Source organism: Oncorhynchus keta, chromosome 1 (assembly GCF_023373465.1).
Source record: "Oncorhynchus keta strain PuntledgeMale-10-30-2019 chromosome 1, Oket_V2, whole genome shotgun sequence".
NCBI classification, from domain to species: Eukaryota; Metazoa; Chordata; class Actinopteri; order Salmoniformes; family Salmonidae; genus Oncorhynchus; species Oncorhynchus keta.
Window position 1 is genome coordinate 57,371,005 of NC_068421.1, and position 72,089 is coordinate 57,443,093.

At 41.3% G+C, this 72,089-nt stretch overlaps 3 protein-coding genes across 7 annotated transcripts in view; 2 read left to right on the forward strand and 1 right to left on the reverse strand.

Moving 5' to 3' along the window:
- The window catches only part of LOC118388938 (C-C motif chemokine 25-like), a 3,626-nt gene extending 1,695 nt beyond the window's left edge, over positions 1-1,931 (reverse strand). The window contains exons 1-4 of one of the 5 annotated variants that reach the window (XM_035778569.2): positions 1,879-1,931; positions 1,265-1,353; positions 430-547; positions 52-133 (exon numbers count right to left, since the gene is read on the reverse strand). In XM_035778569.2, coding sequence (XP_035634462.1) covers positions 52-133; positions 430-547; positions 1,265-1,328 — 264 coding nt within the window. In that variant the 5' untranslated portion in view covers positions 1,329-1,353; positions 1,879-1,931. The other 4 variants (XM_035778561.2, XM_035778597.2, XM_035778588.2 and 1 more) reach the window with 4 other exon arrangements.
- Positions 1,932-18,505: 16,574 nt separating this feature from the next.
- Positions 18,506-30,556, forward strand: LOC118388970 (cystinosin-like). Its single transcript, XM_052529060.1, has 10 exons — positions 18,506-18,899; positions 18,999-19,077; positions 19,174-19,261; positions 19,528-19,631; positions 19,746-19,883; positions 19,990-20,089; positions 20,284-20,403; positions 20,647-20,817; positions 20,956-21,073; positions 24,338-30,556. Exons 1-10 carry the CDS (start codon positions 18,839-18,841, stop codon positions 24,478-24,480), a joined length of 1,122 nt encoding a protein of 373 aa, XP_052385020.1. The 5' UTR covers positions 18,506-18,838; the 3' UTR covers positions 24,481-30,556.
- A 67-nt stretch (positions 30,557-30,623) lies between these two features.
- LOC118388961 (ran-binding protein 3-like) lies at positions 30,624-50,152 on the forward strand. The gene is made up of 16 exons (XM_035778607.1): positions 30,624-30,708; positions 38,100-38,155; positions 38,320-38,356; positions 38,473-38,559; positions 38,651-38,725; positions 38,910-38,975; positions 39,174-39,269; positions 39,467-39,576; positions 40,362-40,447; positions 40,575-40,650; positions 40,791-40,887; positions 41,053-41,177; positions 41,389-41,509; positions 41,638-41,780; positions 42,473-42,659; positions 47,306-50,152. Exons 1-16 carry the CDS (start codon positions 30,687-30,689, stop codon positions 47,344-47,346), a joined length of 1,425 nt encoding a protein of 474 aa, XP_035634500.1. The 5' UTR covers positions 30,624-30,686; the 3' UTR covers positions 47,347-50,152.
- The last annotated feature ends 21,937 nt before the right edge of the window (positions 50,153-72,089 follow it).

The window sequence follows — 72,089 nt, forward strand, 5'->3', positions numbered from 1 at the left end:
AAACATACATGAATTGACAAAATAATGTAGTTATAAGAGTGAGAGTAGTACCTTATCGACCACAGTCCTCAGATGCTGTACCCATTTGTGGCTGGGATTGGCACAAACAGTCTTCCCTTTCTTCAGTATGAACCTATGGATATTAGACACATTGTGGGAGATATACAGTATATATAAATATGATTTTTTTCATTAGACTCTCATTGCCAATATTGATTTTTAGATTCATATTCTATGAGGAGAAAAAATGGAAAACAAACAATTTCATATTTCTCTTTTCAACAAGTCCTCTTGACACATGACTTGAGGACATTTTCCTACCAGTGTCACAATGATTGACTGTTATGCGTGGCTTTGTTTTTATCTGGACACTTAATTGTGCTAAAAGGCAGGCTGACAGAAGGTGAGGACATGTTGCAACACACTCACACAACGGCCTTGATGTTGCAGCCTCCATCTGTTTCCTGTATCCTGTAGCTTACAACATTCCTCTTGGTACTCTTCTTCAGGCCAGTAACATGCCTCAGGCAGCAGTTCTCATACGACCCTAACAACAAGCATGAGGAGGTTAAAAGGTTACAATCTTCTCTATACTCTTATTGTGCTGACCCATGACATACTGTCATGTAGGGATATTTCAGGAGCAAAAGGTTTGAATTGTGCAATTGTAATAGCAACCTAGTGTAACGAGTAGTTTCTGTACTTTGAGAAAGAATTATGAGTTAAGGTATTGCAGATGTACGCAAGAGAGACATCAAAGGGACTTCATGTTTAAGCTGCTTGAAGTTGCATATGAGCTGTGTAAACCACCGTCAAAGTCAAAGAGTTGTGAAATCTGGTTCGAGGCCATTTGAGACAATGTTTTGAAAGGAGGGGGAGACAGACATATCCCAACACATCAGTCTAACATTTTCCCATAAATAATTATCTACATTATTTTGAGTGGCAAAATATTCCTCTTCTGGACAAAGTATGGACCATTGGAAGCTTGTAAAAAAACGACATAGAACAACTTTTCTCCATTCCAGAGGCACAAGGAGGTCTCCAGGCACAACAATGCATTAAGTGTACAAATGTGGAGTATAGGCTATGCACAGTAGATTTATTTTCAACAAGAAGTAAATTACAAGAAGTACTGAGAATGAACCAAAACATATGAAAGGCTTGCTTTACACTGTTACACCAATTTCAGTGAACATAAACTTCATAATAATGAATCTACAGAATATGAATACCGTTCCTTAGATTGTTTAATGGTGCCTACCTTGAGCCAGAGTGAGATACATGCATGTCAGGAGCAGGAGAAAGAACAGAGCCTGGAACCTCATGGTGTCACTGCTGCTGTGGGGTCTGCTACAAGAACAGGACAGAATGTAAAGCAAGGGAAGCTTCCTCTTTTTAATACCTCCTCCACATCATCAACGTGATGTTTTGTATTGAGACCACCCTGTCTATAATACCCGTATGTTCCCATTCTAGACCCCAATACTAGACCCCCACACTGACCCCTTGATTACAAACACGTCCTTCTTGGTAACAGACAACCAGATCCAGATGTCTTCAGCTGTTTTCTCCAGCTATCATTTGTTTGGCTGAAACTCTGACCGTGTTCTAATAAATCAACAACCAATCAGATAAAGCCAAACTCCGTCTCTCGAGCCAGCTGTATAAACTTGTGTCTTTTATTAGTTAGAAATGCAAAAGTACAGAATGTTTACAGCATTAATCCAAAAGCTAGTGAAGTATGAATTCAGCATTCGGCAAGGATATAAACACGCAAAAGGTCAACATATAAACAGTCCTGACAACCTCTCAACACAAAAGCCTAAACCCACCAACAATGCAGAACATGCCGCAAATAAGCTCCTCAAAACTTACAAAGTCTCTCAGAAGAAATGTCCTCGTTGAGTTCCCTTGGCTGTTTTATAGCTGCTATATGATACCTTCACCTCTCCACCAACCCTGTTACCTCAATCAGCCACACCTCCTCTGGCATGACAACCACAGTATGTTTTACAATTGCTGAGAAGAGGTACAATTTGAACAAGATTCACAATCACAGTTTTTCTTCGCTCAGTCCAGTGAAAGATGAGTGACAAACTGTGGAACTGTTCCCTTCTCAGGAGGGCTTTCAGGGAGCCAGGCCAGCACTCAGTATACATGTTCTGAACTTGTTTTAGTCATTTAACCAACTGTTAAAATCAACTACATCTTTTGAACCAAGAAAATACGGACCACACACAGACTCCTCCTTAAATATATTTTGTACAACAGCAATGAAAGCACTGTCTGGAAATCCACTGTCTGCAATTGATTGAATACCAGCCTGTGTGTTTATGTAAGATCCGATGCCTGATCTTTATCCAAGCAATTATGTCAAAAGTAGCTTCCGCTGTTGAAGCGTCATTGAATCACAAGTTCATTACAAGCTAATAGGAAGCATTGAATTGCAGTCAAATATGGTCTAATATTACATAACAATACATATGGGCTGAGGCAAGAAACTTGTATCTATGATGTCTCGGGTGGCAGTTTTTCTTTGTGTTGATGCACATGAATAAAACATTGCTTAGGGACTTGAATAAAGTTCTGAAATGCAATTGTCCCATCAGTATGGATTTAAATCATTGCACCTGTTTCCTTTTGAGACCATCGTACTTGTAAAAAAATATATATTGACAAGACAAACCACAATGTGATGTCTCACAGTCAAATGACCACTGGCAAAATACTTGTAACTCTTTTCGCAAAGTGTTATTGAGACACAATAACATGTAAATATCTTCTGTTCAATTTGAAAATATGACTTCCTGCCAGTTATATGCTCTAATTCTCCCAGTCCTGTTCATCTTTGATACTTTTCTTCGAAAATGGGGATCTACGATCCGTTTGCATTCATTGAAAAGTCAACACTTTACATATTTTGAAGAAGGACTAACAAAATAACCAATTAAAACTCACAGTGGGAAGGAAATATGTTGCCATCCAGTCATGTTGTTGGTATCCTTAGCCCCACAAAAAATGTGCCCTAATGACCTTTAGCATGGAGCAACGTGTATTTTTTTTTTTTTACCCCATCTTAACATTTGGCAGTAAATTCAGATGTAAGAGTTTCTGTTTACTGTGAAACTAAATGTTCTGTAAGAAACTGCCAAAGAAATTATAACAAAACTGTTGGGATAAAAAAAGTAACATGATCCTGTTACGCTGTTACAGGAAAATGATTAATCTTCTTGTCAAGAGTATAGGGGTCACGTTCAAGTGAATCGTAGGCCTACAGTCATGATTAATTGAATGCACTGCAGTTCAGGATGTACTTTATTATAAGGACAAGCATGCTTTGGTGTTAATCCCAAAGGAAAACGTACCTACGATGTCTGCTGTTTCTCCTTTCATTGCAGGATGAGATGTATTTGGAAAATTAAGACTGTACAGGCTACTTTTTAGTGAAGGTGTTTCCAGTTTCAAGTTTTATTGGCAAATGCACAGCATCTCTCCGGAACTTTCACTGCGCACACCTGGCACCTATTCCCACTGATTCTATTTGTATATATGTGCTCTTTGTTCACTATGGTCTTGTCGATTATTGTCACAATGTCTGTTGGTGAGTGTGAGTACCTGTGTTGTGTGTTTTGGGCTTTCGTGCCCTTGTGGATTGTGCAGATGATTACGGGTCTCATCCTGTGTGTTATTTATTCAAGGTACTCCTCACTCTTTTGTTTGGGTTTCAATCTTGTGTTTTGTTTAGTGTTTGTTTGGTCTCCCTCCCCATGCCTTTACACGGTACGCCGTAATTTGGAGTATAATAAAAAAAAGTATTATGCATTTCTGCACCTGTCTCCCGATCCTTCATGACAAACATGCATAAAACAGTACAGGGAAATGCTTAACTTGCGAGCTCTTTCAGAACAATGCACAATGCATGTGGTAATATAGATCAGAAAATAAATGTGTGAAATGCGAGAGAAGGAAAAAAAGAGAAGAAAATGTCATCTTGTACAGGTCAGTGCAGTGCCAGTATCGTTATTACAATGTGCAGGGGTACTGGTAACTGGACTGATTGAGGAAGGAAGGTACATGTCATCAAAAGGGGACCACCGCGCTCCCCCAGATGCTTGGCTGGTATGTAAAACCCGCGGTTTCAGACAAAGAGAAGGTGTATTAGGTCTGCATTCAAATATGTTGCATAATGCTTCATTTTCCATGTATTTTTAAACATTTTCATTATCGGGGATAGCGTACGATGTTTCGGCATTGTAGCCTTCTACAGTGTGTAGGTATGATTATCTTCTTCTCTGCGCATTATTGGCAGACTACACTCACAAAGTGTATTGCTGCTACATGCTGTACGGGGTAATACAAAACATTTTTTGGGGGGACATGAACAAATCATACTAATAACCAAAAACAATCAAAATAAACACAAACCAAATTCAGCCATTACCCTGAATTTCAAACAAAAAACAATACTATTCAAATCCCTACACAGGCTCAGTAACCAGGGAGGGGAGGATCAGTAAGCGGAGGGGAGGATCAGTAAGCTGAGGGGAGGATCAGTAAGCTGAGGGGAGGATCAGTAAGCTAGGAGGCGGGGATCTTCCTGTCTGGGTTGGCGCCCTCCACGGGTTCATGCCGTGGGGGAGATCTTCGTGGGCTATACCCGGCCTTGTCTCAGGGTAGTAGGTTGGTGGTTGAAGATATCCCTCTAGGGGTGTGAGGGCTGTGCTTTGGCAAAGTGGGTGGGGTCATATCCTGCCTGTTTGGCCCTGTCAGGGGGTATCGTCAGACGGCCACAGTGTCTCCCGACTGCTGCTGTCTCAGCCTCCAGTATTTATGCTGCAATAGTTTGTGTCGGGGGTGCTAGGGTTAGTCTGTTATATCTGGAGTATTTCTCCTGTCTCATCCTGTGTCCTGTGTGAATTTAAGTATGCTCCCTCTAATTCTCTCTCTCGCTCTCTTTTATCTCTCTCTTTCTCTCTCTTTCCCTCTTTTTCTTTCTTTCTCTCTCTCTCTCTCTTCTCATAGAGGACCTGAGCCCTAGGTCCATGCCTCAGGACTACCTGGCCTGATGACTCCTTGCTGTCCCCAGTCCACCTGGTCATCCTGCTGCTCCAGTTTCAACTGTTCTGCCTGCGGCTATGGAACCCTGACCTGTTCACTGGACGTGCTACCTTGTCCCGGACCTGCTGTTTTGAACTCTCTCTCTACCGCACAACTCTGAATAATCGGCTGACATTTACTCCTGACATTTACTCCTGAGGTGCTATCTTGTTGCACCCTCTACAACCACTGTGATTATTATTATTATTATTATTATCAACGTTTGAACATCTTGGTCATGTTCTGTTATAATCTCCACCCGGCACAGCCAGAAGAGGACTGGCCACCCCTCCAGAGCCTGGTTCCTCTCTAGGTTTCTTCCTAGATTTTGGCCTTTCTAGGGAGTTTTTCCTAGCCACCGTGCTTTTACATCGGCATTGCTCGCTGTTTGGGGTTTTAGGCTGGTTTTCTGTACAGCACTTTGTGACATCAGCTGATGTAAAAAGGGTGTTTATAAATACATTTGATTGATTGATTGATACAGTACTCCCTGTAACATTTTGTCTGTAAAGTCCTGGAGATCCAGAAATCTATTTGCCGCCTTCACAATGATGCCTAGCTTCTAAGTTTTGTTATTAGTTTGACTCGTGCAGTTTATCACTTATTCTATAAATGCAACAAAGTCCACCTTCTTCATTATTAGTATGTCGGGATCTTTCTCCTGCATGGCATTCACTGCAGACTGTGGGACATCAAATACCATCTCCTCTCTGCTCACTCCTTCAGCTATTTAACCTGCCTCCATATGGGAGACCTGCTGGATGGCCCTTAACCTAGCTACTACCACCTCCCTCACCCATACAGGGCACTCCAGGACCTCGGGAACATGATTCCCATCACAATTACAACAACACGCTTCATCTGACTATCCACCTATTGTACTGCATATTTATTCCTTTCATAAACACTTGCCACGTGTCCAAACGTTTTACAATTGTAACATTGCAACGGCTTCTGTTCATACGGTCTCACCTCATATCTCACATACCCAAGTTTTACATACAGTTGAAGTCGGAAGTTTACATACACTTAGGTTGGAGTCATTAAAACTCGTTTTTCAACCACTCCACAAATTTCTTGTTAACAAACTATACTTTTGGTAAGTCGGTTAGGACATCTATTTTGTGCATGACACAAGTACATTTTCCAACAATTTTTACAGACAGATTATTTCACTTATAATTCACTGTATCACAAATCCAGTGGCTCAGAAGTTCACATACACAAAGTTGACTGTGCCTTTAAACAGCTTGGAAAATTCCAGAAAATGATGTCATGGCTTTAGAAGGCTAATTGACATCATTTGAGCCAATTGGAGGTGTACCTGTGGATGTATTTCAAGGCATACCTTCAAACTCAGTGCCTCTTCGCCCGACATCATGGGAAAATCAAAAGATATCAGCCAAGATCTCAGAAAAACAAGTGTAGACCTCCACAAGTCTGGTTCATCCTTGGGAGCAACTTCCAAATGCCTGAAGGTACCATGTTCATCTGTACAAACAATAGTAGGCAAGTATAAACACCATGGGACCACGCAGCCGTCATATCGCTCAGGAAGGAGACACGTTCTGTCTCCTAGAGATGAACGTACTTTGATGCGAAAAGCACAAATCAATCCCAGAACAACAGCAAAGGACCTTGTGAAGATGCTGAAGGATACAGGTACAAAAGTATCTATATCCACAGTAACAACGAGTCCTATATCAACATAACCTGAAAGGCCACTCAGCAAGGAAGAAGCCACTGCTCCAAAACCGCCATAAAAAAGCCAGACTACAGCTTGCAACTGCACATGGGGACAAAGATCGTACTTTTTGGAGAAATGTCCTCTGGTCTGATGAAACAAAAATATAACTTTTGGGCCATAATGATCATCGTTAATTTTGGAGGAAAAGGGGGAGGCTTGCAAGCCGACGAGCACCATCCCAACCGTGAAGCAAGGGGGTGGCAGCATCATGTTGTGGGGGTTCTTTGCTGCAGGAGGGACTGGTGCACTTCACAAAATAGATGGCATCATGAGGAGGGACAATTTATGTGGATATATTGAAGCAACATCTCAAGACATCAGTCAGGAAGTTAAAGCTTGGTCGCAAATGGGTCTTCCAAAGTTATGGCTTAAGGACAACAAAGTCAAGGTATTGGAGTGGCCATCACAAAACCCTGACCTCAATCCTACAGAAGATTTGTGGCCAGAACTGAAAAAGCGTGTGCGAGCAAGGAGGCCTACAAACCTGACTCAGTTATACCAGCTCTGTCAGGAGGAATGGGCCAAAATTCACCCAACTTATTGTGGGAAGCTTGTGGATGGCTACCTGAAACGTTTGACCCAAGTTAAACAATTTAAAGGCAATGCTACCAAATACGAATTGAGTGTATGTGAACTTCTGACCCACTGGGAATGTGATGAAAGAAATCAAATCTGAAATAAATTATTCTCTATACTATTATTTTGACATTTCACATTCTTAAAATAAAGTGGTGATCCTAACTGACCTAAGACAGGGAATTTCTACTAGGATTAAATGTCAGGAATTGTGAAAAACTGAGTTTAAATGTATTTGGCTAAGGTGTATGTAAACTTCAGACTTCAACTGTAAGTTGGGAAACCACTTCATCAAAAAACAGCAAAACTGATAGGCTTTGTTTAAATTCTTCAAAGTAGCCACCCTTTGCCTTGATGACAGCTTTGCACACTCTTGGCATTCTCTCAAACAGCTTCATGAGTTAGTCACCTAGAATGCAATTCAATTAACAGGTGTGCCTTGTTAAAAGTTAATTTATGGATTTTTTTCCCCCTTTTTAATGCATTTGAGGCAATCAGTTTGTGACAAGGTAGGGGTCCTGTACAGAAGATAGCCTTATTTGGTAAAAGACCAAGTCCATATTATGGCAAGAACAGCTCAAATAAGGAAAGAGAAACGACAGTCCATCATTACTTAAGACATGAAGGTCAGTCAATATGGAACATTTCAAGAACTTGCAGTCGCAAAAAACATCAAGCGCTATGATGAAACTGGCTCTCATGAGGACCGCCACAGGAAAGGAAGACCCAAGAGTTACCTCTGCTGCCGAGTATAAGTTACATTTACATTTACATTTAAGTCATTTAGCAGACGCTCTTATCCAGAGCGACTTACAAATTGGTGCGTTCACCTTATGACTTCCAGTAGAACAGTCACTTTACAATAGTGCATGTAAATCTTAAAGGGGGGTGAGAAGGATTACTTACCCTATCCTAGGTATTCCTTAAAGAGGTGGGGTTTCAGGTGTCTCCGGAAGGTGGTGATTGACTCCGCTGTCCTGGCGTCGTGAGGGAGTTTGTTCCACCATTGGGGGGCCAGAGCAGCGAACAGTTTTGACTGGGCTGAGCGGGAACTGTACTTCCTCAGTGGTAGGGCGGCGAGCAGGCCAGAGGTGGATGAACGCAGTGCCCTTGTTTGGGTGTAGGGCCTGATCAGAGCCTGGAGGTACTGAGGTGCCGTTCCCCTCACAGCTCCGTAGGCAAGCACCATGGTCTTGTAGCGGATGCGAGCTTCAACTGGAAGCCAGTGGAGAGAGCGGAGGAGCGGGGTGACGTGAGAGAACTTGGGAAGGTTGAACACCAGACGGGCTGCGGCGTTCTGGATGAGTTGTAGGGGTTTAATGGCACAGGCAGGGAGCCCAGCCAACAGCGAGTTGCAGTAATCCAGACGGGAGATGACAAGTGCCTGGATTAGGACCTGCGCCGCTTCCTGTGTGAGGCAGGGTCGTACTCTGCGGATGTTGTAGAGCATGAACCTACAGGAACGGGCCACCGCCTTGATGTTAGTTGAGAACGACAGGGTGTTGTCCAGGATCACGCCAAGGTTCTTAGCGCTCTGGGAGGAGGACACAATGGAGTTGTCAACTGTGATGGCGAGATCATGGAACGGGCAGTCCTTCCCGGGAGGAAGAGCAGCTCCGTCTTGCCGAGGTTCAGCTTGAGGTGGTGATCCGTCATCCACACTGATATGTCTGCCAGACATGCAGAGATGCGATTCTCCACCTGGTCATCAGAAGGGGAAAGGAGAAGATTAATTGTGTGTCGTCTGCATAGCAATGATAGGAGAGACCATGTGAGGTTATGACAGAGCCAAGTGACTTGGTGTATAGCGAGAATAGGAGAGGGCCTAGAACAGAGCCCTGGGGGACACCAGTGGTGAGAGCGCGTGGTGAGGGAGACAGATTCACGCCACGCCACCTGGTAGGAGCGACCTGTCAGGTAGGATGCAATCCAAGCGTGGGCCGCGCCGGAGATGCCCAACTCGGAGAGGGTGGAGAGGAGGATCTGATGGTTCACAGTATCGAAGGCAGCCGATAGGTCTAGAAGGATGAGAGCAGAGGAGAGAGAGTTAGCTTTAGCGGTGCGGAGCGCCTCCGTGATACAGAGAAGAGCAGTCTCAGTTGAATGACTATTCTTGAAACCTGACTGATTAGGATCAAGAAGGTCATTCAGAGAGAGATAGCGGGAGAGCTGGCCAAGGACGGCACGTTCAAGAGTTTTGGAGAGAAAAGAAAGAAGGGATACTGGTCTGTAGTTGTTGACATCGGAGGGATCGAGTGTAGGTTTTTTCAGAAGGGGTGCAACTCTCGCTCTCTTGAAGACGGAAGGGACGTATCCAGCGGTCAGGGATGAGTTGATGAGCGAGGTGAGGTAAGGGAGAAGGTCTCCGGAAATGGTCTGGAGAAGAGAGGAGGGGATAGGGTCAAGCGGGCAGGTTGTTGGGCGGCCGGCCGTCACAAGACGCGAGATTTCATCTGGAGAGAGAGGGGAGAAAGAGGTCAGAGCACAGGGTAGGGCAGTGTGAGCAGAACCAGCGGTGCCGTTTGACTTAGCAACGAGGATCGGATGTCGTCGACCTTCTTTTCAAAATGGTTGACGAAGTCATCTGCAGAGAGGAGGAGGAGGGGAGGATTCAGGAGGGAGGAGAAGGTGGCAAAGAGCTTCCGAGGGTTAGAGGCAGATGCTTGGAATTTAGAGTGGTAGAAAATGGCTTTAGCAGCAGAGACAGAGGAGGAAAATGTAGAGAGGAGGGAGTGAAAGGATGCCAGGTCCGCAGGGAGGCGAGTTTTCCTCCATTTCCGCTCGGCTGCCCGGAGCCCTGTTCTGTGAGCTCGCAATGAGTCGTCGAGCCACGGGGCGGGAGGGGAGGACGAGCCGGCCTGGAGGATAGGGGACATAGAGAGTCAAAGGATGCAGAAAGGGAGGAGAGGAGGGTTGAGGAGGCAGAATCAGGAGATAGGTTGGAGAAGGTTTGAGCAGAGGGAAGAGATGATAGGATGGAAGAGGAGAGAGTAGCGGGGGAGAGAGAGCGAAGGTTGGGATGGCGCGATACCATCCGAGTAAGGGCAGTGTGGGAGGTGTTAGATGAGAGCGAGAGGGAAAAGGATACAAGGTAGTGGTCGGAGACTTGGAGGGGAGTTGCAGTGAGGTTAGTGGAAGAACAGCATCTAGTAAAGATGAGGTCGAGCGTATTGCCTGCCTTGTGAGTAGGGGGGGAAGGTGAGAGGGTGAGGTCAAAAGAGCAGAGGAGTGGAAAGAAGGAGGCAGAGAGGAATGAGTCAAAGGTAGACGTGGGGAGGTTAAAGTCGCCCAGCACTGTGAGAGGTGAGCCGTCCTCAGGAAAGGAGCTTATCAAGGTGTCAAGCTCATTGATGAACTCTCCGAGGGAACCTGGAGGGCGATAGATGATAAGGATGTTAAGCTTGAAAGGGCTGGTAACTGTGACAGCATGGAATTCAAAGGAGGCGATAGACAGATGGGTAAGGGGAGAAAGAGAGAATGACCACTTGGGAGAGATGAGGATCCCGGTGCCACCACCCCGCTGACCAGAAGCTCTCGGTGTGTGCGAGAACACGTGGGCGGACGAAGAGAGAGCAGTAGGAGTAGCAGTGTTGTCTGTGGTGATCCATGTTTCCGTCAGTGCCAAGAAGTCGAGGGACTGGAGGGAGGCATAGGCTGAGATGAACTCTGCCTTGTTGGCCGCAGATCGGCAGTTCCAGAGGCTACCAGAGACCTGGAACTCCACGTGGGTCGTGCGCGCTGGGACCACCAGATTAGGGTGGCCGCGGCCACGCGGTGTGGAGCGTTTGTATGGTCTGTGCAGAGAGGAGAGAACAGGGATAGACAGACACATAGTTGACAGGCTACAGAAGAGGCTACGCTAATGCAAAGGAGTTCGGAATGACAAGTGGACTACACGTCTCGAATGTTCAGAAAGTTAAGCTTACGTAGCAAGAATCTTATTGACTAAAATGATTAAAATGATACAGTACTGCTGAAGTAGGCTAGCTGGCAGTGGCTGCGTTGTTGACACTACACTAATCAAGTCGTTCCGTTGAGTGTAATAGTTTCTGCAGTGCTGCTATTCGGGGGCTAGCTGGCTAGCTAGCAGTGTTGTTTACGTTACGTTGCGTTAAAAGAACGACAATAGCTGGCTAGCTAACCTAGAAAATCGCTCTAGACTACACAATTATCTTTGATACAAAGACGGCTATGTAGCTAGCTATGTAGCTAGCTACGATCAAACAAATCAAACCGTTGTACTGTAATGAAATGAAATGAAAATGTGATACTACCTGTGAATGCGACCGGGTTGTTGAGTTCTATTCAGTAGACGTTGGCTAGCTGTTAGCTGTTAGCTGTTGGCTAGCTAGCAGAGTCTCCTACGTTAAGGACGACAAATAGCTGGCTAGCTAACCTCGGTAAATTAAGATAATCACTCTAAGACTACACACTCTAAACTACACAATTATCTTGGATACGAAGACAGCAAAGACAGCTATGTAGCTAGCTAACACTACACTAATCAAGTCGTTCAGTTGAGTGTAATAGTTACTACAGTGCTGCTAATCGGTGGGCGTTTGCTAGCTGGCTAGCTGCTGGGCAAATAGCAGTGAAGACTACGTTAGAACGACGAAATACGATAATTATGCAATTATCTTTGATACAAAGACGGCTATGTAGCTAGCTAAGAAGAAATTGCTAAGATTAGACAAATCAAACCGTTGTACTATAATGAAATGTAATGAAAAAGTTATACTACCTGCGGAGCGAAGTGCCGATGCGACCGCTCGCTCCAACCCGGAAGTAGTCCTAATTAGAGTTACCAACCTCATAAATTGCATCCCAAATAAATGCTTCACAGAGTTCAAGTAACAGACACATCTCAACATCAACTGTTCAGAGGAGACTGCGTGAATCAGGCTTTCATGGTCGAATTGCTGCAAAGAAACCACTACTAAAGGACACCAATAATAATAAGAGATTTAGTTGGGCCAAAAAACACAAGCAATGGACATCAGATTGATGGAAATCTGTCCTTTGGTCTGATGAGACCAAATTTGATATATTTTTTTTATACCTTTATTTAACCAGGCAAGTCAGTTAAGAACATATTCTTATTTTCAATGATGGCCTGGGAACAGTCTGTTCAGTGGCAGAACGACAGATTTGTACCTTGTCAGTTCAGGGGTTTGAACTCGCAACCTTCCAGTTACTAGTCCAACGCTCTAACCACTAGGCTATGCTGCCGCCCCCTCTCTGTGTCTTTGTGAGACGCAGAGAGGGTGAACGGATGATCTCTGCATATGTGGTTCCCACAGTGAAGTATGGAGGTGGAGCATTTCACTACACTCGCAAAAACATCTGCCAACCATGTGTATATGACCAATACAATTTGATTTGATATGATGGTGCTTTGCTGGTGACACTGTCAGTGATTTATTTAGAATGCAAGGCACATAACAAGCATGGCTACGACCACATTCTGCAGAGATACGCCATCCCATCTGGTTTGCGCTTAGTGGGGCTAACATTTGTTTTTCAACAGGACAATGACCCAAAACACACCTCCAGGCTGTGTAAGAGCTATTTGACAAAGGAGAGTAATGAGGTGCAGCATCAGATGACCTGGCCGCAACAATCAACAACCTGGGGTGGCAGGGTAGCCTAGTGGTTAGAGCGTTGAACTAAGTAAGGTTGCAAGTTCAAATCCCCGAGCTGACAAGGTACAAATCTGTCATTCTGCACCTGAACAGGCAGTTAACCCACTGTTCCTAGGCCATCATTGAAAATAAGAATTTGTTCTTAACTGACTTGCCTAGTAAAATAAAGGTTAAAAAAATAATAATTTTGAAATGGTTTGGAATGAGTTGGATCACAGAGTGAAGGACATGCAGCCAGTAAGTGCTCAGCATATGTAGGAGCTCCTTCAAGACTGTTGGAAAAACATTCCTCATGAAGCTGGTTGAGAGTTTGCAATGCTGTCATCATGGCAAAGGATGGCTACTGTGAAGAATCTAAAATCTAAAATATATTTGGATTTGTTTAACACTTTTTAAATTACTACATGATTCCATATGTGTTATTTCATAATTGTGATGTCTTCACTATTATTCTACAATGTAGAAAACAGTACAAATAAAGAAAAACCATTGAATGAGTAGGTGTGTCCATACTTTTGACTGGTATTTTACATTTACATAAGTCATCAGACCCTTTACTCAGTACTTTGTTGAAGCACCTTTGGTAGCGATTGCAGCCTCGAGTCTTCTTGGTTATGACGCTACAATCTTGGTACACCTGTATTTGGGGAGTTTCTCCCATTCTTCTTTGCAGATCCTCTCAAGCTCTGTCAGGTTGGATGGGGAGAATCGCTGCACAGCTATTTTCAGGTCTCTCCAGAGATGTTCGATTGGGTTCAAGTCTGGGCTCTGGCTGGGCCCTTCATGTACATTCAGAGACTTGTCCCGAAGCCACTCCTGCATTGTCTTGGCTGTATGCTTAAGGTCGTTGTCCTATTGGAAGGTGAACCTTTGCCCCAGTCTGAGGTCCTGAGTGCTCTGGAGCAGGTTTTCATCAAGGATCTCTCAGTACTTTTCTCTGTTCATCTTTCCCTCGATCTTGACTTGTCTCCCAGTCCCTGCCGCTGAAAAACATTCCAAAAGCATGATGCTGCAGCCACCATTCTTCACCGTAGGGATTGTGCCTGGTTTGCTCCAGAATTTTGGCATTCAGGCCAAATAGTTCCATCTGGGTTTCATCAGAGCAGAAAATCTTGTTTCTCATGGTATGAGAGTCTTTAGGTGCCTTTTGGCAAACTCCAAGTGGCTGTCGTGTACCTTTTACTGAGGATTGGCTTTTGTCTGGTCACTCTACCATAAAGGCCTAATTGGTGGAGTGCTGCAGAGATGGTTGTCCTTCTGGAAGGTTCTCCCATCTCCACAGAGGAACTCTGGAGCTCTTTCAGAGTGACCATCAGGCTTTTGGTCACCTCCCTGACCAAGGCCCTTCTCCCCGGAATGCTCAGTTTGGCTGGGTGGCCAGCACTAGGATGAATCTAGGTGGTTCCAAAATTTTTCCATTTGAGAATGTTGGTGGCCACTATGTTCTTGGGGAACTTCAATGCTACTTACATTTTGTCGTACCCTTCCCCAGATCCCTGCCTCAACACAATTCTGTCTCAGAGCTCTACGGACAATTCCTTCGACCTCATGGCTTCGTTTTTGCTCTGACATGCACTGCCAACTGTAGGACCTTATATAGACAGTTTTGTGATTTTCGAAATCATGTCCAATCAATTGAATTTAACACAGGGGGACTCCTATGAAGTTGTAGAAACATCTAAAGGATGATCAATGGAAACAGGATGCACCTGAACACAATTTTGTGTCTCATAACAAAGGGTCTGAATACTTATGTAAATCGGGTATTTCTGTTTTTAATTTTTAATGAATTTCTAAAAAACGTTTTTTGCTTTGTCATTATGGGGTATTGTATGTAGATCGATGAGGAAATGTTTTTATTTAATCCATTTTAGAATAGGGCTGTAACTAATGCGGAAAAAGTCAAGGGGTCTGAACACTTTCTCCGAATGCACTGTAGCTTACCATAAAGAACATCAGGCTCAGCCGTTCATAAATATGTGGGACTGACTCATAAACAATATGCAAAATCTGATATGGACTGTGTTCTTATATAAAGTGTCATAGTATGAGTCATAATACCCATAAAACCTAGCTGTCGAACAGGGAAATGGTTCCAATCGTTTTTTCACCGTTCATTTTTCCCATAGACGATTTTAGAAACACTTAAAATAAGGGCTGTGTTTCATGTAGGCTTACCCTGGCGTGAAGTTTTGATAACGATCTAGGTCTTTCTTGGACAAGGTGACAAGGTGACTTACATGACACCTCCACTGTGGGAGTTCTTCCTTTAAAACTTCTTCAGGATCGGTGTCCCGTCTGCGGCGTCTGTAGGCTAATGTGATTAGCATGAGGTTGTAAGAAACAAAACATATTGACATATCTGATATGGGCAGAAAGCATAAATTCTTGTTAATCTAACTGCACTGTCCAGTTTACAGTAGCTATTAGAGTGAAATAATACCATGCTAGTGTTTGAGGAGTAGATATGCAAGATTTCACTGGATCACTCTAAAACTTTGCACTTATAGTGGCCAAAGTCTAAATTGCACCTGGGCTAGAATAATTCATTATGCCCTTTCTCTTGCATTTCAAAGATGATGGCACAAAATGTAAAAAACAGACAGTTTGTTTTATCTTTGTATTATATTTTACCAGATCTAATGTACTATATTCTCCTACATTCCACTTTTCAACAAACTTCAAAGTGTTTCCTTTCAAATGGTATCAATAATATGCACATCATTGCCTCAGAGACTGAGCTAAGGGCAGTTAGATTTGGGTATGTCATTTTAGGCCAATTTTATTTTTTAAAGGAGCGGATCCTTAAGGTTTTTTTTAAACCATATGGAGATACAGAATTTAATGTATATATCCACATGGCTTCTCTTTGGAGTAATTTGGTGTCTTAATCACCTCTGCGTGGTGGATTAACTTTTTAGATCCCGACTTAATGCAATTTTGTTCGATAAAGTGTCTCACAACTGGCGAGGTGATATCATGATGTCTGATAGTGGATTTATGTTCTCCAATGCATAGTTTCAAGGCGCAAGATGTTTTTCCGTTATAAATCTTATTGCAAAAACACTGTAATATATAAATAACTCCTTTAGTTGTGCAAGTTATACATTACTTTATCTCATAGGTCCTAGAAGGCTGAGGGCATATAAAGTTCTTATGGTGCTACAAGAGATATTCTGAACAAAAATATAAACGCAACACGTTCAACGATTTTACTGAGTTACAGTTCATATAAGGAAATCAATCATTTGAAATTGTTACAGGTTTTGTTTTTTTCATTTATGTTTAGATGTTGGACTTTAGCATATATAGCTCGTTAGCACGTAGAGCATACCGAGTGGTGTCATCTCAGTTAGTCAGTATGTGTTACACCTGTGCTGGTTGCTGTCTCGTTAGGGGGAAGGTGTTTCACCTGTGCTGGCCCAGGTGCTATTTAAAAGTGGCTGGCCCAGTGCTTCAGTTGTCTTGAGAGATGTGGAGGGTCAACACCTTTAGTTGGTGTGCCCTCTTATTTATACAAAAATAAATTTAAAAAATGTAATGCATTTAAATTTTATTTATGCTCTTTCTCTAGACAAACATTCCTTTATCTGATTTTGTTTTGCTCCACATTTTGTTTTGTTTCTGTCTTTAAGTTTGGTGTTGGTTTTTATTTTGTTTGCCTGTCCTTGGGCAGATTCCGTAGGTGCTAATGGTGAGTTTCTTTTAGGTTCCAGTTTTTGCAGTCAACTTTCAGTGGACTCCCCGTGAGTGTATTTCAGAACCCCTCCTTAAACTCCACCTGTTTTGGTTGTCATTGACTTTGTTATTTTCCCCCTTCTGTTTGAGTGATATTTTCAGTGTTCTTGCTAGGGAACATAACAAAATAAATTCATTAGGTCCTACTATATGGGTTTCACATGACTAGGCAGGGGCTCAGCCATGGGTGGGCTTGGGAGGGAATGGGCCCACCCATGTGAGAGCCAGGCCCACCCACTCAGGAGGTTTTTCCCCCACTAAAGGGATTTATTAGACCAGAAATACTCCTCAGTTTCATCAGCTGTCTGGGTGGCTGGTCTCAGATGATCCCGCAGGTGAAGAAGCCAGATGTGAAGGTCGTGGGCTGGTGTGGTTACACGTGGTCTGCGGTTGTTAAGCCGGGTGGATGTACTGCCATAGTCTCTAAAACGACAGAGGCGGCTTATGGTAGATAAAATATCATTAAAATCTCTGGTAACAACTCTGGTGGACATTCCTGCAGTCAGAATGCTAATTGCACGCTCCCTCAACTTAAGACATCAAATCTGTGGTGTTGTGTAACAGGGACATAAACACTTTTGTGCACAACATTTGAGGAATTAAGCTTTTTGTGCGTATGGAATATTTCTGGGATTATTTTTCAGCTCACGAACCATGGAACCAACACTTTCCATGTTTTGTTTATATTTTTGTTTCACTGACACGAAGCAATCTATGAAGTTGGCTGACTGGTAAACCTCTTTTTTAGGGAGAGCGGGTGAAAACTATCAGCTGTGTGCATATTTTATCTATTGTAGTACTTAGATTGTCCATTTGTAAGAAGTACATCAATGAATTGTACAGAGTTATTTTCCATAGTGAAGGAAATTGATTGTAATCTAGAGTTAATGTAGTTTAAAAAAATAATGTAAATGGACTGAAGTAGCAGGATAAATACTACTAATAATTGTAATTAACAATATAGCACTATCGAATGACATTAAACACTATATTCAATTAATTAATTATGGCAGCTGCGAGTGTGTGTGTGTTTGTCAGTAGTATGTGAGCATGTGTGAATGTGCAGAGTCATTGTAAGTCTCCCCACACAGACAGTGTGGTGAAGAAGGAGCATGACAAACCCAACTCTGTAAACAATATCTCCACTTCAAGAATGACAACGGTAAATGCCTAATTCATGCATTAACAGAAATGTATGTAACCAAATGACGGGGATTGACGGTACATTTACTAGACCTACTGGTTACATAGGTAATGGGGAATGTATTAAATAAACAAAGGGCAAACAATTCACACAATGGCTACAAGTAACAAAAATCTAAGGAAATATATATTGGAAGTAGTTTAGTGCACCACCAAAAAAAGGGTTACAAATGGATGAAAATCTCATTTGAATAATTTCTTGATCTTTTCAATATCTCTCAGATATAGGAGAGACACTTTAAAACAAACTTCTGTTTGATTTATTGTTTGGCTGTCTGTTTTCCCATGTATGAATCAATGTGTTTCTATGGACTCAAACCAGTAAAGGCAAAATTCAATGTTTCAACAAATTATTTGGAGGTCCTAAAATTCCAAATAGAATAGCTAAATGATCCTTGGTATGGCCATCTTAAAACAATTCCATATGTCAGCTTAGTAGAACACCCTCTTTAGGATTGCTTTAACTTCGCGTGTTAAACATCCCACAACATTGAAAATCTTGAACGCACCCCAGACAACGCGTCATAGCCTACAGCTGTGCCAAGTCATATGACCTTACATTAGTGCAAGCTCACGGAAACAGAGGAAAACAAAGGACTGCTCAGCTGCGGTAGTGTATAATTTGTTGATTTCAGGATTTGTTAGATACTGTGTTGAACTAGCTAACTATTGTTGTTAAGACGAAGCTTTTTTCCGTGCTATATATGGTACATTTCTGTTGTACTTATGGATTTGTATGGAGGCATATGTTGCCTAATGCAGATTGTTTGTCCCTCATACAAATCGGTCAGCTCTTCTTCTTTTGCACTTTTGAGTTCAGCTATCCCTCGAGATGGCAGATAAGAACTTTCTGTTGTTCTTGTTCATAACACTCTGTGCGGTCATTACATGTGGTGAGTTTGCCCTTGTCCAACTAACATAACCTCTGATTTAATATCTTTCCATATAAACATCCCCTATTTGAATACTGAAATGTCATATTCCTTCAACAGATGGGAGTGTATCCCTATCTGCTCCAGCCACTGTAAATCTGGAGGAGAACAGTTCAGCCAATATCACCATAACGCCTAGGTAACTATGCTTATAGCTGGTTCTCTACTACCAGTTTTTATCACTATTATATACATTTGTTGTGATGCAGTGTTTGGCATTTCTTTATTTTTGCAGCTCTCCTCAGAATGTCTCAACACTCATTATTTTTAACTTCACCGACTCCTCTGCAAATGTTACCTCAATACTTCAACTGCCTCAACAGGTATGCATTTTGTTTCATTCAAACTGACTGAAGAGCAAGAACCAATAACCATGTAATTGATTATCAATGCACTTTGATATCTGCTTCTATCATAATTAAATGAACTACAGTGGCCACTGTGTGTAAAATAAATACTAGCACTTACGTTGTAGGCATAAATGCATATTATGCCTAAATGTAACAATTGTTTACAGTGACTTTTTATATATTTTATTATTTAAGTGCAGTGTTTCTGACATTATATATCCTGTATTTCTGATCTCCAGGTAGAGTTGCCTGCAAACGCCACATCAAGCACTTTTGAGGTTCATGCAGAACATGTGGGTCAGGTGACAGCCTATTTATACAGCAACAACACTGACATTGCAAGGTGAGCTGTACAGAGTTTCTGTCAGTGAATTTCAACTCCATGAACATGTCTCACTTTCAGACTGATTTTTAAATCAACATAATGTACTAAAAGTCTCTCATTTATGTTTTTCAGCCCCAAGACCCGAATCCGTTTCTTGGTTATTAGAAGCAACACTGTTGATATCATTAACCAAGTAATTGGTTGGATTTACTTCCTAGCATGGTCTATATCATTCTACCCTCAAGTATATGAGAACTGGAGAAGAAAAAGGTAGTGCCTCTGATACTTGTACTTTTTTCAAAATCCTCTGCATCACAGGATTTAGATCTAAAGGACTTTTGGATATGGTTTCTGACTAACTTTGTCTGTTTGACAGTGTGGTGGGGCTGAACTTTGATTTTCTGGCACTCAACTTGACAGGATTCATTGCCTACAGTGTCTTCAATGTAGGCCTCTTCTGGGTTCCGTACATGAAGGTAATCGTTTGCATGCCATCACAAACGGTGTAACAAATTGGGACGAATACTGACTTGAGATCTGCACACACAGCTCTGCAAATGTTGTCAGTCATGCATTGATACCAATGGGGATTTGCGCTGGATAGTCTATGGTCCTATTGACTCAGTTTTTACTCCACATCGTTATATAGCAGTGTGTTTTTTATTTACAGGAAGAGTTTTTGAAGATAAATCCAAATGGTGTAAACCCAGTGGATGCCAACGATGTGTTCTTCAGTCTCCATGCAGTTGTGCTGACTCTTGTATATGTCTCTCAGTGTGCCATCTATGAAGTGAGTAACAATAGACCAGTCTTTAGTGACTTCCTAAATGTCCCCCTTGGTTATAAACAGGAGACAGATGTTGGCTGGCTAAATAATGATTAGCTTATGTTTTGATTGTTGGCAAAGACAGATATTCATCTGATCCTTTGATCATTTTTTGTTGTTGTTGGAAGGAAATTATTTTTGTCAAGGCCTCAATGAAACATTGACAGTTAAAAGCATTGTGAAAGTGATTGTGTTCCTGTGTTGCAGAGAGGAGGGCAGATGGTGTCCAAGATTGCTGTTGGCCTTCTGGTGATTGGTTGGACGTTTGCCCTGGTTACCCTCTTTGTTGCTGTGGCCAGTAAGATCACCTGGCTGGAATATCTCTACTATTTTTCTTACATCAAGCTAGGTGTCACCCTCGTCAAATACATCCCACAGGTATGGATTTCAGAATATTTTACTGCATATCGGATGGTTTTCGCTTATGCAATTAGCATTTGTTACAGTAGATGTTGTTGCGCCTCACTTGGAAATGTATGATATTGATTTTCATGATCACACACTCTGTCCCCTCAGGTCTACATGAACTACCAAAGACAAAGCACAGAGGGGTGGAGCATTGGCAATGTGTTGCTGGACTTCACAGGAGGCAGCTTCAGTCTCATTCAGATGTTCCTTCAGTCGTATAACAACGGTAAGGCTGCCCACGCTTCCCGTAGTAGAATAATGTGCACATGCCTCAGTAGAACAGGCAATAATTAGTCAGTGAAAATATTTACAGGACAGTCCCAAAAATTCAAAACGCGTCTTCAGTTGCAGGCATTTAACATTTTTATTGTAGTCATTAATTGTTTGTCATTTATAATCATTCATTGTGTGTATAAAGTACATTTGGAAAGTACTAAGACCCCTTCACTTTCCACATTTTGTTACGTTACAGCCTTATTCTAAAATGGATTAAATATTATTTTCCCCCACATCAATCTACACACATTACCCCATAATGAAAAATCAAAAACAGGTTATGACATTTTTGCAAATGTATTAATTATTCAAGCTGAAATATCACATTTACATAAATACTCAGACCCTTTACTCGGTACTTTGTTGAAGCACCTTTGGCGTTGATTACAACCTCGAGTCTTCTTGGGTATGACGCTACAAACTTGGCACACCTGTATTTTGGGAGAAATTCCCCTTCTCTGCAGATGCTCTCATGCTCTGTCAGGTTGGATGTGGAGCATCACTGCACAGCTATTTTCAGGTCGTCTCCAGAGATGTTTGATCAAGTTCAAGTCCGGTTTCTGGCTGGGCCACTCAAGGACATTCAGACACTTGTCCCGAAGCCACTCCTGCGTGGTCTAGGCTGTATGCTTAGGGTTGTTGTCCTGTTGGAAGGTGAACCTTTGTCCCAGTCTGATGTCCTGAGCGCTCTGGAGCAGGTTTTCATCAAGGATTTCTCTGTAATTTGCTCCGTTCATCTTTCCCTCGATCCGGACTTGTCTCCCAGCCCCTTCCTCTGAAAAACATCCCCACAGCATGATGCTGCCACCATGCTTCACTGTAGAGATGGTATTGGGCAGGTGGTGAGCGCTGCCTGGTCTCCTCCAGACGTGATGCTTGGCATTCAGGCCAAAGAGTTCAGTCTTGGTTTCATCAGACCAGAGAATCTTGTTTCTCATGGTCTGAGAGTCCATTAGATGCCTTTTGGCATCTCGGAGCTCTACAGACAATTCCTTCGACCTAATGACTTGGTTTTTGCTCTGACATGCGCTGTCAACTGTGGGACCTTATATAGAGAGGTGTGTGAGCCTTTCCAAATCATGTCCAATCAATGGAAATAGGATGCACCTGTGGTAAATTCAAATCAAGTAGAAACATATTAAGGATGATGAATGGAAATAGGATGCACTTGAGCTCAATTGAGTCTCAGTAAAGTCTGAATAACTATGTAAAAAGGTATTTCAGTTTTTATTTTTAATAAGTAATTCTAAATACATTTTAGATTTTTCAAAGTAGCCACCCTTTGCCTTGACAGCTTAGCACACTCTTGGTATTCTCTCAACCAGCTTCACAAGGAATGCTTTTCCAACAGTCTTGAAGGAGTTCCCATATGCTGAGCACTTGTTGGCTGCTTTTCCTTCACTCTGCGGTCCAACTCATCCCAAACCATCTCAATTGGGTTGAGGCCAGGTCATCTGATGCAGCACCATCACTCTCCTTCTTGGTCAAAAAGCCCTGAGACAGTCCGGAGGTGTGTTTTGGGTCATTGTCCTGTTGAAAAACAAATTATAGTCCCACTAAGTGCAAACCGGATGGGATGGTGTATTGCTGCAGAATGCTGTCATAGTCATGCTGGTTAAGTGTGCCTTGAATTCTAAAGAAATCACAGACAGTGTCACCAGCAAAGCACCCCCACACCACCTCCATGTTTCACGATGGGAACAACACATGCGGAGATCAGCCTTTCACCTACTCTGTGTCTCACAGACAAGGTGGTTGGAACCAAAAATCTCAAATTTGGACTCATCAGACTAAAGGACAGATATTCACAGATCTAATGTACATTGCTTGTGTTTCTTGGCCCAAACAAGTCTCTTCTTCTTATTGGTGTTCTTTAGTGGTGGTTTCTTTTCAGCAATTTGACCATGAAGGCCTGATTCACGCAGTCTCCTCTGAACAGTTTTTGAGATGTCTGTTACTTTTTTGGGGTTGCATTTTCTGAGGCTGGTTACTCTTATGAACTTCTGTAGCAGAGAACTCTGGGTCTTCCTTTCGTGTGGCGGTCCTCATGAGAGCCAGTTTCATCATAGCGCTTGATGGTTTTTGCAACTGCACTTGAAGAAACTTTAAAAGTTCTTGTAATTTTCCGTATTTACTGACCTTCGTGTCTTAAGTAATGATGGACTGTCATTTCTCTTTGCTTATTTGAGCTGTTCTTGCCATAATATGGTATTTTACCAAATAGGGCTATATTCTGTATACCACCCTACCTTGTCACAACACAAGTGACTGGCTCAAACACATTAAAAATGAATGAAATTCCACGAATTAACCTTTAACAAGGCACACCTGTTAATGCATTCCAGGTGACTACCTCATTCAATTCCAGGCTGTATCACAACCGGCCCTGATTGGGAGTCCCATAAGGTGGTGCACAATTGCCGCACCATCGTTCGTGTTTGGCCGGTGTAGGCCGTCATTGTAAATAAGAATTTGTTCTTAACTGACTTGCCTCGTTAAATAAAGGTTACGTTTTTATTTAAAAAAATAAAAGGCTGGTTAAGATGATGCCAAGTGTGCAAAGCTGTCAAAGGTAAAGAAAGGGTGGCTACTTTGAAGAATCTCAAACACCTTTTTTGGTTACATGATTTCATATGTATTATTTAATAGTTTTGATGTCTTTATTATTATTCTACAATGTAGAAAATAGTACAAATAAAGGAAAATCCTTCAATGAGTAGGTGTCCAAACTTTAGACTGGTAAGGTATAGATATATTTTCATGTTTATTTTTATATATATATATATATATATAAAATGTGTTAATGTTGCAGGAATAATTGTAAAATAAGTCATGCATATATATAACTTTTTTACAATTATTCCTGCACATTAACACGACAGTGTCACAATATTCATAATACAGGATTTCCTTTTCATGTCCACCCACCCACGAGCCCTGCCAACCCACCCACCCAGCTCTTTCCCTGTGTCTGTGAGAAGAACAGACAAATCGTAACATAAATAATAACTACAAAAATATACAGAAAAGAAAAAGGGTTATTTAAACAATGTATTAAAAAGGTTATACAAGTACATTGAAATAGTGATGCATTTTGTTGTTTTTTTCAGAATAATTCCATCGATCTTAAACACAATTGTGACTTATTACATCACTTGCTGAATTAATTGATGGTCTATGTCAGAGTTTCATGAGTTTTTCTATTGTTTCCTAGATGAATGGAAGCTCATCTTTGGGGACCCCACAAAGGCAGGACTTGGCTTGTTCTCCATATTATTTGATGTGGTGTTCATCATTCAGCATTACTGTCTGTACAGACATAAAACACATTATGAGCTTGTGGTTGACCAGGAATAGGCTAATTGTCTTTTACTGTTTACCTCTGCCAGTGAATCCAAATGATTTACTGAAGGACTAATATAAGGGCTTTCTTCTATGTAGTGTTCCCAGTCATTGAATGGGAAGCTATTTAGACACAGGGGGGCCATACTTCCTCGTCTCAAAATGCGTCAGCCAATTAAAATATTTGGTGTAGTTGCACGTGATCAAACACTATTGGTATTTTCAAGACAACTGGGAATTCTGGGGAATGAGGTTGAATCATGACATCAGTGATCAATCTACAGGTCGGAAAGTCAAAGCTCTAGAAAGAGGCTAGAGTTCCCGACTTGGAATTCCGAGTTGGAAGACTGCTCAAAATATATTTCCCCAGTCGTAGATAGCCCAGTTCGCAGTTGTATTGAATGCTCGGAAGTGTCCGATTTTCCAGGTTCCGGTTGTTTTGAACGCGGCATTAATGTTCCCTTCAGATAACCTGTCAGATTGAGGCTGCTTTCCAAACACTTAAAAGACACCCTCAGCCCTCAAATTAAGTGGACACTTCTGATGCAGGGCAAGGGAAGAATCAATTAATTTGAAATGGACTGCTCTTGCCAGGAAATGTGTCACTCGTTCATCCCACGGTTGTGTTTTCAGTCATCATGGAACTGTTGCGTGTGCCTTTATATGCTCTACAGTCAATTATGATTGCATTTCATATCTTGGCTAGAAGACAACGCCTCGGCAGACATTGAATGTTAGCCTTCCTACTATATCCGGAAATTACAATGTATAAGTGTGATGTCAGGGAAAGATATATGCGCAAGCAAACGTTTCCAATAGCCAACCAAACAAAAACATCATGACTTTTATGATGTTTGAGCCGTCATGTGCATTTAGTAGCACAATTTCTAACTTATTTACATTTGTTTCTACTTACACTTGTATGTTGACTTCTCCATATAATGTTGGTTTTAAGTTTTGGCTGACTTTTCTTAGTGGATGTACAATCATCGCAAATTGAATATGGGGCTTTTCAAGCCCTGGAGTGAACATAATTGTAAACTCGATCAAAAGCGAGGATAGAAGGGCTTACGTTGCCAACTTCCCTTGCTTAGCTAATCATTTGGACCGACGACAAAGGAGGCTGCCGTGATTCCCCCAATTTAGATAAAGGTTACATTTAAAAAATAATAATAATTTAACGTGCATAAGTGGTGGAGGCTGTTTATTTTATGGGTTTGAAATGCAACCTCAGCCTTTTGCTAACTTGCATAGCTGGCCCGTGATCATATCTGGTTCAAATGCTGTATCGATCAATTAAAATCGTTGATGTAGTTGGACCTGACCCAACACGTTATGATGAAAGTGTCCTTAACAAAAGTCCAACGACACGTTCTGATAATCAAAGCAACTAGATCACGTGTGTTTGACTGACTGCTAACTCCACGTAATTGTTGCAGATTGTGGCAAGGGTTTGAATCTCATGAGTTTATTTTCCCCCTTTTGAAATGCAGAATTACTTTTTGTGTCAGTGTGTTGAGAAGTGTAGCCAAAACCATGTGAATGAAGATTACGCATACATTGTAGCCAAAACCATGTGAATGAAGATTACGCATACATTTAATGAGGAGCTTCTTGTTGGAGTCCCTCTTGCAGACTGACACAGGCTACTGGCGCTGCTACATAAATAATCGTCACTTCTATAAACTATATTACATAGATGTTAGTGCTGTGCGATTAATACCGGCATCGATTCAATTATTTGAATTCTATTTCTTTCCGTTTTATTTCTGTGAATTAGATGTAACGTTTCTATACAGATATATTAGATCATGCATTACCAACAGTCCAATATTCTACATAGTTTAGTGCAGAAAACGTGATGATTAATTACAATGAGAATAATCCATTGCGTGCCAGTTTAAACTTGTCTGGTCTGTCTTGAGCAAGGCAATGGGGTGCGTTCGTAAATTAATTTTTGCTATCTACACTGATTTCAGAGCACTCGTTTGAGTGTGCTAGAGTGCAGAATAATTTATATAATTTACGAATGCGCAACACCCGTTGAAATTGAAAGGTGTCAGTAAAGGTTGGGGGAAAAAACGCAAATAAATTGTTGCTAGCAGCATAGTTAGTCACTAATGCTCTAGATAACGTGACAACAGCCTAACTAGCTCTGCTAGGGCAAGTGAAATGGTCACAGTGAGGTGTTGTCTCATTTGTGTGTGGAAGTAGCAAGCCAACTTTAGCCAGTTAGCTTTGGCACTTAACTGCCGTTGTGAGGTCAGAACGCTCAGATCGACCCTACTCCTCGCCTGAACGCTCCGAGAGTGAAAACGCTCTGAATTTACTTAAGTGATAATGCCAGAGAAGCCGGTGTTTTGAAGATGTATTGGCACAGGTGTTTCGTCTTGGGCCTGCAAACCGTGCCATTATATCCTCCGAACTCCGGGTTCGAGGGCATTATCACTTTTATACAACGGGTTACCAACATATTTGAGTAATGATTGACATATTTTCATTAATGTTATTTTGATAAACGTATTCATATTATTTCATCCTTCCGCAAGATATAGTCCAGACACGAATCTAGGGTTGCTACCCAAGCCGGCTGGTCATTTATTCTATGAGACACAGTCGTTCAATTATTTTTTTCCCCCCAGAATCTATGGACATGACCCAGTCGTTCGTTCTAAATGTGCCATAACCATAATGGCTGGCAAAATTCGTATCCCTTGCCTGCTCTAGCTAGCCATAGTTGGCTAACTCACAGTCGCGTCAAACAGTGCTGCCAGAATAACAACAGTAGCTTGCATTTGCTTTTGTTTAAGCTGTTTTCTAGTGATGACATGTATTTAGACATCCATAACAATGAGCTAATGAGGTGTGATTTCGCATAGCATAGAAAATGTGCTCTCCCATCAGGACAATTGTTCAGAGGTTCAGAGCTTCAATGCCATACAACACTCCTTCCGTGGCCTCCAACTGCTCTTAACCGCTGGGGCGGCAGTGTTCTGTCGTTCTGCCCCTGAACAGGCAGTTAACCCACTGTTCCTAGGCCGTCATTGAAAATAAGAATTTGTTCTTAACTGACTCGCCTAGTTAAATAGGTAGGTAAAAGGTATAAAAAAAAAACGCTAGTAAAAACAAATGCATGCTTTTCAACCGTTTGCTGCCTGCACCCGTAAACTCTCCTTCCAGACTCATATGAAACATCTCCAATCTAAAATCAAATCTAGAGTCGGCTTTCTATTCCGCAACAGCCTCCTTCACTCACGCCGCCAAACTTACCCTAGTAAAACTGACTATCCTACCGATCCTCAACTTCGGCGATGTCATCAACAAAATAGCTTCCAATACTCTACTCAGCAAACTGGATGCAGTTTATCACAGTGCCATCTGTTTTGTTACTAAAGCACCTTATACCACCTACCACTGCGACCTGTATGCTCTTGTCGGCTGGCCCTCGCTACATATTCGTCGCCAGACCCACTGGCTCCAGGTCATCTACAAATCCATGCTAGGTAAAGCTCCACCTTATCTCAGTTCACTGGTCACGATGGCAACACCCACCCGTAGCACGCGCTCCAGCAGGTGCATCTCACTGATCATCCCTAAAGCCAACACCTCATTTGGCCGCCTTTCCTTCCAGTTCTCTGCTGCCTGTGACTGGAACGAATTGCAAAAATCGCTGAAGTTGGAGACTTTTATCTCCCTCACCAACTTCAAACATCTGCTATCTGAGCAGCTAATCGATCGCTGCAGCTGTACATAGTCCATCGGTAAATAGCCCACCCAATTTACCTACCTCATCCCCATACTGTTTATATTTATTTACTTTTCTGCTCTTTTGCACACCAGTATCTCTACCTGCACATGACCATCTGAACATTTATCACTCCAGTGTTAATCTGAAAAATTGTAATTATTTGCCTACCTCCTCATTCCTTTTGCACACAATGTATATAGACTATTTTTTCTCTCTACTGTTATTAACTTGTTTATTGTTTACTCCATGTGTAACTCTGTGTTGTTGTCTGTTCACACTGCTATGCTTTATATTGGCCAGGTCACAGTTGTAAATGAGAACTTGTTCTCAACTAGCCTACCTGGTTAAATAAAGGTGAAATAAAAAAATAAAGAGAAGCTAGCCAACCACACAGCTAACACAATCACTTCAAACTGAAGCTGGAAAGACTGCAAAGTGGCTGCAGTTTGTTTCATTTGACCTTTTTCAAATGGATATTTCTATGTATATATCCATAAAAATTATGCTAACTGATTCAGGATTTCGACTGAATGAGAAACACTACCTGCCTGTCTGTCTCGTCCCGACATCTCCGCTGTTGATAACTAAATGTTAGTCTAAAAAAAAGAGATATTGCCTAGATTATTTTTTATAGAGGAGATAAAGTTTATAAATTGCCTGGCTGGGCTGATGAGAGTGGATTGCGCAGCCAGATGGAACAGGGTAAATAGGCATTTTAATGTAATATATTTCGCTGGTGGCAACTTGCAGAATAGACACCGACTGGAATGCGGTTTTAACCAATCAGCATTCAGGATTAGACCTGCCCGTTGTAAACGACAACCTGACAACGCTCTGAATTTACGAACGACCCAGAGCGCACTCTGACACTGGAGGCAATTTAAGAACACATACATGGAGAGAAGTGAGAACGTGCAATCCAGAGGGATAGAAAGCAGTTGCTTCGCCAGCCTGAAATGTGATTTATAGTTGGTATTCAGCAGTCATAAAAGTACACGTTATTTACTTTGAAGAACTACACTTTATTTACTTTGAAGAACTACTGAGATAGTGATTTTGTCAGACACCATAGACATTAGCTCTTTATGAGGTGACTTTGAATTAAATAATAGTTATCAAATAAAACACATTTGATGGAAGTAATGTTGTGATGGGCAGTCACTACCACCATGGGACTTGTATTAATTGTTTTATTCTGTTACAGAATTCAACCCACATAATGCATTTAATGTATACAAAAACAATATGGAAACGCAAGTCGAAAAAGTGATTTATTTTTCCAGAATCAAACCCGAAACCAAACCGACCTAAAAACACTAATCCCTCAGCACTAATATGTGTGTAGGCTACACACAACGTTTTATATGCATTATTATAATAATCCACTTCGTCACAAATGCATAATTTGAGTCTAGCATTGAGGAACAGCAATTAACAGTGTTTTTCTGAACAAAAATGCATGATGCAAGGTGGGCTTGAACTCATGGTTTATGAGCACTGTCATTTTATCGTCAACAGTGTGTGCCACCAGGACCGAATAATGACGGTACATGACAGCTATTTGACAAGTCCATAAGGCTCTTCAACTTTTTAAACAATATGATACACTTTAAATATTGTATAGACCTCTTATTTTTTTCCTGTAAAAGCACATTGATGTGTGTGGAATGGATGTGCGAAAACTTGGGATTTTGTCATATGTGAACGTGCCTTTTGCAATCATGCAAAATTGGGGCACTATACTTGAAACATACCAAGCATAATTTGTAGGTTTAAAATATCCTTCCTTGTGGCCATTTTTACCTATTTTAAGAAATGCCATTGGTTGGTAACGTTGATACAGGAAATAATCACTGCCACCTGCTCAGGTTAGCATAGGGCTAAATGTGTCAGGCTATGTAATGGGAACAGCTAACGTGTGGTGTTTGATCACGTGAAACTACATCAACAATTTAAATTCGCCAATGCACATTTTGAGAAACTTACTTTTTAAGCAAAGGCCCCGTTTTTAAACTTTTTCTGTATGACTCCAGGGCCTTTGCTTAAACAACTTTCAAATGATTGTAGGATAATAGGGATTTCATTGTGTTCCATAAATTGTGAGTAAATTATGGTTTAATACCACTAAGGGAGGAACTTTAAAACAAATTTTTTACTGACTAGCATAGGCCTTGAACTTGTCAATCTGTCAAAGCAATGGCTCACTTTTTGCAATACAATACGACTGTTTTTATTTTTATTAAATGTATTTTTTTTTTCAATATTTGAAAGATAATTGCTATTTTGAAATAGACAGAAAACATGATGCTTTATTGTCAAATTAATAAAATATTTTCAACTGAATTCAAATGTGATGTTTCATTATGCTTACATTGTGTGAACATAACTCCCTCTAGTGTTGGTAACATTTTGTTAGCCCAGCCATACACGCATGTCTACCGCGGAGTATTGTGGGTGTCAGTGAGGAAGTAAAATGGCGGACCTGGCAAACGAAGGTAAGGAACTGCTCGTTGGGAAAGATAAACAAATCTAATGAATCACCACAATGAGTGCATGTAGTTCAGACAGCGACGGGACTGTCAGCAGATGTGCAGGGAATGCTCCGTTTTGCCAGCAACTCGATGTGGTGGCAGCGGTTTGACTAAACGGCATACGTTAAGAGTCCCGGCCTTTGCTATATTTGACGTGGGGGAGGAGTGGGGGCGGCTGGCCGACCGTGTGGCACAACCGGGGGAGGGGCAGTTGTCAGACGTGAAAATATCTGTAGCGAGCGAACTATACCTTCCGATTGAACTGCATTTTTGTAAATCTATGTGTGTTCCAATTTTAGAAATCAAGCACATGGAAGCACAAACAATAGACATGTAGGGCTCTGTCTGGGTCACATGGGAAATATACCGGGTGGAATTTTGCTCTTATCGAATAGCCTTTTTAAACCTCCCACTATCCCCATGTAGCTATCTACAGTACGCCGTCTATGGTCAACGCCTAAATTAGGTAGTCATCGTTAAAACACAGTTAACATGTCCCATCCAGCTTGGCTAGATTTGTTTTTTTCATGGCCGTACTGTTTTCAGACAACTGGTTATTGTCATTGTTACATGTGTCTGTCTATCCCATTGAGGTACAGCCTACAATGTTGCGAGTTCAATGCATAGCTATACTGTACCAGAAACCTAGATAGCCTAGTTGCGTAACAGGGTTTGCAAAGTACTTAGCTAAATGCATTTGAATGAATTACTTTTATACAGTTTCAAATCAACCCAATTTTATATACGTATAATGATGCCAATACAGAAAGATATTGAATACTGAACAGTAGCTATCACGGAAATGTGCCATCTACTGAGCTGTACATAGAGCTAAGGCACAACTGCTCGAAAGTTAAAACCTTCAACTGGCTCTTTACTCTGGACTTCTTTTTCTGATTTCACCTCCAAAAATAACAATAGCTTGCTGTGATATCTTTTCTTCAGTGTATGCTGATTCATTCAAATGTGTGATATTTAATGAAAATTTGAAGTCGTGCAGCTATCCCAAAAGTAAGAGGCTTAGACGTTATGTGAAAAGAAGACTAATGAGATTAATGGCTGTAGACACCCCCAGAATGTCACTGTAGAGGGGTCTGGAGTTAGTCTATTTGGCAGCTGCTCCATTGAAAGACACTAGAACCCCAATTCCATTTCAACGTAAAACCCCTCTAGCTTCTCTTCTGTGTCCTGGATTCCTTTCTCATTTCGTCCGGTGTTACTTACGACGCGTGAGGTCATAGGAGACATGCCTGCCTATCACACATCATTAATTTCCACCAGTTTCCAATTTCAATCGAATGACAAGAGGAATCAGTTGTTTTGGTCTTGACAATTTGTTCCCCATTACTGAAACACTTCTGATTTTCCTTCTGTTAGCAGGAATAATATTAGATGTTCAGTTTGTGAGAGTTAGAGCCAGAGGTAAGGGATCAGAATTGACAGCATGGATGAGCACAAAGGTGAGGGGAGATGGGTGAGGGGGATCTATGCTGAGAAGGTAAGGGACCCAGAAACAACCAGTTTGCACTCAATCTACCTTTAATGAGACAATGTTTTGGTACGAGGTGGGTCCTTGGTTGCAAAATTGTGGACTTTTATTTAGTCCACCACCTGAGTTCTGGTGATGTAATAAGCAAACGTCACCTCACTTATTTTTAGGCAAGCTACTCTCTCATGATAAAGAACTAAGGCTATAGGCTACATGAAGTAGATTGAGTTGCATTGCAGCCTTTACTTTAACTTAACAGACATTCCTCTGTCAATATCAAGAGACTGAAAGAACTAGCCAAGTCAGAAAGGCTATAGACTGCATTTCAAACAAGTATAGACTAGTGTGTAGGCTATATCGAGTGTAACTCGGCATTGTTTAAAATTTAGATTAAATTAAGGAAGTGCCGTCTTTGATCCACTTCCTTAATTTGATAGTCTAAGTGCCATAGAGCTTATTTTGTGACAAGGAAAATCCATTTATTTTCCTATTGGTTTTTATAAAAAGGGAGAATGTTTCATTGCTGTATCACAGAGAATAGCAGTGGTGTGGTTGGAGGCATCAGTAAAACACTATTTATGCAGAAGTCAAATACTTTTTAGTGTGAATCCACCATCTCTGGCAAGCATTTATGCATGTCTTTCACACCTCGAGGGCACATAAGTCATCACACAGCCTTGTGCCTCAGCTGGGGATGACTGACCATATAAACCTTCAAGCTACTAGGTCTATATATTGAGAAGCTAGATTTTATATCTGCTTTTACTGTTCAGTGTTAGTGGTTAGCACATTTGCCTGCCCAGCCTTCTAAAACAGGTCATGTCTTTGCCGCCCTTTCTTTCTGAAATGTTCTCCTCTCATGGCCATATCACCTTCACCATAGCTCCTTTTAGTTTTGTTGCTATATATTTATTGCCTGATTTATTGGGTCAACCCCAGTGTAGTTTAATCATGTTGACCCAGATCCCTAAAAATGCGAAGCACCCGTAGGCGGTCAAATTATATAAAGTCATACACACATCCTCGCAATTGGATCCCATCCACGTGGCTTACCCTAAAAATAGTCAAGGGCAAATTTTAGCAGCAGTGAGTCATTCTAGGGTTGATATCATCCTTCAAATCCATCTGCTGGGGCTGGCAGTCCTCCGCTCATCCTACCCTATCACAACTAGCATGTCTCCCTCAGCTGTGGCAGGTAGCAGGCTATTCCAGCTGGACTGGGGTTAGTGGCTAGAGCCTCTTATTCAGGGAAGTCTCATGACGAGAGAGTTCAAGTTATAGCCTGGGGAGAAGATTTATTTGGTCCTGGCTGGGGTACTATCAAAGATGAGTGGGTACTGACAGTGACAGGGGACTCTATTTACACTGACTGGGATGCCTGAGCCCTGAGGTTAGTGGTGTTCTGGGGGAGATGAAGCAAGTGCACATTTCAACAAAACCTGTTACTTTTTCGCCTTAGCCTAACCTGCGGGTCTTTGTCAGCTCTGTAGAATTTAATTTAGGCATGGGTGGTATCCATATTGTCATACCTTCATACCGACGTTGTGCCATACTGGGATATTCGGTAATACCGGCACTGTTTTCAAACCCCACTGATACTCTGTAATCTGAAGGTTAGCAATGCTAACAGGTACATGTAAAATCCCATAGAGAATGCTGTCTAAATGCTGAAGAGCGCATTGCGAACAGTTTCTGACCTAAACTATACAAGTATTAGCAAACCAAATGCACAACTGCAGAGCATTCATCACATTTTAGACAGTTAACTCAATAGTTAATAGTTCTAAGTTATCTAACTGGCAAACATTCAGTTGTGAATTGCATACTGTAATTACACTACATGTCCAAAAGTATGTGCACACCCGTTCGTTGAACATTTCATTCCAAAATCATGGGCATTAATATGGAGTTGGTCATCCCTTTTGCATCTATAACAGCCTTCACTCTTCTGGGAAGGCTTTCCACCAAATGTTGGGACATTTCTGCGGGGACTTCCGTTCAGCCACAAGCATTAGTGAGGTCGGGCACTGGTGCTGGGTGTTTAGGCCTGGCTCGCAATCAGCGTTCTAATTTATCCCAAAGGTGTTCGATGGGGTCAAGTTCTCCACACCGATCTCAACAAACCATTTCTGTATGGACCTCGCTTTGTGAACGGGGGCATTGTCATGCTTTGTTGCCACAAAGTTGGAAGCACAGATTTGTTTACAATGTTCTTGCTGTAGTGTTAAGATCTCTCTTCCCTAGAAATAGACCGATCCATGAACCATGAGAAACAGCCCTGATCCATTATTCCTCCTCCACCAAACTTTAGTTGGCACTATGCATTGGATCAGGTAGCATTCTCCTGGCATCTGTCAATCCCAGATTCATCTGTCGGGAATGCCAGATGATGACTCGTGATTCATCACTCCAGAGAACGTGTTTCCACTGCTCCAGAGTCCAATGGCGGTGAGCTTTACACCACTCCAGCCAACGCTCGGCATTGCGCAAGATGATCTTAAGCTTGTGTGCGGCTGCTCGACAATGGGAATCCATTTCGCGAAGCTCCCGATAAACAGTTCTTGCCCTGACGTTGCTTTCAGGGGCAGTTTTGTACTGAGTAGGGAGAGTGTCTGTCCTTAGTTGCAAATCTGTACATGCTATGTGCTTCAACACTGTTGGCATCCTATGATGGTGGCATGTTGAAAGTCACTGAGCTCTTCATTAAGGCGATTGTTTATGGATATTGCATGGATATGTACTTGATTTTTATACACCTGTCAGCAACGGGTGTTGCCAAATCCACTAATTTGAAGAGTGTCCACTGTCCACATACCTTTTGTGTATGTATATTGTAGATCACCTGTGAGTGACTTACAAGGCTCCGGTCTTTCATCATTGTGTGCTTGTAAACAAACACCACATGACTGGGGACTACCGTAAGCCTTTTAATAATGTGACAAGTGAAATAAAGAACGTAATGTTTATCTCCTAATGTATTACAAACATTGACTGTGAAGTATTTTAAAAAGTAGCTACAAATATTCAAATGGATTAAAATATCCTCGGTATACGGTATACCGCCCAAGCCTAATTGGTAATATTTGTAATTTAGAAGTACTGAGAAGGCTCATGAATAGAATTTGGGGTTTTATAGACAATGTCAAGAGACGTCATCATAAAGGTTAATCCGTTACAGTTTATGCCTGGGGTAGGGGTTCTACTAAGATATATGGAATTGTTTTTTAAGAAGGTCATACCAAGGATCATTTAGCTATTTGATTTAGAATTTTAAGACCTCTTGAAGTATCAAAATAAAAAAATATTTGCTGAAAAATGTTATTTGGTGTTACTGCTGTTAGCCCATACAAAAGCATTGAATAACAGATTCACTAAATGGAACAGATGTTTGCGAGAGATGATAAACAGGAAACCCAATTTTTGTATTATATATTTTTTTTATATGTATTTTTGGCACTAAACAGTCTCCATATACAATACCAGTCAAAAGTTTGGACACCTACTCATGCAAGGGTTTTTCTTTATTTTCACTATGAAATACCTCCTTCTTTCCACTCCTCTCCTCTTTTGACCTCACCCTCTCACCTTCCCCCCCTACTCACAAGGCAGGCAATACGCTCGACCTCATCTTTTGACCAGGTGGCGAATCACATCTCTGCATGTCTGGCAGACATATCAGTGTGGATGACGGATCACCACCTCAAGCTGAACCTCGGCAAGACGGAGCTGCTCTTCCTCCCGGGGAAGGACTGCCCGTTCCATGATCTCGCCATCACGGTTGACAACTCCATTGTGTCCTCCTCCCAGAGCGCTAAGAACCTTGGCGTGATCCTGGACAACACCCTATCGTTCTCAACTAACATCAAGGTGGTGGCCCGTTCCTGTAGGTTCATGCTCTACAACATCCGCAGAGTACGACCCTGCCTCACACAGGAAGCGGCGCAGGTCCTAATCCAGGCACTTGTCATCTCCCGTCTGGATTACTGCAACTCGCTGTTGGCTGGGCTCCCTGCCTGTGCCATTAAACCCTACAACTCATCCAGAACGCTGCAGCCCGTCTGGTGTTCAACCTTCCCAAGTTCTCTCACGTCACCCTGCTCCTCCGCTCTCTCCACTGGCTTCCAGTTGAAGCTCGCATCCGCTACAAGACCATGGTGCTTGCCTACGGAGCTGTGAGGGGAACGGCACCTCAGTACCTCCAGGCTCTGATCAGGCCCTACACCCAAACAAGGGCACTGCGTTCATCCACCTCTGGCCTGCTCGCCTCCCTACCACTGAGGAAGTACAGTTCCCGCTCAGCCCAGTCAAAACTGTTCGCTGCTCTGGCCCCCCAATGGTGGAACAAACTCCCCCATGACGCCAGGACAGCGGAGTCAATCACCACCTTCCGGAGACACCTGAAACCCCACCTCTTTAAGGAATACCTAGGATAGGATAAAGTAATCCTTCTCACCCCCCCCCTTAAAAGATTTAGATGCACTATTGTAAAGTGGCTGTTCCACTGGATGTCATAAGGTGAATGCACCAATTTGTAAGTCGCTCTGGATAAGAGCGTCTGCTAAATGACTTAAATGTAAATGTAATGAATTTCAATAAACAGGTGTGCCTTGTTAAAAGTTAATTTGTGGAATGTCTTTCCTTAATGCGTTTGAGCCAATCCAGTTGTATTGTGACAAGGTAGGGTGGTATACAGAGTATAGCCCTATTTGGTAAAAGACCCAAGTCCATATTATGGCAAGAACAGCACAAATAAGTGAAGAGAAACAACAGTCCATTACTTTAAGACATGAAGGTCAGTCAATCCAGAAAATGTCAAAAACCATCAAGCGTTATGATAAAACTGGCTCTCATGAGGACCACAACAGGAACGGAAGACAGAGTTACATCTGCTGCAGAGGATAAGTACATTAGAGTTAACAGCCTCAGATTGCAGCCCAAATAAATAATTCACAGAGAGCAAGTAACAGACACAACTCATCATCAACTGTTTAGACGATACTGCATGAATCAGGCCTTCACGGTCGAATTGCTGCAAATAAACCACTACTAAAGGATGCCAATAAGAAGAAGAAACCTGCTTGTGCAAAGAAATACTATCAATGGACATTAGTCCGGTGGAAATCTGTCCAAATTTGAGATTCTTGGTTCCAACTGCCATGTCTTTGTGAGACGCAGAGTAGGTGACCAGCATGGCTACCACAGCATTCTGCAATGATACGCCATCCCGTCTGGTTTGTGCTTAGTGGGACTGTCATTTGTTTTTCAACAGAAGGACCAACCACACCTCCAGGCTGTGTAAGGGCTATTTTACCAAGAAGGAGAGTCATGGAGTGCTGTATCAAATTACCTGGCCTCCACAATCACCCGACCTCAACCCAATTGAGATGGTTTGGTATGAGTTGGACCGCAGAGTGAAGGAAAAGCAGCCAACAAGTGCTCAGCATATGTGGGAACTCCTTCAAGACTGTTGGAAAAGCATTCCAAGTGAAGCTGGTTGAGAGAATGCCAAGCATGTGCAAAGCTTTTTATCAAGGCAAAGGGTGGCTACTTTGAAGAATCTCAAATATGAAATATATTTAGATTTGTTTAACACTTTTGGGTACTACATGATTCCATGTGTTATTTCATTGTTTTATGTCTTCACTATTCTACAATGTAGAAAATAGTTAAAAAAATAACAAACCCTTGAATGAGTAGGTGTGTCCAAACTTTTGACTAGTACTGTATACTTCCTTTCATTTTTTCCCAACTTGTATCGGGGGACCTTCAACTAGATTTTAGATTTTGAGTGGATTTTCCCTTTAAACTTTTGCCCAAAGATGTGCGAAATTATATCTTCAACAGTGACATCTGATTTCTCTTACAGAGAAGCCTGCCATAGCCCCACCTGTGTTTGTGTTCCAGGAAGATAAAGCACAGAAGGTGAGACACTCTTGTCACACCTCTGCTGAAAATGGAAACAGTGTGACTGCACACTGTGTGTCAGACTTGACTTCACACTGGCTGGATAATTCACTTAATTTCCTGTGTCTGACTGTTTCTTCCTCTCTCTCTCTCTCTCTCTATTTCTGCCATACCCATAACAGAGATCAGCAGAAGGGTCCAGTGCTGAGGATGGAGAAGGTAAGGATGAGGAAGATAATCTAGCAGGTTATGGTTCTTTGGAAAATTGACACATCTATCTTATATTACTGTATTGTAGTCACTTTGCTAATCTTTGCTGATTCTATCTCCTCCAGACTCTGATAAAGATGAGAGTAGTTACTGTCCCCCGGCCAAGAGAGAAAGAACATCATCACTAACACAGTTCCCACCCGCACATTCAGGTAATTGTACGTTTTGTTGAATTAAAATAGTATTTTGTTAGTGTGTAGAGAAAGGGTCTGTACTCATGTTATTTCTCATTGTCTCTTGCAGTTTCTAAGAACAATGTGTTCATGCCACCCAGTTTCTGTCAGTCCCCGTCAGGAAATAATTCAGATTCAGAACCTGGTGAGATCATGAATAGTTGTCTTATGATCTCCTTTTCAATTAACTTGCTATTTGCATGATATAAGGAGAACGACCCTTGAAGAATCATGACAAGAATGGTTTGCTTTTTCTCCTTAATCACTGTTCTGGCCTAACCTCCATCTCATATTCCCTCTCTTTCTCCATCTTTCTCTGGTGTCAACAGAGGAGAAGACTGTTGGGTTTCGCTTGAAGCCTCCCACCCTGATCCATGGACAGGCTCCTCGTACAGGTGGCTGTTCTCTCCTGTCAATTTCAGAGGGGCTTATTGTCCATTGAGTGAAATGTGTTTCGGAGGTTTCAGCACACAGGCTCAGTCACAAAAGCAATGTACAAAACATCACAATAAGTTGGAAAGAAGATGGCCCTTGTTTGTCTGGCACTGGTCTGTCCAGAGCCTTATATTTAGGCCAAGTATAATGTGTTGCAGGTGTCCCGAGCCAGAAGCCCAAGGAGCAGCAGCGCAGCGTACTACGACCCGCAGTACTGCAGGCCCCTCCACCTAGCAAATCACTAACCCTGACCGGTAAGTACACTGAGGAAAGCTTAACCTCAAAGTCTTCAGATACTCTCAGACAAACAGCTCTGCTACTTCATTCTGCGTTGGCCATTCTCCTCCAGCTTTCTTTCATCTCAATGTGCTTGGACAAAACATCTGTTGAAGTGGAGAGAAATCTAGCCATTTCTGGAATTTCCCCGACTCTCCTCTTGTGGTCCTCATAGGGTTGAACAGTGGTACGAATGGAGTGAACAGATCGTCCGAGGGTCTGCCAGTCACCCAGAACAACACAGAGAACTGTGATGGCTCCACAGACAATATGGCCAAGTCACAGGTAAGCGGAGAGGTCAAAGGGTGCCACGCTAGCTACATGTTTCCTGATTGGAAGGGCTCCACAGTGGCCTATAATAACCTATATAGTTATCAAGCTTCTAACAACAACAAAGAACACCACAGGACACAAGGAAGGTTTTATTCTTGGACATTCAGCATGGAATTTCCATGAATGTGTCTCGCTGCTCTCATCTTTCAAGGAGAAGAAAAGCGAGAGCGGTGAGAGCAGGAATGAAGTGAGAACAGATCCTCCTGTGGAATCCACATTTGTATTTGGTCAGAATGTCAGAGACAGAGCCAAGGTGACTTGAATAGTTAACTAAAGTGCATGTCATATGGAATACATTTGAAAGATGCTCTGGGCTTTGCCTCATACATAACACCCCATTGAGGTGTGGGTAAATCAAATTATAAACTGGGTAGTTCTGGCCCTGAATGCTGATTTTGCTGACAGCCGTGGTATATCAGACCTTATACCATGGGTATGACAAAACATGTATTTTTACTGCTCTAATTACGTTGGTGAACAGTTTATAATAGCAATAAGGCACCTTGGGGGTTTGTGGCATATGGTCAATATAAGGGCTGTATTCAGGCACTCCACGTTGCGTCACACATAAGAACAGCCCTTAGCCGTGGTATATTGGTCGTAAACCACACTTCCTCTGGCCTTATTGCTTAAATATAGCAGCCTCTTGTGGCCTTGCATGCTTTATTACGTGAGTTTTATGTTCTTTTTGTTATTATTTGTCTGATCTTTAACTTTTTTCCCCCCCATTCGTCTAGGTTGAGGGAAGCAGTGAAAAGAAAGTCTCTCTGTCAGCAGAATCAGGGGAAACCAATTATTTCCTACAGTACAGAAGCACTCCTGGGTTAGTTTCTCATGGATTCTGGCTCCAATGGATATGATCAGTTATCACTTTTATTAGGTTAATACTTTATCACAGTGTTGTAATCTTATTAATATTACATCCTATCCGCTGTATGTTTTCCACCCAGCTTACAGAAGGCTGAGAACAACACTGACGACGGGGCTAAGTTTGTGTTTGGACAGAACATGTCGGATCGTGTCCTGGTGAGATGTGTTTTTTGTGTGAGGCTAATCTACTCATCTGTTATCTCTTGTTGTTTTTCTATCATTTGTTCCCCTGACAACTAAAGACCGGATCCACAAATTTGTGTTAAAGCATGTTGTATTACATTCTTGTTTTGCAGAGTCCGCTGAAATGTGAGCAGGCAGCGGAGAGCAGCAGAGATCCCCCTGCCACCCCGCCATGTGAGCCACCCTCACTGGTCAGCAGCCCCGACAAAGGTGGGCAGAGAAAATAACATGCTGCATATTAAAAAATATGTAATTCATGTTACTAAGCCCATATAATAATGGCAATCCAAGAAAAGAGAGAGGCTTATTTTCAGGTGTCCAAAGTGTCCTCGTTTTGCTGTTCATTTTCAAATGGGTTTGTTGTTCTCTTTGCAGATACCAATGTGACAGAGTCTTTGGAGGAGTCGGCAGCGGCCTACACCAAAGCCACAGCCAAGAAGTGCTTGTTAGAGAAGGTAGAGGTCAGAACTGGAGAGGAGTCGGAGAGTAATGTACTACAGGTATGCACAAGCTCCAGTTGTTTGTTGTTCAATGTTAGTGTATTTATAGTAACATTCAATTTACTTCACCAGGACATTTAGCAATTGTTGATGTAAGGTTACCCACAGTAGTTTTGTGTTTACATGTCACCTTAGACAGGCTTGGAAATAGGCTGATATCGTCCATGATCACTCATCTGACAATGGAATGTTTTTTTTCTTTCTTTCTCAGGTCCAATGCAAGTTGTTTGTGTTTGACAAAGCATCCCAGTCTTGGGTGGAGAGAGGCAGAGGACTACTGAGGCTTAATGATATGGCCTCCACAGAGGAGGGATCGTTGCAGTCCAGGCTAGGTACAGTCATTGCAGTGGCATAACACTTGAATCAAATCATGTCCAAACGCAACTCCCGTTTGAATGTATTACATTGGTTATTATATGCATTGTGTATGACCTGAGTTTGTGCTGTTCTGGCCCTGTAGTGATGAGGACCCAGGGCAGTTTGCGTCTGATCCTCAACACCAAGCTGTGGCCCCAAATGCAGACGGACAAGGCCAGCGAGAAGAGCGTCCGCATCACAGCCATGGACACTGAGGACCAGGGGGTCAAGGTCTTCCTTATATCGGTACGAGTAAGACCACATTACTTATTACATAGTAATTACTTAGGATGCGCACGGTTATTGAAATACCCAATATGTGAACGGACATTAGTGTGCGATTATTCGAGTGTTCCTCTTAGGAGAAAAAGATTGTAGACCTATTTTAACAATGAAAAGGCTTTTGTCTAAATAAATGTATCCATTTGACATTTTTATCTACGTTTTTTGAACGGTACTTTGAGCTACTGCTGCGCATTTATTCCTCCAGGCTGCCCTGACATAGGTATGCTATTTTCCTCACTTCAAATAGCTATTACAGGCGCTTGCCTAATAGAGTTTCCACAATATCTGACATAGATCAATGCAAAACACTAACTAGAACCTTTTTGTAACAGAATAATTTCTATCATGGTGAAAATCATTCTTATCTCTGTTGCTGCAAGCCAAACTTTTGGAGAAAAGCAGATATCCGCTGTTTACTTCTGCCATGTGCATTTGCATCATTCAGAAAGGTCCAAGATATTGAAAAATATTTTTCTTTGAATTTCTGAATTCCTGGATATCGGAACAAAATGTCATATTATTTGAATAGTAAAATATTTTGCCCATCCCTAGTAATTACACTATAATTACATGGTAATAGATGAGTTGAGTATATCTGACACTGCCAGGACATTCTGTATAGTACTGATGTGTTAGTAATGTGTCTGTTCCAGGCAAGCTCTAAGGACACGGGTCAGCTGTACGCAGCGCTGCATCACCGTATCCTGGCACTGCGGAGCCGCTCAGACCAGGAGCCAGAGCCCCGGGTCCCCATTCCAGATGGCCACATCCCTCACCCCCAGTCTAACGAGGAGGATAGTGATGAGGACGAATCGCTCACACCCACTGCCAACATCGCAGGTAAACCATAGAACCCTTTTAGTCTAACTGTTACCCTAACTGATCTAATCACCCCAAACGGATCTGAAAATTCTTACACAGGGACACTCAAAGTCAATCTTAAATGAATCATTGTTTGTCAGCGCGCTGGAGAGGTTCCAACAAATTTGAATGCCTGTCAGGAGCTCTAACGGGGCAGTCCCGTTAGTTCCCTTACAAACTTATATTTGCACGATTTAGCTTATTCAACATTACATATGAATCTTAAAATAATAGATATTTAATAAGTGTGAAGCAGAAAGTGAATATCCAACAGAAATTTGAAATAAATATTAACCTCTTTGGTCTAGGGGGCAGTATTTTGACATCTGGATGACAAGCGTGCCCAAAGTAAATCCACCCATCCACCCTAGTCATAGACTGCTCTCTGTGCTACCGCACGGCATGTGGTACCGGAGCGCCAAGTCTTGGTCCAAAAGGGTTCTTAACAGCTTCTACCCCAAAGCCATAAGACTCCTGAACAGCTAATCAAAATGGCTACCCAGACTATTTGCATTGACCTCCCCCCTCACCCCCCATTTTTACACTGCTGCTACGCTGTGTTTATTATCTATGCATAGTCACTTTACCTATATGTACATGTTACCTCAATTAACTCGACTAACCTGTGCCCCCGCACATAGACTCTGTCCCAGTAGCCCCTGTACATGCCTCGTTACAGTTATTTTATTGTTGCTCTTTAATCATTTGTTATTTTTCTATTTTCTTGTCTTTTTTTACCTCAGTTTATTTTAGTAAATACTTAACTTATTTTTCTTAAGATTGCATTGTTGGTTAAGGGCTTGTAAGTAAGCATTTCACTGTAAGGTCTGTTGTATTTGGCGCATGTGACAAATCATATATATATATATATGCCATTTAGCAGACGCTTTTATCCAAAGCGACTTAGTCATGTGTGCATACATTCTACGTATGGGTGGTCCCGGGAATCGAACCCACTACCCTGGCGTTACAAGCGCCATGCTCTACCAACTGAGCTACAGAAGGACCACATGCCGTGCGGTAGCACAGAGAGCAGTCTATGACTAGGGTGGATGGGTGGATTTACTTTGGGCACGCTTGTCATCCAGATGTCAAAATACTGCCCCCTAGACCAAAGAGGTTAATATTTATTTCAAATTTCTGTTGGATATTCACTTTCTGCTTCACACTTATTAAATATCTATTATTTTAAGATTCATATGTAATGTGACGAATTTATAAAATATATCAGCCAATTCAGAAACCGTTATTATAACTGGGCTAGCACTGCCTATCAGTCCACTGTCATTGGCATGTTCTATCCATAAGGTTTCTGGCAGCTGAGACAAAATAGATTGGGAGACAGTCTCAGACCCCCACCCCTCCTGGGGGAGTGGTTCAATTTGCCTTATTACTCATTGGTTTAACCTCTTTGGGTTATGTGGGACGCTAGCATTCCACCTGGCCAAAAGCCAGGGAAAATGCAGAGCGCCAAATTCAAATAAATTACTATAAAAATCAAACTTTCATTAAATCACACATGTAAGATACCACATTAAAGCTACACTTGTTATTAATCCAGCCAACATGTCAGATTTCAAAAAGGCTTTTCGGCGAAAGCAAACAATGCTATTATCTGAGGATATCACCTCTGTAAACAAAAGAGAGAAAGCATATTTCAACCCTGCATGCGCGACACAAAACGCAGAAATAAAAAATATAATTCATGCCTTACCTTTGATGAGCTTCTTTTGTTGGCACTCCAATATGTCCCATAAACATCACAAATGGTCATTTTTGTTCGATTAATTCCGTCAATATATATCCAAAATGTCAATTTATTTGGCGCGTTTGATCCAGAAAAACACAGGTTCCAACTCAAAAGTTACCGGTAAACTTTGCCAAAACATTTCAAACTACTTTTGTAACACAACTTTAGATATTTTTTTACGTAAATAATCGATCAAATTGAAGACTGGAGGATCTGTGTTCAATACAGGAAGGACACGAACTGAAGCATGCTTTCTGGTCACGCGCCTCTATCTAGCAGTACACTTCATTACACAAAGGAACAAACTCAACCAATTTCTAAAGACTGTTGACATCCAGTGGAAGCGATAGGAACTGCAAGAAGGTCCTTTAGAAATCTGGATTCCCAATGAAAACACATTGAAAAGAGTGACTTAAAATTATTTTTTTTAAATCTGAATGGTTTGTCCTCTGGGTTTCGCCTGCTAAATCAGTTTTGTTATACTCACAGACATGATCCAAACAGTTTTAGAAACTTCAGTGTTTTCTATCCAAATCTACTAATAATATGCATACCTTATCTTCTGGAGATGAGTAGCAGGCAGTTGAATGTGTGCATGCATCTCATCCGGACGTGAAAATACTGTCCCCTGTCACCAAGAAGTTAATATCTCATCGTTTTGGATATCAATGAAAACTCCAAGGAGTTCAATAAATTGTTTAGTTAACAGAAAATCATGTTCAACTTAATTGGTTCTATTTATAGTTTTTTTTGTTAGGGGTAAGTCAAGTCCCGTACAATACTTTAACCTTATCATACCTCAAATGATCCATAAAGGGACCACTCTGAACATTTCGCAAAATACTTTTTTACAACACTTGTGTGGGTGTGCAAGTTATATATATATATATATTTTTTTTTTTTTTTTTCTATTGTTACTTCATCAGCTCTAGTAACCCATTAGACCACTATTATGTTACTTTATCTCTAATAACCCATTAGACAAATATTATGTTACTTTATCTCTAATAACCCATTAGACAAATATTATGTTACTTTATCTCTAATAACCCATTATACATTTGTGTTACATCACAAGATCCTCCTCTACACTAGTGTTCTATTCATACAGGGATTTAAATATTCACTAGTGTTCTATTCATACAGGGATTTAAATATTCACTAGTGTTCTATTTAACAGCTTATTCAGGAATAATACTCTCTTCTTTCATATCTCCACACACATAATAATGTTATACCATCAAACTCCACGGATGGGTCATGTTATCCTCATGTAATCTAAAGTCATGTTATCCTCAGAGACATGTCTCATTAGTAACAAGGATAACGTGTTGTCTTCGTTACTAATGAGACGTGTTATTATGTTATCCTCGTCACTACTGCGACATGTTACTTACGAGATGTGAGACATGTTATCCTCTACCTGTAGATCCAACAGCGGTGGTGGACAGAAGCCTAGATAACGTTACAGATCAAAAAACTCACAGAACTGGTTGAGGCATTCATTCACCTCTTTCACACATGAGCTAGTCCCCTGACCGCTCTCATTCACTCAATAATTTATAGCTATATTTCAATCTCAATCTTGTTATGCAAATTTCCGTCAGCTTGATATCCACATTTCAATCTTATAATCCTTATTCCAATCTTGATAGTAATAATTTAAGTCCATGTATTATCCAAATTTCAATCAGCCAATTTTCAATCAGCTTAATATGTCATATCTCAGAATCACACTTTCACATCCATATTCACTTACTACTGTTCCCAAACATACCCCATGTGCATCTTCAAATATTCTCTTGTTGTTACTTGCTATGCACTATATGTATGTATCTTCAATGGTTATCTTGTCGCTTCTTGCTATACATCTAAATAACACCCCGTATTCAATAATACCTTGTTATTTCGTAGTGGCGGTAAAACGTTTCTTATAAATGCCTACAGACAGCTGTCAGCGATGCATTCCATGATATTGTTACGCCCTCACTGTAGTCTTATAAAACTAGTGAATAGTCTTCTCTCTAGAAGTGGAAAAATATCTGGCCCTTTTTATGGGTTTCTCGCCTTGATTTCATTCAGTTTTTTTCCCTCACTTTTATACATATTAAATTTAAATTGACTTAATGAAATCAGTTGCCATCCCTCAATTGTTAGCCGATGTGTCTACTCCTGGGCAGTTCACAGTAAGGGTCTGGTCTGGGTGGGTCTCGTCATCTTTAGGTCAGACGGCAATTTCCCTCACGCTTCATAAAATGCGCCACCAATTTCCTTGCAGACCCCCCACTGGAAAGTGAGGCTTCTTCTCTCCAAGCTGAGCCCTTGAAATTGAGATGTCCCTTTCTCTAAACAAGTTTCTGGGCATACTGCCAAATTCTTTCAATCAGTCACTTGCATGAACACAGATTGGTTTATAGAAAACCACAAACAAAACTATTTTCACCACACCTCTTACTGTGATTGATTCAAAAAGTGAATTTATGTTATCTGGACAAAGTGATAGTGTAATTTGGTGTTCCAATGAAGTGATCTGGGAGACCCCTATCAATGGTTTATAGAAAAGCACAAGCAGAAATTGGTCACCTGGACATGCCCCCTAACTGTCAAACAAACATATTTGAAAGTCCAAGTAAGTGATCTTGGACACCCCCACTGATGTGCCAAAGAAGTTATCTGGGGGTCCAAGGAAGTTATCTGGGCATCTTTGAATGGGACTTTTTTACTTTTGTACTTTTTCGTTGGATGTTGTCAATTGTCTTGTATTTTGTCTTATTTTATTCAAGCTTCATCTGGCCCATTCAAAAAGTCCAAGAATGTAATTTAAAACAACAGTCCAATGGCAACCACTCACCAGGCCTGTCTCTCCTCTCCCCAGAGGGTCCAGAGGGCCAGGCCAGCGGGAGTGGGTCCTCATAGCGCCTGCCCCCCTCCACACGCTGCAGTCAGGACCCCTACAGGCACCTCAGTCCAGCATTTCCCCAATGGTCAGAGGTCACAGTGGAGTACGAGGAAGGATCCTATGCAGGTGCTACTAACTTAACTCTGTGCAGTTCAGTCTCTCTGCATTCACAGTATATCCAGGATGGATGGTCTTTTTGTTTGTTTTTTTATTTTAGTTTTTTTAACCTATAGAACTGAAAAATATATATTTTTTGGAGTTTGTGAATTGTCGCTCATCATATTGATGAGTGAGACGTTGCAAGTCGGAATGAGAAAGCAGTTTTCTTCTCTCGCCGATGTAAGTACATTCTAAAGAGCTTGCCGTTAAAAGTGGGACCTCTTTATCCACCTTGCAAGAAAACAGACCTCAGGCACTTCAAATCCAGTGGGGCTTGTATTTTGTTCAGAGAGGTAAAGATCTAGTTGCCTAGCAAATAATTGTTTATAAAGTCTTCTTTTTATTTCACTGAGTTGTGTCTCCAAGTTTTATTTTGTATTTTAAGTCTGTCGATACCGCCTTTGGCCACTTAGTTTTTTAGTCTGTAGTCAACATTAGAAATTATTTTTGACCACAAATCATCGAAATAGAAGCCCTTGTGCAAACACCTGCTTTGACGTAAATTATTTAAAGAATTCCATTTAATAATGGAGTTGACCTGTGTTCATTATTATGATGATTATTATTATTGATAGTTGATATATCGACTTTGATTTTGAAGTTCATTCGAAAATGAACCCATTTTGCAAATAAGCTAGTTGGATTTGATAGTTTTACAGCAGGTTTTTTTCCATGACCCCAACATTTTCCCTAAATATAGATGGTAGATGTGTTTGTTTCAAAAAGATAAAACATTTTTAGATGGATCTGAAAAGATATCATCTTCCCAAATATATATTGAATAAACCAATTTTATTAGTTGTTTACAATTGTTTATTTAGTTTGCTTTAAATAAGTTACACAGACATTGTTTATAACAACCTTGATCATTGTGAACATATTTTTCCTATGTTTTTTTCACACCATGAGAAAGGTCAATATAATAACTTCTAGGTTTGGGTGTTGGCAGTTGGATTCTCCGAACATGTCGTTATTTGCATCTATCCTAAATGGGTTTGACCTCAAAACCCTACAAAATGCACATATACTCTCAGAACAACTAATGCTGCCATTTTAATTCAAAGAGCTATAGGCATTGGAACAGGTGGTTCTACACGCACATGATTGGAAGACTACAAGTACATTGTTTCTCACCAATCGTCTGGTGCTGAGCCCTCTTTATTCCACTGTTAATCGGTGGCTTTGGTTTGGTGTATTTAAAACGGATCCCCTATGAGAATAGATAACTGCAGTTATATTTCCTTCAGTGAAGTGTGGCTCCTCTTGTTTTAAGCCTTTCTTCTTCATATCAGTGGAATTAGTCATATCTCGAAACTGTTGTATTATAGTGTGATCCTTTTTCATGTACTACAAGCCTTTCATGTGAAAATATGTATTTTTAACACAAAAAAAGCACACTAAGAAAACTGGGGGAAAAAACAAAAAAAAACAGGCAAGTAGAAATGTTTGTGGTTAAAATGTATATATCCCGTAAGGTATATTATTGAGCAGCCTTTCAGTGTAAAAAAAAAAAAAGAGAAGGATGCCCCTCTTTATTTTGCACTCTTCTTCACCGTTGTCTGTAGAAACCTCACCATGTAGTGTGCTCTGTACGTTTGTGTTCTCTCCATTCTTCACATTCTGCTTATGTAGCAACAAACATAGGACTATTCCTCCGGACATGGGGCTCAGACATGAATGTATGGCACCTTGGGTCTGAATAAAGAGCCAGGGGCCGACGTTCTTCAGCACTTTTCCTTCTCTGTTATATTTCTCCCATCAATATGAATTTTTAAATGTTCGTAAATGCAAATGAACTTGGACTGTCCATTAATAAAATGGCAAAAGGTGGTCAATGATGAAGTGTTGAATGTTGTTTACATTGGGGTTGTTGGTGGTTATTTGCTGGGGAGTGACTGTAAGACAGAAACACTTTTGTTCATGTTATATTTTTGTTGCTGTATTGTTTGTCATGTCTGCTATTGTCCCTCAAAATGTCTACCTGTTTTCTGTTTTGAAGTTAGGTGTAGTTCCATAACCTGGTGCTATTTTGTTACCGTTCCTATCACTATACAAGTCAATGTTGATATTCCGTTAGAATTATATCAAAACGGAACATCTTTGAATGGAAGGCAAGTGGTGAAGATGTTCTGAAACTTTAGTTGACATGACGAGCCCTTGACGCTATTGTACAAGAGCACCTGTCCCATACTCTATCTGTGACTGGAATATGTTTTCATAATAATGTCATCTGCATTGGCTTCTAGACATGTCATTCATTACAATACATTTGCTGACCGTTCACAGTCGTGGCATTGCTGCCTATTTTGATTAGTCCAATACAACAGAGATGTGGTCAGAGTAGGTGTGCCAGAGATGCGTAAGCGATCAGGAGTGGTCCATAATAGGCTAATGAAATGAACAGAAAAGGTTGTATTTTTTCCCCCACTTATGGGATAGGCTTTCTAACCAGCTATCTCCCCTCTTTCCAATGATCCGCAACTGCAATAGAGACATGTAAAGATATACCATACCTATCGGGAGAAAGATGCTTGTCATTGAGGAACATTAGAATAGCTACATGTCTCTTTTCAACAATGCCCACGTCGTTACCAGTTATTTTGATATCGATCGCCCAGTATGTGTGGAACAAGGGCTAAGATGCAGTCATATCATAGCAATAGATAGTCTAAAAAGGTCATAACATCGTCATAGCAATTCTCCATTCAGGCAACACAGCAGTACTGTACCATTCAGCTCTGTTGATATGTGTATCACAGAATCCCTCCACATAAAGACCACTTTCAATCTCCTCTCTGATATCATGTACGGCTGTCAGAGCATCCACTATCTGCAGTATATTTTTAATGATTCTCGAATGCATTAACTCGATGGAAGGCATCATTCTAATAACCTTAGTATAGTGCCGTCAAATGTCATTGACACATTTTAGCCTTTTGGACTCTTCTTTGATTTCTCCTTGAAGGTTTTGAGGATAACAAATACAGTAATTGTCAACATGTTCCCCTCCCTTCCACCGCCCTATAGACATGTAAGAGATGAGGGACCAGGACATGACTGCTAAGATTGCTGAGTGACATTGGGCTGGAGAACCACAGCATTGCAGTGAGTCATTTTAGTGGTCTGGACTTACTCAAGGAAGGCAAGGAAACATGTGGCATAGACGTGTTTACAACACTGCTGTCCGTCACCAAACCATAGAGGTCTGTCCACCAGTCCAAACAAACCACAGGGATGCTGAAAGGTCTGGGGGTGGGGAACCCTCAGTCCAGGGATGGGCAACTCCGGACCTGGAGAGCTGCAGTGAGTGCAGGCATTAGAGACTTTTGGTTATTTGCACATAATGATTTACAGTAAAATTGAAGGAATAGAATAATAGAATAAGCCCTGAACACTGGTGAAACAAAAGCCTGTACAGGTCTCCATGAATGGGGTTGCCCACCACTGCCCCAGTCCCTTTCCCTGAAATGTATTGTTGAGCCTACTGTCTTGCCAGGTTCAACAATCATAATGTTATTTTTTTGCTTTGAGCTTTAATATAAAATGGCTACAAAAAGAGGCAAAAAAAAAAAAAAACTTGTTATGAAAAAAAAAGTATGTAAAATTGTCATATCAAATGTATTTCAGAATTACATTAAAACTTTTAACAGAAAGCAAAACTTGTCTTCATTGTTTTACTGAGTTTTCTAAAGATTTTGTATTTGGACTGGTCAGATAGCTTTGGTGGGATTCCTCACGAAACTAGAACAAAACAAGACCCTGATTTTATTGGATTTTAAAATGTAAACCATAGAAGGATCCCATTTGTATCTTATACCATAATTGACTAATCATTAATTGAAGTTGGAACATTTTACATTTTGGGCTTAACCAGGTCTTATTTCTAGTTGCAGTCATATCAGAAGCTAGCAGATTTATTACTTGCCAACAGCTGAAAATTCCAATAGAACTACATCACGTTTTGGATTTCACTTTCCTTGCTTTTCTGACACTATCATGAATCTAGCAAATATGTTTTGTGGGTCGGTCAGTGCAGTATTTCTCATTTTATAGCACAAATGTTTATTAGCACCCTTTTTCACACTGGCTTTAGCCACAGAGGGACCAGGCCTGCCCAGAAAGGTGCATGGAGGTTGCCTAGCAACTCATGCTTTGGAGGGAGACCGTGTGCATAGCGCAACAAATTCCCATGATTTGTGAATCTGTTTTGGACTGAACAGCTAGTGTGACAGCTAAAATGGCTTTAAAAAAATAATATTTCAGCTAATATGGAGAAGTATCTAACAAAATGGCTACATTATGGCATTAATTAAACTATTTACATATAATACAAATGTGGGTACTTTTGTGGACAGAATTTACTCAAACTTTAAGACCCCATAATGTTTAATCTGTATATATATATATATATATAATTTGAAATTAGCCAAATCAATTTTTTTTATATGTTTATATCTTTGAACATTCATACATTTATGTGAAAGTACTGTCATTGAAATCGAAATACTACTCGTAATTACAGAGCAAGCGGTAAGGCTTTATATACAGTTGAAGTTGAAAGTTTACATACACTTATTTTGGAGTCATTAAAACTCGTTTTTCAACCACTCCACTCTTTCTTATTGGTCTTATTGGTCTATTTACTAACTTACCTTGGAAGGCCAAAACTCCCTCCCACCAAAACAGGCTGATATTTCAGGCAGTCTTTTCAAACAGCACATGCACTAAAAGGGCATTATCATAATTTTACAGTGTTATTCCAACCTCATAGTGTGGAAATATACAGTATATACAAAAGTATGTGGATGCCCCTTCAAATTAGTGGATTCGGCTATTTTAGCCACACTCATTGCTGACAGGTGTATAAAATCGAGCACACAGCCATGCAATATCCATAGACAAACATTGGCAGTAAAATGGCCTTACTGGAGAGCTCAGTGACTTTCAATGTGGCACCGTCCATGGGATGCCACCTTTCCAACAAGTCAGTTCTTCAAATATCTGCCCTGCTAGAGCTGACCTGGTCAACTGTAAGTGCTGTTATTGTGAAGTGGATACGTCTAGCAACAACGACTCAGCCGCAAAGTGGGAGGCCACACAAGCTCACAGAACGGGGCCGCTGAAGCGCATAGCACGTAAAAATCATCTGTCCTCGGTTGCAACACTCACTACCAAGTTCCAAACTTCCCCTGTAAGCAACGTCAGCGAAATAACATTGTTGGGAGCTTTATGAAATGGGTTTCCATGGCCAAGCCTAAGATCAACATGTGTCGGCTGGAGTGGTGTAAAGCTCGCCGCAATTGGACTCAGGAACAATGGAAACACGTTCTCTGGAGTGATGAATCAAGCTTGACCATCTGGCAGTCCAACTGACGAATCTGGATTTGGCTGATGCCAGGAGAATGCTACCTGCCACAATGCATAGTGCCTACTATACATTTCGGTGGAGAAAGAATAATGGTCTTGGGCTGTTTTACATGGTTCGGGCTAGGCCTCTTCCAGTGAAGGGAAATCTTATCGCTACAGCATACAATTACATTCTAGACGATTCTGTGCTTCCAACTTTGTGGCAACAGTTTGGGGAAAAGGCCCTTTCCTGTTTCAGCATGACAATGCCCTATTGCACAAAGCGAGGTCCACACCTTTGGGATGAATTGGAACTCCACTGCGAGCCAGGCCTAATCGCCCAATATCAGTGCCTGACCTCAATAATGCTCTTGTGGCTGAATTGAAGCAAGTCCCTGCAGCAATGTACCAACATCTAGTGGAAAGCCTTCCCAGAAGAGTGGAGGCTGTTATAGCAGCAAAGGGGGACCAACTCCATATTAATGCTCATGATTTTGGAATAAGATGTTCGAGGAACAGGTGTCCACACACATTTGGTCATGTAGTGTGTATAAACACAGGAAAATCACCTTTTTTTTACTGTATTGCTTATCAAACTTGTATGCATGTAACTGCATATGACATTGATCTACAAGTCACATACGTGTGCGCACAGTGCAGGAGAAGCAACTGCTCCTGCCAACGAAAGGTAGGCCTACCCTACCCCTGTTCTAATATTCATAGGCTATATCTGAGCGGTATCTTCAGCATTCAGATGTTTGTCAAATGGATTTCGCAATATTACATCATATGCTTAACAATATCATGTTCTGGGTCATTGTTACTAAATTCAAAAGAAATGTGTTTTATGTAGGCTACAGGAGTGTGGACACAACCTCACGTCTTGCTGATTGCACGTCTAACTGCTGATTGGGGCTTTTTCGATTGCCAAATTCACCATAAAAAAAACAATTGTTAGTAGTTCTGCTTTAAACAGTCATTGCATTTGGTCATATTACATGAAAGGGGTAAAGATATAATTCCATAGGGACCGCAATCGTTTTTGCGAGTCCTACTGGTCGAGGCGGGAGAAGAGAGCAGCGCTCCTTGAAATTCCGAACGGTCAAAACCATTCGCTTTTCAGAGGGGTGAAATCCAAATCTGTAATATTAATTGGCTATGTTTCTCATAGCTGATTTCTAAATATAAACATTTACTTGTTACTAGCTAAAAAATGAAATGCTATATGACGAGTTAATCCAGCCAGGTCACCTGTGATACAAGTCCATATTCGACGTCCATCTATGTCTGAGGATGACGTGGAAACCGACCATTCCGGGCAACAGTAGGGGCTGTTACCTTCAAGTAGGTTTCGGTTTTGTTAGGGTATTGTCTGATTCCAAAGGTTGCAAATTTGAATCCAGTGATTTTGTTTTAAGCCTATCCCAAACCTTAAACCTAACCTTAACCTTTCAGAGTTAATGCCAAAACTTAACATTGACCTTAAAAATGTAGGGTTAATGGATAAACTTAACCTTAAACACTTCAAAATGTGACATTTGCAATACATTTGAAGTTTGAGGAACATGGATGAACATCTAATTCTGAAGTGAGACTGGAAGAGAAAGTTGAGTTAATCAGTGGATTTGACATTTTATGATAAACCCACACAAGGGGCCAGAGACAATTACAGACGCCCGTGATAATCGGAAGTACCCAAAAAGGCCACTAGATGTAATGTGATAAAATTAAAAACTTGAAAGTTACCAAAATTCTGTTAGTTTACTGGTAAACTTTAAACGTTATCAAGAATAAACATATAGTCATCAAATAAAACAATTATTTTATTAAAGTAATGTGAGTAAATTATGCAGTAATGGGCAGTCACTACCATCATGGGACCTTTCATTGTTTTATTCAGTGCTGTTACAGCATCCAACCCACATAAGTGCAAAAAAATGTTTAAAAAAAATATATGTAATAATAATCGAAATCGAAAACCGTCATTCATTTTTAATCATCGAACAAAAACAGAAGCAACAGCAAAAAGTACTAATCGCTCAGCACAACCTATGAGTAGACAAGCCTGAAAGCTCAGTCCGTCTCTGTCCGTGTAAGTGTTGATATCTCACCACAGGAGGGTGCTCTTGGTTTGAAGATTGTACAGTGTCAAGAAAGGATCAACAGAGACTGCTCATCCTGTTAGTAATACCAACGCCTCCAAATGTAATCAGAATTGTGTCAATGACATGAATCATATTTTTAAAACATTATACTTTTCGAATAATACCTCTGAAACAAATGCTAACACATGTATTTGTCTAATTATGCTATTTCTGCAGTTCCTACTGAATAAATAGCCTACAGTATAGTACATCTATGTATGTTCCATATTAAATGCTTGCAAGTGGTGCATAACTATTTTGCTAAGGCCACCCTGGCATCTCTATGTACTCAGATGATTTAGACCACAAATGATTGACTAAAACAGTAGATTCATTTCAACTTCCAGACAATTGGCATGTTCTTCTCCTGACTCACAACAACACATGTGAAAGGCTTAGACAGTGTATAACACACACACACAACCACAAACCGTATACACACACTCATTTCTAACAATATCAGTGAGTGCTCTGATACAGCCAGTGATTAAGGGCAGTGTGTCTGTAATAAAGGCTGGTAATTGGTTACACCTGCAGAGGATTGGATGACAATGAGGATTCAGGGTTCATCAGAGACACGTTAATCCCTATAATAAATCAGAGGGATTTGGACGCTGTTCTCTCCCAGCGCCATAGTTCACCTAACACTCTTCTGTAGCGCTGCCCCACAATATACATTATCCAGCTGCAGCAAGGAGCAGCAGGCTCGCTCAAATCTCACATATGCAGACAATGTCCCAGGCACTGTGATTTCATGTTGGGGTAGAGACGTAGAGTTGGGGTTGATTTAGGGTTAAGGACTGGAACCTACATTTCTAAAAACCTGTTTTTGCTTCGTCGTTATGGGGTATTGTGTGTAGATTGATAAGGAAAAACAACTATTTAATACCTTTTAGAATAAGGCTGTAACGCAACGAAATGTGGAAAAGGCGAAGCATTTACGAGTTTAGATGGTTCTCAAATTAATCAGGTCTCTGCATATAAATACTTAGGGATATGGTTGGATGATAAACTGTCTATTGACGAACTTTGTAAACGGCAAAAAATTAAGCTAGGCTTCCTCTATAGAAACAGGACATGTTTGTCCTCTACAAATAGAAGACAAATTGTGCTAGTTACTTTTATGTCTGTTATAGATTATGGGGATATTATTTACATGCATGCTACGGCAGCAACACTTAAAATGATTGCGCATGTCGGTTTATTACGGGTGCTAGCTATAGAACTCACCACTGTGTTTTATATCAAAATGTGGGTTGGACTTCGTTGTCCGTGATACGAGAACAACATGCTCTCTTGTTTGTCTATAATGCACTACTGAATAAGCTACCTTCTTATTTATCATCACTCATCAATATTAGAATTAGAATTCTTAAAAAACAGGTCTCAAACATGGATTACACTTGAGGCCCATGCGATTTCCACAGAGTTTGGTATGGCTGCCTTTTCCTGTTACGCTCCTTGCCTATGGAATAGCCTGCAGACTAAAGTTAAACATGAGACTTGTCCCCCTTGCCCATTTTAAACATTTATTGGAGCATTTTTATTTTTGTATTGATTGTAACTGTTTCGGGTAATGCAAGTTCTTGTGCTGTTAGGGGAATAACCTGTGTGTAAATGTAATCTGTTGCTGTATTTGTGTGTGTTATCTGTGATCGTTTTGTTTGTCTTGTGTAGTTTCTTAATCATTGTAGCTAAACTGTATGTGTAAACATGTACACGCTGGGCCCAGTTGTAAAAGAGACCTCGGTCTCAGTCTGTATTCCTTGTTTGAAATGAAGGTCTAATAATAATACTGAATGAATTCACTGTATCTGTTCCTGCTGGATTTTTGTCAGAAGTTTAATATTTGGATTATTTCCTGAGCACAAAACGACCTCACGCATGAGTTACAGGCCTATCTCTTGAGGAACCATGTAATACAGTGCATTTGGAATGTATTCCGACCCCTTCACTTTTTACACATTTTGTTACATTACATACTTATTCTAAAATGTATTAAATAAATGTTTTTCCTCATCAATCTGCACACAATACCCATAAGGACAAAGCAAAACCAGTTTTTTAGACTTTTTTTCATCATTTAAAGTCCCCAAGTCCTCATTCTTAAATGGAAGAAGTTTGGAACCACCAAGATTCTTCTTAGGCCAAACTGAGCAATCGGGGGAGAAGGGCTTTGGTCAGGGAGGTGACCAAGAACTCGATTGGCACTCTAACATAGCTCCAGAGTTCTTCTGTGGAGATGGGAGAACCTTCCAGAAGGACAACCATCTTTGCAGCACTCCACCAATCAGGCCTTCATGGTAGAGTGGTCAGACAGAAGCCACTCCTCAGTAAAAGGCACATGGTAGCCCGCTTGGAATTTGCCTAAAGCTAACTTTATTTTTGATTTATTTAACCTTTATTTAACTAGGCAAGTCAGTTAAGAACAGATTCTTATTTACAATGACGGCCTACACCGGCCAAACCCAGACAACGCTTTGCCAATTGTGCGCTGCCCTATGGGACCCCAATCACGGTCAATTGTGATACAGCCTGGATTCAAACCAGGGTGTCTGTAGTGATGCCTCAAGCACTGAGATGCAGTGCCTTAGACTGCTGTGCCACTCGGGAGCCCCCACCTAAAGGACTCTCAGATGGTTCACCTTCCAACAGGACAATGACCCTAAGCACACAGCCTAAACAATGCAGCAGTAGCTTGGGAACAATTCTCTGAAAGTCCTTGAGTGGCCCAGCCAGAGCACGGACTTGAACCCGATCAAACACCTCTGGAGAGACCTGAAATTAGCTGTGCAGAGACGCTCCCCATCCAACCTGACATCGCTTGAGAGGATCTGCAGAGAAGAATGGGAGAAACTCTCCAAATACAGGTGTACCAAGTCTGTAGTGTCATTCCCAAGAAGAGTCGAGGCTGTAATTGCTGCCAAAGGTGCTTCAACAAAGTACCGAGTAAAGGGTCTGAATAATTATTTAAATGTGATATTTAATTTTTATTTATTTTTTAATACATTTTCCACCCCCAAAACATTTATGAGGGAAAAAAACTATTTAATCCATTTTAGAATAGGGCTGTAACGTAACAAAATGTAGAAAAAGTCAAGGGGTCTGAATACTTTCCGAATGCACTGTACATAAATGATGTCTACATATTGGCACTGGGCATAACGCCTACATGTGAGTCTGCTTCTTTCAATGAACCAAAAATTCCCCCCCAAAAAGTATAAAACATTTCCTTATGCACAATAGAATTGTAGGTTCTAAGATAATCACTCCAATTTTCTAAAACGTTCTCTGCTGTAACTTGTTGAGATACGAATGCAGTCTGCCTACTGTTTGTTTAGTATACCGCAACTAGCAACAATCACAATCAGACTTGTAACTTGTTGAGATACGAATGCAGTCTCCCTACTGTTTGTTTAGTAAACCGCAACCAGCAACAATCACAATCAGACTTGCCACTTACACTTAGCATTTTTATTTCAAGTGTGACTTAAACAAAACAACTATTGTGAACAAATGGAAAACTGTTAATTGTATTTTATATACATTAAAACATGTCCAATTATTCTGTGAAAAGTCTGTGATGTCAATCACAGGTCTTTGTCTGTCATTATGCCAATATGGAAAAGGATTTGACAGAATTACAGTACTAGTCAAAAGTTTGGACACACCTACTCACTCAAGGGTTTTTATTTATTTTACAATTTTTTGCACTGAGAGCCAATTTCATCATAGTGCTTGATGGTTTCTACCCTTGAAGAAAGTAATAGAACTGTTCTGCATTGACTGACCTTCATGTCTTAAAGTAATGATGGCCTGTCGTTTCTCTTTGCTTATTTGAGCTGTTCTTGCCATAATATGGACTTGGTCTTTTACCAAATAGGGCTATCTTCTATATACCCCCCTACCTTGTCACAACACAAGTGATTGGCTCAATTGCATTAAGAAGGAAAGAAATTCCACAAATTCATTTTTAACAAGGCACACGTGTTAATTGAAATGCATTCCAGGGCACTACCTCATCATGTCGTGAAGCTGGTTGAGAGAATGCCAAAAGTCTGCAAAGCTGTCATCAAAGCAATGGGGTAGCTACTTTGAAGAATCTCAAATATAAAATATATTTTGATTTGTTTTAAGACTTTTTTGATTACCACATGATTCCATATGTGTTATTTCATAGTTCTGATGTCTTCACTATTATAAAAAAAAAATAGAAAAAATAAAGGAAAACTCTGGAATGAGTAGGTGTGTCCAAACTTTTCACTGGTACTGTATGCAATGGTTAAATTCAAACTCCACCTGTGTCAATGCAACTCACAATTATTAAGACCATATTTTGTTGGAGAAAATGTGTTTAGATTCACAAAATATTCATCATAATACCTCTGAAATGTCATGTCTTGATATACTCTGTACTCTATATCATTCTGTACTCTATATCATCTACTGCATCCTTACATAATACATGTATCACTAGCCACTTTAACTATGCCACTTTGTTTACATACTCATCTCATATGTATATACTGTACTCGATACCATCTACTGTATCTTGCCTATGCTTCTCTGTACCATCACTCATTCATATATCTTTATGTACATATTCTTTATCCCCTTACACTGTGTATAAGACAGTAGTTTTGGAATTGTTAGTTAGATTACTGGTTGGTTATTACTGCATTGTCGGAACTAGAAGCACAAGCATTTCGCTACACTCGCATTAACATCTGCTAACCATGTGTATGTGACAAATCAAATTTGATTTGATTTGATTTAAATGATCACAGCTCAGCGTGTCTATCTCTGCATCTTAAAAGCAAGTATAAGCCTCCATATTTTTCATCAAGACATTTTTTTTTATTGGGCACATTTTTAAATACTTCACTTATTATCAGTAGCGTTGTCTGTCTCTCAGCAAGAGAGCTAATATTAGACTATTTTCTTTACCCAGGTTTGGTTTGCCAGTCAATGCGTTGTTGAATAATTATTTTCACATTGCACTGTGAATTTGCCCCTCAAATAAGGTCAAGTCACTCATCCAAAGTATTAATCATGATGTAAGGAAAAGAGAGCAATGAAAGTTGACTACAAATCAGAACATGTTGATGAACACTGTTTCAGCTCATCTAATGTTTCACTGTTCCCTCTTCACCTGCTTTAATTCGTTCCTTCTGTCCATTATTTTTGACCTACCCATTTTTGTGACACTATAGACATTTGACATGGTACAACCTTGTTTGTTTTAACAATAAATTAATGTAATGTGTCTTTCAGTTGCCAGGCTTAGAGACAATTAATGATTTGCTCAGTCTGGCGTTTTGACTGGTATTAGCACAGGAGTGTGCGTTTGTGTGTGTGGCAGGGCCAGAGGTTTTATTTTCAGGAAGTAAGCGATCAGGGAGGAATTTTAAGCGAGTGAAAGGTTCAACCTCCCCTGAACTTGGAGGCTACATAGTCTTTGAGAAGTCCCAGATTCCCAGCCGGAAAGGAGGAGGTGGTGTACCTACAGGAACTCCACGGCAGGAACACCACAGATCTCCTCTCCCAGCCTCTGTTTACAGAAGGGGAGAGGGAGGGAGGGGGGGGGGTGACAACTACCAGATGATACAGAAGATAGGCAGGCCTCACAACCAAATATACATGTCATATGCAGTTTTACTGCCTACTTTTGGATTGAAGGCTTTTCTGAAGGGGAGTGGCATTTGTGACACGTGTCATTTGAATACTTGGTTGTTTGTGTTTGTGGCACTCTGTATTTGTTGTTTAGTTTTGGCGACATTGGCACAATAATAGATTCTGCTACATTCTGGTAAGACCATTAAACATATGTTATTACCCCATTTGTAGGTTGCTCCCATAGTCAAGTCCAAAATGTGAACATTTTTTGTTAATTTTCTTTTTGAAAATCGACATATGAGTTTGTGGGAGAGTCATTTGGGGGTAATTCAGAGAATGTGCTTTGAACTGCATAACAGAGTACAAATGATCCTTGTCATATTGAACAGTTTTCTCTTAAAAGTTTCCATTCCGACATGTCTTTTGATGCCCCACGGAGACCAGGTGCAGAAGAGCCTGACTTGGGTTGGAACAGGATGGAGGGGCCATCAGAAAGACCCAATATGATCCATTTAACTTCAATCATACCTGACCCAATGGGTCTGTGAGAGGAATAACCACGTAGCCTAGACATGGTGATTATTTCTCTGCTAGGTCAATGCCAGTCATTCTGCTAGGTAGCTATCAGAAATAGTTACAGAGCTGAAGGAGATTTTCCTTTGAAGGACAAACACTTAATGACCTCTAAGCACGGCCATAACTGTCATGTGTTACTCACCGCTGCAATTACACTGTTATTAGACAGCAATAGACACTGAACAAAAGCACAGGAAACAAGTGCTAAGTAATATAGGGATAGTGTCCAAACGATATGATATATTGTTAAAAATAATAACCCGATACGTAACTGTATACATCATTTCCCCTCCATCACTAGTTGATTCACAAGAACTATATACAGACTTTTATTTTTACTACGAGTCATAATAGTGGGGGGAAATGTTCCAGGACACCAAAGCAGTGCTTTCATAAAACGGACTGGAAAAGCAACTCATCGTCCATCGTGTTGAAACTCAACTTGTCCAATCAATTGATGTAATTTCTCAGAACGGCACTCATAGCATGTCTAAAAATGAAGCCTTTGGCTGAGTGAGAGGCACGAAACCCCAAATCCTGTAAAGATGTCTTCCATATGTGTCTCCGTTCCTCTAGCTCTCTGATTGGCCTAAGCCGTAAACACAGGGGTGTTATAGGAGTGTGTGTGGAAAGCATCTGAACTCTTACGGCAGACTTCCCCGAAAATGCAGGGATCTGGAAAGTTCCATTGAGTTGGTGATCATCACCCCACAGAAGCAGAAGTCCACATTCAAGGGTTGTGTGAATGGCAAGAAGCAAAGTCCAAATTATCCTTTTCAGTAAAGGGCAACATTTTTCGATAATATGCTAAATGTGTGACGAGGCATGATTTGATTGGAATGCTTATCATTGCTATCAATGCCCTTCTATATTATGTGTGAAGTAGCTACCTAACGTCACACCTGTAAATGTGACAGGTTGCCCAGACAGTACAGTATATCTAGTGTCTGTTAATATCATTGCCAGTCCATTGTAAATAATGTGAGTCTAGGCCTCTGTTATGAGAAGTGTGCCATCATAGCCGTAGCTCAAACGGTTTAAACTTTCAAGTGGCCATGGCTTTGTTTAGAGAACACATCTGCCTCTGGGAAACTGACACAGTGCAGAGTTGAGCTCAGTATAAATACTCTCCATCTTTTTTTCCGTCACAGACGTAAATATACTGCATATTTCGGGAACATTGTTCATCACGTAGGTCCCACTTTTCCCCTTTTAGTAAACACAGCATTGTGTAGCTTTACGAGTAACGAGTGTGACATCCTAGTACAGGGCGTCTCACCCTCGGGCTTGGCTCTCTCATTGAACCCATGTCTGAATACCAGTGGTTCATTTCGACCTTCCACCAGGACAGTGGTAATACTAGGCCCCTAAATTAGTGGAACTGATTCTGAAAGAAAACGATTGAACCCAAACTCTAAGGGGGCGTCGATGTCAGCTAATGAGGTTGAGCATTTGAAATGAGTGTGGATTATTGGTGTGGCCCCACTTGTCATGTGGTATGGCCCCACACAATGAACATCTGAAAGTGTTTATTCAAACCACGTAGCTTTGGGCCAGACTGATGCGACATGGTTGGCTGCTGCCCGTCTGACTGTGGAGCAGTGAAGGAAACGGTGGCAGACAGAGTTTGATAGACATGTTATGCTGCGCTCTTAGAAAAATACAGTATTCTTTGGCCATCCCCAACGGTTCTACCTGGAACCAAAAGGGTTCTATCTGGAACCAAAAAGGGTTCTTCAATGGGTTCTCCTATGGGGACAGCCCCCCCCCCAAAAAAAATGTAGGTACTAGATAGCACCTTTTTTTGTAAGAGTGTACAGTAGAGCAGCTCTCCAACTAGACGTGGTTTTGAAAAGGCTGTTTCTCAAAATAACAGGAGTGTGTTGTGACTCTCGAAGCCACTGAACAGTAGCCCACAGGTCCTGATAGCCAGTCATTGTGGTTTACGTTTAAGGTAGTGTTTTTAGGGATTTTTGTTTTTGTTTCCAAATGCTATATCATTTCCAATTAGGAATTGCAATTTTTTGTTTCTCAATGCACTATGTTCACTGAAAAATGTTTGAAATTGGATCAGGCTGGACTGATCTGGACTGATTAGGGAGGTTGGAAACATTTGTATTTGTTTTCATTTTTCACTAAGGTTTATGCATTTTGATGGCTTCTCACCGAAGGGTATATACTCAAAAGTAATTATGACTAAAAAGGAAAACAAATACATTGTCTGGCTGTAGTTACCACAATACAAACATATCAGAGAAGTGTCAGGACTGGAAGAGATATGAGTCACATCACCTTCTACAGGCCCCATGATCAGGTTTTTATTTATCTATCCCAGGCCAACCCACTCATTATCCCTTTGGGACTCTCGCTCTCTCTCTCTCTCCCTCCCTTGATCTTTCATTCTATTATACACAAATAACAAATGACATAGTAAGAGGTTGTTTATAAGGACGTTCTTCAGGACTTACCCTTTCCAACACACAATGAAAATAAATGATGAGGATGAGTCAATTACCAATGCACTAATGCTGCTTTAATGCATAGTTTTTTATTTGACTCACAAAGTGGTTCAGCTGTGTGGCTGTCTATAAATTAATAGCACACATGATAGGGGCTCCTGAGTGGCGCAGCAGTCTAAGTCACTGGATCTCAGTGCTAGAGGCATCACTACAGACCCTGGTTCGATCCCGGGCTGTATCACAACCGGCCGTGATCGGGAGTCCCATAGGGCGGCGCACTATCGGCCCAGCTTCGTCCGGGTTAGGAGAGGGTAGGCCGTCATTGTAAAATAAGAATTGGTTCTTAACTGACTTGCCTAGTTAAATAAAGGTTATAAAAAACACCAAAAAAGCTGAAATGAATTATAAGGGTATGTAAAAATTAGGGTATGTACAAATTCATATTATGAGTCTTTACAGCCACAATCCAAGATGACACCTATTCTAGACCGTAATAAGAACAGCTCATTTTCAACATTACACAAAGTGGGATTCTAGAGATTAAAACTAGTACATAGTTACTTGGTTCTCCTATTATAAAAAACTGTTGAAGCAGTCATGAGTTAAATGATTTAAGGCAACTCACATTCCTAATTCCTTCCTATTTCAAGACCTTTCCCAGTTTTTGCTATAGTTACTACAATTAACTGGAGAGACTTCCCAGTCTTGCAGTTTGACAACAAGTGGAGACGCTGTCCACTTGTTTTAGGTTATGCATCCATATTGTCTTATGTGTTTGTTGTCATGATCATTTCAATTGTCAATGCTTGCTTGAATTGTGGGAATATTCCTATAGTATTACATTATGGACCAGAACAGATGGTATAATCTATTGTGATATGCAATTAAGGGTTCATTTGGGGATTAGTGGGTGAAACTGTCTACCATCCTACTTATCCCCAAAATATCCTAACTAATATTTGTAGAACATTCTGATATTAAATGGAAAACCTTTCAATCATCAGTTCTCCATCAACAGGTATGCGGTGCCTTCAGAAGGTATTCACACCCGATAATTGTACTATGTGTGGGTTACAGAGATGGAGTAGTCATTCAAAAAAGAACGTTACCCATTATCATTGCACACTGAGTGAGTCGATGGCACTTATTATGTGACTTGTTAAGCATTTTTGTCTCTCCTGAATTTATTGAGGCCTTAACAAATGGGTTGAATACCTATTGAATTAAGACATTTCAGCTTTTCATTTTGAATTCATTTGTAAAAAAAAGAATGAAAAGCAAAATTCCACTTTGACATTATGGGATGTTGTGTGTGGATCAGTGACCCATAATCTAAATGTCATTCAGGCTGTAACACAACAAAGTCAAGGGGTGTGAATACTTTCTGAAGGCTCCGTACGTCTCGTTCATCTTTCTCCTCTATAAATGTGGTGTGTTGACACCACACTGCTATGGATAAATTCCACAGTCTGAAGGGTTATGAGCTTCTTATATCTCTCTGTCTAAACATGTATTGTATACTGTACTTGTACACGGTGTGCTGATTGGTTGGCCTGGGCTCAGAAGCTTCAGTAAACATGGGACACAGCCAAATCTCCTCATTTACTTCCCTCAGTTTGTAATTACACGTCAAATCACCACAGTTTGAATCAAGAAATAACATAGGGAAAGTTATAGATTATGGCTTCACTTGGTTTCTCCCCAACGACCTGTGTATTTCATATTTTAGAGAATATGAAAATCATGTTGTTCCTCTTGGAATTGAAGCCCCTTGGATGCTGTGCTTAATGTTCCAGACAGTACTATCACACCCTGATCTGTTTCACCTATCTTCAGGTGTTTCCCATTTGTCCCCATTATCTCTTGTGTATTTATACCTGCGTTTTCTGTTTGTCTGTTGCCAGTTCGTCCCGTCAAGTCCTACCAGCATGTTCTCGTGTTTTCTGTGCTCTAGTTTTTGTTTTTCCTAGTCTTCCAAGTTTTGACCATTCTGCCTGCCCTGACCCTGAGCCTGCCTGCCGTGCTGTACCTTACTGACTCTACCCTGGATTACTGACCATTCTGCCTGCCCTGACCCGGAGCCTGCCTGCCGTGCTGTACCTTACTGACTCTACCCTGGATTACTGACCATTCTGCCTGCCCTGACCCTGAGCCTGCCTGCCGTGCTGTACCTTACTGACTCTACCCTGGATTACTGACCATTCTGCCTGCCCTGACCCTGAGCCTGCCTACCGTGCTGTACCTTACTGACTCTACCCTGGATTACTGACCATTCTGCCTGCCCTGACCCTGAGCCTGCCTGCCGTGCTGTACTTTACTGACACTGCCCTGGATTACTGACCATTCTGCCTGCCCTGACCCGGAGCCTGCCTGCCGTGCTATACCTTACTGACTCTACCCTGGATTACTGACCATTCTGCCTGCCCTGACCCGGAGCCTGCCTGCCGTGCTGTACCTTTCTGACACTGCCCTGGATTACTGACCATTCTGCCTGCCCTGACCCGGAGCCTGCCTGCCGTGCTGTACCTTACTGACTCTACCCTGGATTACTGACCATTCTGCATGCCCTGACCCGGAGCCTGCCTGCTGTGCTGTACCTTACTGACACTGCCCTGGATTACTGACCATTCTGCCTGCCCTGACCCGGAGCCTGCCTGCCGTGCTATACCTTACTGACTCTACCCTGGATTACTGACCATTCTGCCTGCCCTGACCCTGAGCCTGCCTGCCGTGCTGTACCTTACTGACTCTACCCTGGATTACTGACCATTCTGCCTGCCCTGACCCGGAGCCTGCCTGCCGTGCTGTACCTTACTGACTCTACCCTGGATTACTGACCATTCTGCCTGCCCTGACCCGGAGCCTGCCTGCTGTGCTGTACCTTTCTGACACTGCCCTGGATTACTGACCTCTGCCTGCCCTGACCCTGAGCCTGCCTGCCGTGCTGTACCTTTCTGACACTGCCCTGGATTACTGACCTCTGCCTGCCCTGACCCTGAGCCTGCCTGCCGTGCTGTACCTTTCTGACACTGCCCTGGATTACTGACCTCTGCCTGCCCTTGACCTGTCATTTGCCTGCCCCCTGTTTTGTAAATAAACATCTGTGATTCTAACTGTCTGCATGTGGGTCTTATCCTGAGTCCTGATAAGTACAGTAAAATGTGTGGGATTATTACTGTGCTTGAAGCTATGAGGAAAGACACTTCCCATTTGGTGACCGTAAACTGTTTTCTGAGAAATGCTATTTTCTTCTCTGCCCTGCTCTGCACCTGATAGACTACCTGTATTTCTCGGGAATAGAGGTGGCATTTGTTACACTGAGAAGAGTAAACAACGTTCTTCAACATTTGCTTACTACGATATTCCGGTTGACTTTCTGTTGAACTCTTCACTGTAGTTTGATCAGGGTTAAGCAACTGCCATATCTTGTACAGGATTCATAAAGAGCAGCCTGTCATGAGATGAGATAAGTATTGGATATCTATGCAAAGAGGCATCATCATTTCCACAGGTGCATTTTGTCTGTGTGTGTGTGTCTATGATGGTTTCTGACACTGTGACACACACACACAACTCTATGCCCAATGATATTCATACCTCATCCACAGGCTGAGTACAAAGGGAAAACAAACATGGTTGAGGGACCATGATTGATGATGCATCTGGCTAAAGAAAACATGATACAGACGCACGTCAAAGTGATTCGCAATCAAATCCTTTGATCCCTGCTCCATATAGAGTTGTCTGACTGTGTCGTGACAAAAGCTCTGTTTAGCCAACCAGGAGGTTCATTGTAAGGACTACAGGTCTGGGTACTAGAGAAGTCTGCGTTTTTAGGATTTCCTCCTAATTTCGGGAAATGGAGGTGTTCCTTTCTTTGTTGTGTTGACTGTAGTACAATAACTAGATATTGCAGATGAATAATGGTATAGTTGTTTTACGCAACCTTTACTTTTAAGACACAGACACGGGCGCAACACCAGTAATAGGGGGACAAGATGATGCAGTCCTTAATCTTTGTATAGTCATCAATAGTCTCATGCTCGGTTACTTCTCTGAAACTATTGGGAAGTTTGTTAAATGTGTTTGGAATGCCACTGCTTAGCAGTCTTGTTTTGTTTGTTCAGTGCTACATGAATTTATTTATACTAGTGTACTGAAAATATGTCAGCAGTCCAAAGCAGGTTTTCACATGCCCCTTGTTTAAAACATCTTCACTGTTGCTAGGGTTTACCAGAGGTGCCTAAGACATGCATGGTCAATAATTTAGGCATGGTACTCTGTTAGGCTATTACCTAATGTGTCCATTTAACTTGTATATTATATTGTAATATGATGCACACATATGATGCACACATTTTGGATTACAAGCATTTCGCTACATCTGCAATAACATCTGCTAAATATAGTGGGGCAAAAAGTATTTAGTCAGCCACCAATTGTGCACGTTCTCCCACTTAAAAAGATGAGAGAGGCCTGTAATTTTCATCATAGGTACACTTCAACTATGACAGAAGAAATGAGGGGAAAAAATCCATAAAATCACATTGTAGGATTTTAAATTAATTAATTAGCAAATTATGGTGGAACATAAGTATTTGGTCAATAACAAAAGTTTATCTCAATACTTTATTATATACCTTTTGTTGGCAATGACAGAGGTCAAACGTTTTCTGTAAGTCTTCACAAGATTTTCACACACTGTTTCTGGTATTTTGGCCCATTCCTCCATGCAGATCTTCTCTAGAGCAATGATGTTTTGGGGCTGTTGCTGGGCAACACAGAATTTCAACTCCCTCCAAAGATTTTCTATGGGGTTGAGATCTGGAGACTGGCTAGGCCACTCCAGGACCTTGAAATGCTTCTTACGAAGCCACTCCTTTGTTGCCCGGGTGGTGTGTTTGGGATCATTGTCATGCTGAAAGACCCAGCCACATTTCATCTTCAATGCCCTTGCTGATGGAAGGAGGTTTTCACTCAAAATCTCACGATACATGGCCCCATTCATTCTTTCCTTTACACGGATCAGTCGTCCTGGTCCCTTTGCAGAAAAACAGCCCCAAAGCATGATGTTTCCACCCCCATGCTTCACAGTAGGTATGGTGTTCTTTGGATGAAACTCAGCATTCTTTGTCCTCCGAACACGAATAGTTAAGTTTTTACCAAAAAGTTATATTTTGGTTTCATCTGACCATATGACATTCTCCCAATCTTCTTTTGGATCATTCAAATGCTCTCTAGCAAACTTCAGACGGGCCTGGACATGTACTGGCTTAAGCAGGGGGACACGTCTGGCACTGCAGGATTTGAGTCCCTGGTGGCATAGTGTGTTACTGATGGTAGGTACCCCTGTGTGGTTCTGGGATTTTTGCTCACCGTTTTGACCCCACGGGGTGAGATCTTGCATGGAGCCCCAGATCGAGGGAGATTATCAGTGGTCTTGTATGTCTTCCATTTTCTAATAATTGTTCCCACAGTTGATTTCTTCAAACCAAGCTGCTTACCTATTGCAGATTCAGTCTTCCCAGCCTGGTGCAGGTCTACAATTTTGTTTCTGGTGTCCTTTGACAGCTCTTTGGTCTTGGCCATAGTGGAGTTTGGAGTGTGACTGTTTAAGGTTGTGGACAGGTGTCTTTTATACTGATAACAAGTTCAAACAGGTGCCATTAATATGGGTAACGAGTGGAGGACAGAGGAGCCTCTTAAGAAGAAGTTACAGGTCTGTGAGAGCCAGAAATCTTGCTTGTTCGTAGGTGACCAAATACTTATTTTCCACCATAATTTGCAAATAAATTCATAAAAAATCCTACAATGTGATTTTTAAAAAAAAATCTAATTTTGTCTGTCATAGTTAAAGTGTACCTATGATGAAAAATACAGGCCTCTCTCATCTTTTTAAGTGGGAGAACTTGCACAATTGGTGGCTGACGAAATACTTTTTTGCCCCAATGTATGCGTATGGGACCGATACACTTTGATTTGATTTAATGAACATACAATCTGAATTGAGGTATTACGGTAGTACAGTACATGGGGAATCATGTTCATCAATATATCCTTCTCAACACCAAGCAGTCTGAAAGGGGAAAAATAAGCCTACTATCACATCGAAGTGAGGGACACACATCGCACAATGCACTCGAATGGAGTGTGAAACGATCTGCATACAAATGAGTCTCTCGGTGCTACTGTGTGTTCAGTTCACACTTGGCCAACAGTGTGTTAGGTGGCTATGGAAAAACAGGGGAAACAGAGTGTTGCCCCTCAGTGTTCATGTGCTTCTCCAATGACGGAGGCAGAGGCGATGGCCTGTGGTAGCCTAAAATACTACAGTAAAGGGCCACACATACTGAACAAGAGTGGAGCAGTCTTATCCTGCTCACTTTTCAAAACACCACAGCCAGAGGGAAGACACAGTTCAGTTATCATCTCAGAGGCCTGCCCTCTTTTCCAAGACTATACTGTATGCTGAGCTGCATGCTAGCTCAAAATAGATTGTGGACAGCATGACTTTTCTGGTTTTAGGCCTACAGTATAAAGCTAATGATTCTATAGGAGGGCCTCCCTTCAGAGGGCCTCCCCTCTTCAGCTTTCTGAGTAAAATATGCAAAATATAGAGATTCTAGCAGTGTTGTTATGATGGCTATGAAAGAACAAACCAGTCATTACCCAATGGGCAAAACTGATTGAATCAACGTGGTTTCCACGTCATTTCAACCCCAAAAATCAATGTGATGAGGTTGAATCAATGATGGAAAAAAAACTTATTGGATTTGCAAAAAGTCATCAACGTAAAGGGCATTTCTTTCTTTTTTCACTCAATTTCAATGACATGGTGTTTATTGATGTTGTTGATTTCACATTGAATTCACATTAGTTGAGAACTCAACCAAAGCCAGGAGATACTAAATGTGTTTATGTTAATTATGGGTCAATTACCCGTAAAACCGACAGTTATTTGCTTGACAATCACCGGCTGACAAAATTTTGTGACCGCCATGGCCGTAGTTGTGATGTGTTGTTTCGTTCCTGTTTGGACCCCAGCAAGAGTAGTGGCTGCCTTGGAATTAGCTAATGGGGATCCTAATAAAATACTAATGTTCGAACAAGTGTACAACAAAGCATCTGTGATTCAACTTCAACATTAAACATACAGTTGAAGTCGGACGTTTACATACACCTTGCGGTATGCTTGCGGTCATAGTCCATTTGGAAGACCCATTTGCGACCAAGCTTTAACTTCCTGACTGATGTCTTGAGATGTTGCTTCAATATATCCACAGAATTTTCATTTGTCATGATGCCATCTATTTTGTGAAGTGCACCAGTCCCTCCTGCAGCAAAGCACTCCCACAGCATGATGCTGCCACCCCCATGCTTCAAGGTTGGGATGGTGTTCTTCGGCTTGCATGCCTCCCCCTTTTCCTCCTAACGATGGTCATTATGGCCAAACAGTTCTATTTTGTTTCATCAGACCAGGGGACATTTCTCCAAAAAGTATGATCTTTGTCCCATGTTCATCTCTATGAGACAGAACATGTCTCCTTCCTGAGCGGTATGACGGCTGCGTGGTGTTTATACTTGCGGAATATTGTTTGTACAGATGACCGTGGTACCTTCAGCCGTTTGGAAATTGCTCCCGAGGATGAACCAGACTTGTGAAGCTCTACAAAAAAAAATCTGAGGTCTTGGCTTATTTCTTTTGATTTTCCCATGATGTCAAGCAAAGAGGCAGTCAGTTTTAAGGTAGGCCTTAAAATACATCCACAGGTACACCTCCAATTGACTCAAATGATGTCAATTAGCCTATCAGAAGCTTCTAAAGCCATGACATAATTTTCTGGAATTTTCCAAGCTGTTTAAGGGCACAGTCAACTTAGTGTATGTGACCCACTGGAATTGTGATACAGTGAATTAAATGTGAAATAATCTGTCTGTAAACAATTGTTGGAGAAATTACTTGTGTCATGCACAAAGTAGATGTCCTAACCGACTTGCCAAAACTATGGTTTGTTAACAAGAAATTTGTGGTGTGGTTTAAAGACAAGTTTTAATGACTCCAACAAGGCTAATCTGAAAACAAGACTCCCTAAATTTTATCAGCATATCGATTGCGCAACCAGGGGTGGAAAAACCTTGGATCATTGTTACTCTAACTTCCGCGACGCATATAAGGCCCTGCCCCGCCCTCCTTTCGGAAAAGCTGACCACGACTCCATTTTGTTGATCCCTGCCTACAGACAGAAACTAAAACAAGAGGCTCCCACGCTGAGGTCTGTCCAACGCTGGTCCGACCAAGCTGACTCCACACTCCAAGACTGCTTCCATCACGTGGACTGGGATATGTTTCGTATTGCGTCAGATAACAATATTGACGAGTACGCTGATTCGGTGTGCGAGTTCATTAGAACGTGCGTTGAAGATGTCGTTCCCATAGCAACGATTAAAACATTCCCTAAC

What these genes read in the sequence shown, in the direction of transcription:
- LOC118388961 (XM_035778607.1), top strand. Translation starts at nt 30,687, where the DNA reads ATGGCGGACCTGGCAAACGAAG. An exon ending in GGCGGACCTGGCAAACGAAG is followed by an intron (nt 30,709 to 38,099) that starts GTAAGGAACTGC and finishes TTTCTCTTACAG; the next exon opens with AGAAGCCTGCCATAGCCCCA. An exon ending in CAGTGCTGAGGATGGAGAAG is followed by an intron (nt 38,357 to 38,472) that starts GTAAGGATGAGG and finishes TATCTCCTCCAG; the next exon opens with ACTCTGATAAAGATGAGAGT.
- LOC118388970 (XM_052529060.1), top strand. Translation starts at nt 18,839, where the DNA reads ATGGCAGATAAGAACTTTCTGTTGTTCTTGTTCATAACACTCTGTGCG. An exon ending in AACAACACTGACATTGCAAG is followed by an intron (nt 19,632 to 19,745) that starts GTGAGCTGTACA and finishes TATGTTTTTCAG; the next exon opens with CCCCAAGACCCGAATCCGTT. An exon ending in CCTTCAGTCGTATAACAACG is followed by an intron (nt 21,074 to 24,337) that starts GTAAGGCTGCCC and finishes ATTGTTTCCTAG; the next exon opens with ATGAATGGAAGCTCATCTTT.